Source organism: Coturnix japonica, chromosome 5, assembly GCF_001577835.2.
Source record: "Coturnix japonica isolate 7356 chromosome 5, Coturnix japonica 2.1, whole genome shotgun sequence".
NCBI classification, from domain to species: Eukaryota; Metazoa; Chordata; class Aves; order Galliformes; family Phasianidae; genus Coturnix; species Coturnix japonica.
Genome location: NC_029520.1, coordinates 31,371,763 through 31,443,851, shown reverse-complemented (window position 1 = coordinate 31,443,851; position 72,089 = coordinate 31,371,763). Strand labels below are relative to the sequence as shown.

Genomic DNA, 72,089 nt, shown 5'->3' with positions numbered 1-72,089 from the left:
TGCAATTCAAAAAAAAATACACAGGAGTGTATCTTGTGAAAAAGATGCCCCTGGATTTTTTTCTCCTTGATTATACTCAAGAGATAGAAAGAGAGCTTCATGTGTCATCACCTCTTAAATCTGTTACTGACTAAAGTAATCCAAATGTTAAATGGAAGATATATAGCATTAGAATTGCATTACCAGTAAAAATCATATACAATCTGAGTCATGAGAACAGCTTTTCACAGAATCACAGAATCACCAAGGCTGGAAAAGTCCTACAAGATACTCAGTCCAACATCCACAATTCACCAATAGTTCTCACTAAACACAATGTCCAAATGTTCCTTGAACACCTTCAGGGTCATTGACTCCACCACCTCCCTTGGCAGCCCATTCCACTGCCTGACCACTCTTTCAGAGAAGTAGTATTTCCTAACATCCAGCCTGAACCTCCCTTGGTGCAGCTTGAAGCCATTCCCTCTAGCCCTTTCTATATTGTGAGAACAGCTTTTCACATAACTTGAGCAGATATAAACTGAAGGATGGAGACTTGTGTAAATGTAAGCTCAAGAACAGAATGTGGCAGCGGCCATGGAGCTTGTTATCAAGTGAAGATAAGAAAGTAGAGTAGGTGTCCTGTTGTTGAAGATAAGATGGCAAAAAAACAGATGGCCTCAGCTCAGAATAACTGGTTTGGGCTATCCACTCTGAAAAGGTTGGAAATTTAGAGCAAGAATGCATCCCATGACCACCAGAGATCTTAATAATTTTTTTCTTGGAATTTCTGCCCATGTCCTTGGAATATAATGAATACATAGTCACTGCTTCTCTCATTATGCATGTTTGGGGGGAGCATTCTCCTATGCACCCAGGGAATACCTGCTTGATGTAACTCATTGTCACCTTGAGTTACTCTGTCATTTTTCTTGGCCTCAGTCAAATACTGGTGGTTATTTCAACTGTGAAGGCATTACCTGCATTGCCTGCAATTTGAAATTTGTGCTGTGAGTCATAAAGTTCACTGTGGGTTGGTTTTTCTGGTGGCAGTTCAGTGGTATTTTTGTTTGTTTTTGTTTTCCACATTTGGGAATTGTAATGCAGATATATTGAATAGGAAAAAAAATTCTCTGGAAAAACTTCTGACTCAGTAGCTTTCTGACATCAATCAAAAAACAAACAACTGTTATCACTCCCTGAGCATGAAGAAACACTAATGCTGCCAAAAGTTCCTGATGCTGCTCCCAGGATTTCAGAGTGTATTCTCTTAATTTGAGGGTAGCAGTTCCCCTCCCCCCTCCCCCCATCCCCCCTCCCACCATATCCCTCCCGCCCTCCACACATAAATAAAATCATAACAAATATTCCCCTGACCCACAGTAAAGAATCTTTTGGCAGTAGGAAACAAACACTGAATCCCACATGGAAGCTTGCTCTCTACAGCTGAAGCAGAAAAAACAATATCTGAATTGAATGAGGAAAGGAGATATCCTTTGTGAAGAGCTCCTGTTCCTACCTTCCCTTTGGTACTGCAGGAGACTAAAAATAGCAGAAGAGAGGGATAAATGACCAGCATGTATACATTACACCTACCTCACTGCCTAGGTGACACTAGTGTACAACTGTCTGTTTTCACATCTTTAGTGAATATGATGACTCAGCTTACCTGCAGCAAGCAATGCTTAACACCCTGAGCAGAGCTGGTAGAGCTAAGTAAGTCGGGAAGAACAATTAAGTTTTCAAAGCATTTATTAATCATAGCTAACTACTGTATCACCACTCAGAAGCTTGGAATATTTTCTGGATTAATCCAAGAAGACCACATTTTGAGGGGGAGAACACTCTGTGAATACATGTATAGCTGTTAATGACCTGGAAAAATGTTTTGTTTAATAGCAAGAATCAGTAATGCATACTGATGTCCTTGTATGCACATTTTCAAGTATTACTTTCTAGAAACAGCTTATAAATATCAATCTATATTACAAGGAACATGAATTTGAACTAAGTGGAACAGAAGAAACTGAAAGTCAGCATCATTGCTGTTCTGCATTGTGTAACTGCTGTGTTTTCTTCAAAAACTTGACTAGAAAGAAACACAGGTTTCGTTCATACCCTAGCTCCAATACAGAGATAACAATGAAGCAGTTCTGTTTATTTTATACTTTCTGATTATTACTGTTTTGAATCTATTTAGTGCCAGGGTGAGGTGGAGCAAATAATGATTTTAGCCATCCTACTTACATTTTATTTTCATTTTATTTTATGTTGTTAACAAAAAGTAGCTATGCACTTAAAACATGCCATTTGTCGTATGGCATATTTAATACCCGACACAAATGCTAGTCAAAATTCATATTTCAGCTTATATTCTTGTAGTTACAATAAATGTAAATAGTGTTACTCAGTCAAGGTTATGTTGTGTCCTTAGGTAACAGAGCAAAAATACTTGGTGGAGGAGGAATGATGTCACTTAAACCTGCTATTTAGATCTAAAAGCTGAAAAAGGCAGTGTAACCCCCTCATGCATAAATATATCACCTTAAGTTTATATTTCACTACTTTTAAAAAGTAGCAAAGAATATGCCACAATATGTCTTGTTCTAGCAGCTGAAAAATTATGCTATGACTAAAATGACATCATTCTGCCTCCCACAGAATGTTTTGGCTCTGAAAGCTCAAGGAGCAGATGAAATTAACATAAAATGTCACTCTCATAAAGAAAAGAAGAAAAAAATATTACCATCTTCTACATATCTTTCACAGGTTTGAGTAGGAGGTCAGCATAAAGATGTCACAAGAACTTGGAAGGATGAAATGTAGCCTCTTGCTGAGGTTCAGCACAATGGACATAGTTGATGTTTTCAAAATAGCATTTACTCTAAATCAAGGTACCTGTAGGACTTGTATTTCTCCTTTTCTCTCAGATTTGCTCCATAGAAATGTTTCACTTGACTTTCTAACACTATTGGCCAATTTTAAATGGCTTTAAGTTCAGCTCAGAACAGTCACTATCATTCTAAAACTATATAGTTCACCCAGATCACATACTGTAGTGTTTTTTGTTTGTTTGTTTGTTTTTTAAATTGTTTGTTCTGTTACATCTCAATCACATACAAAAATTAAGTGTCTATTGTAGTAAGTTACTCTATGGCCAAGCAGTAAGTCATCTCTGACCTAAGGAGTTTAAATCCTAGATACCAAAATGGACATGGTATGTTGGAAAGAAAAATAGACAACAATCAGGAGGGTGGGAGGACAAAGTAGGAAACTGAACTAGGCTTACCAAAGACTGAAGCCTCGTCTTGCAATAATTAACCAGTGCGAAATGGAAATTTTTCTGTGGCTATTACAAAAGACTTGTGATTTGAGAGTCAATATTCCTTTTCAGTTTTAGCAGAATTTGCCATGAATAAAGCTGATGCTTTCAAATCTTGATGCTGCTTAACCCCTTATCAAGAGGAGGCTTAGATGTTAATAGAGAACTGAGTAAGCAGGAATATATAAAATGGAAATCAGAAAATCTGTTCTGATCATGCTAATCTAAAGTGCAAGCTACACATTTGAGAGAGCAAGAAGGTAGGTCACAGTCTTGGATGTAGGCAGGTGTTCAGTCAACAGCTAAGATTGTGAGATTCTGACATAAAGAATGAGGTGCAGAGAGTGAAAAATTATTGATCAAGGGCAGAGTAACATGGGAAATATACCAAAAGAGTGAGACTAGAATAGGAGGGGGCATCAAAGTTATTGAAGAAAATATAAGAAGTTAAAAGAAAGTAACTAGTGAAGGAAAAAGATAAGATTTTAAATGCATTTTAAAATAACCAAATCATAGTAAAATGAAGCAGAGTTATACCCAGAAAAAACTGAACAGCGCAGATGGCATCAACTAGGGAATTATTGACAATATGTTTCTCATTATATTTTACTGGTCTAGATAGGACTGAAGAAACAATATTAGCCACCAAGTCCAAAATAGTGTTGACTTGATTGGGTTTTTACAGATGCTTTGCATCTGGTTTATGGAAAAATAGTCACTACTTAGACAAGGAAATGAGACTTGTCTTTTATAATTTCCTTTATTTATAATTTTGATAATTATTGTAGGATGACTGCAGCTATAGAAAATTTAATGCAAAGAAAATGTTTCTTTAATAATCAGCTTTAACCTAAAAGTCAAAATTATTAGAAAATGTCATATTTCACTTCCTTGGTACAAACTTCCTCCCTAACTAATTTTATTAATTAGTGATAAAGGCAACTATTTCCAATGTAGGTTTTTTGTTTTTTTTTTTTTTTTAAATTTATTTATTTATTTATTTTTATCTTCTTCTTCTCCCTCCTTTCTACTCCTCTCCTACATCTTTTACATGATAGCTACATTTGTTTAGGGAACTGAATTACTGAAACTGGGGCAACCAAATCCATAGAATATACACTATCTTGACCACATATGCATTTGAAGATAAGCTTTGTTGTTTAAGTCCTTCCTCAACAGAGATGGAAAAATATTTATGAAGAGTAGAATTATTAATCAAAGTTCAAGGGATTGGTCAGGAAAGTCATGCAAGTAAGCAAGTTCAGAGGCAAATACACAGTGTTTTGACTGTCCAATACGCTTTCTTGGCATATTATTACAGAGAGGATAAATAAAAGATAGATATAACATTTCACTGATAACAGCATGATTTCTTCAGGTATGCATAATGTAGAGAGAGTCTCAGATACTTGCTGAGGGTTACATACATGGTAAGAATGCTGAAATCTTGAAAGAACATGAGAGTAGAAGACAAGGATTGAGTCTTAAGAATTTGATGGAAATCACAGTTATGCTGAGGAACTATAAGACGAAGCCAATAAGGAAAAGCAAGAATAGAGAGAAACCAGTCTTCAGAAAATGAAGTTGATCCAGGAACTTAACTGATTTCTATAACTGTCCAGAGTGTTTGCTGATGAAAGATTCAACATGAGCCATTGATGCACAGTTGCAGCCCAGGAGTCCAACCATATCCTGGGGCTCCATCAAGAGAAGTGTGACTAGCAGGTTAAGGGAGGTGACCTGCTCTCTTGAGGTACTCTGCTCTCATGAGACCCCACCTAGAGTAATACTTCTGGGCTCCCCAACACAGGTTGGACAACAAGCTGTTGGAATGTGTCCAGAGGTGAGTCCTGAGTAAGCAGGAATATATAAAATGGAAATCAGAAAATCTATCTTTTGTGATGGAATGTGCAGTTTGAAAGTAATATAGTGAAATCTTCCAGGATACTAATTATGACATTCAGCCTCTATTGAATACTTAAAATGTTGTTAGTACTAAAGACAATATTTGAATAGCAAAATTAAAACTCATCACTGCCTGAAGATAGGTAAAGAATATAAAGTACTTCCCGCCCCCCCCCCCAAAAAAAAAGAAAAAAGCTCCAAGCTCCCTGTTTTTTTCACAGTGTCATTTTACTAAGAGCCATGAAGAAACAATATAGATTGTGATCACATCCAAGGGCACACTCATGCCACATCTAATTTTTCAATAATAGACATTATTCCCTAATTTACATTATATAACAAATATTTCACAGAAGGCAACATGGGAATGAAATAGAAGCATGTAGACTATAATAGTCTTTTAGAAACAAACAGTTTTAAAATTATTTGGGTCTCAACAAATGGGGAGCATGGAATATTTCTCCACTGTCTTGTACAACTTTGAAAGCTTATTAGTCTTTATAATGTTGCTTTCTCTGATACATAGATGTAAAGAATTTTCTAAAAACAGGAAGAAACTAGGGAGAATACTTAGTTGCGGATGAATACAATTAACCTTAGAAAAACAACCTTGTAATTTTTCATTTCCTGTCTGATATTAGGCCAGTTTAGTGTGATTCCGTTTCACCAGTATGTATACACTCAAAGACATACACAGGTTGCCAGATCTTTCATTTAAAAATTTCCTTACTTTTAATTAGCTAATTGTGAAGGATTTTTTTTAACCTGTGAGAAATCAAAATATGATAATTTGGTTTAAGTTACTTGAAATAACATTAGCTATTTTAATTTTCTAGAGGAATTTTTAATTAGATATCAAATTGAAATTGTTTAAAGTTTTGCTAGCTATTATCCTTGATCAGATATATGACATATACAACATAGTGTATGAGATATACAATATTGTAAGATTCTGGAAGCTTAATTTTCCAATTTTAGAATGAAACAGAGTAAGAAATGTTTCTGTATGCCATTGAAGTCAAATTATGCACTGCATAGTTTAAGAAAAGTAATCCAGATAATTTTCTAGAAGCACTGAGAAGTTTATGAAGTAGTTTGTTTCCAAGCTCACATAAAACACTATACCAACAGACCAAAAATCCCTTTTACCATCACTTTCTGTCACTTACAATTTCTAAAACTATTACAGATGGGATGGACTGATTAGAACTGAGAGGGAGGATCCTTTTCCCAGCCAGAAATTTCCCCTGAGACTTCTCCTCTATGTGAAATTCCTTATGATTAATGGTAAGAAAAGAGGACTGCTTGTCTCATATTTGCTGCATGCTTAATTTAGGAAAGATTATTTGTATTTGGTGATTTGCCTGTATTAGAGGGGTTAAAGTTAAATATTAAGTAGATGATTTTTAAAAAGAGCTAGCAAAATAAAAAACAAGCTATGAAGCCTAGTTGCTCAGTTTTTCCTTGTTGTTCAACATTCACTTTTTAGTAACTTCAGTGTAATTCGTATGAATGGTGCTAAAAGACTAAAATATTTATTTCCTCCCCACCACACTTTTCTATTCTGATGTTTTTATTTCTGTAAATGAAAGCTACAGCTGGAATATTGTTTTACTACAAATCTCACACCAGCACTGTCAGTCGTGATGTGACACCAGAGATTCTTATCTGTAGGGTGGGTTGGAATTATTAAACATTCTCACATTGTGCAAAGTGTTGAAGATGAACAGCAGTGCAGTGAGGTGTATCCAACACTTCTGTGCTTTCCACCTGATCCTTGAAATATGACTCCTTTAAAAGGCTAATATCTGCTTTATATAGAAGTGACAGTATTCAAGCACTAACATGTACTAGAATTATATATTTCTGAATTTCCTCTACATTATTTTTTGAAGGGATTTTTTTTTTTCTTTTTAATTAAGGTGGGGGGGAGGAGAGGGGGGAAGGGGAGGGGGCAGGGGAAGGAAAAGGACCATTCAAATAAAAAGGTACTATTTCTACCAGAAATATCTGCAGTAGTTTTATAGAGGAGAATTTTCAGTTAACCTAACTGATAACTTTTCTTGGAGCCAACATATTTTATTGCCTTTAAAGATAGAAGCCAAAGAGGGAAGTGAAAATACATTACATCTTATTTTATCTGACCAATATTCATCTATTCAGTCTTGACTTTCATTATAACTACAAAAAACACTAAAAGTAGCATTGCTTCAGCATCAACTCAAATAATAAATCCGTACTGCTTTTATGGAAACATCAATGTAAGGTGTAGAAATGGAGTGGCAATAAACTAATGCTTGTGCTTTAATTACGTATACTTAAAATGCATTAACTGAAGTTAGCTCAGTTCTACTGAGTAACTCTATACCAAATCTCATGAATCAGATCTTAACAGCATAAAAGATCTGCAATAAAGTAGTTATCATGGACATACATGGAACTCTGACAGAACACCTAGACACTACAAGTGTTTGACACAGCTGAGATTATTTATTTCATCATGTAATGTATTCAAATTCAATAAAAGGCTATGGGAACAAGACAGAGTTCAGTCTGGGACTACTACGACTTTCTTTCATATAGAATATTAAGGGATAATGGTTGCCAATAAAAAATAAAAAAGCAGTAAAACAAACTTTCTCCATTGTTCTCTACAACATTTGTTTGTTTATTTATTTTTTCCTATTCTGTGTTTATAAGTTTTGCAAGATATTGTAAAAAAAACTTGCATCACAGTAACGTATCCTTCCTCTAACACACATCTCCTGGCATAGCTACATCACCCATTGTAGCAGAACAATAATGTACTACTTTCAAACCTGTATCAGCTAGAAATACAGAAAAAAAAAAGTAAGTCTAACACAACAAGTTGGATATAGATGAGATTCTCCCCCTCTACTCTCACTGGGGTTTAACCCAATAGCAACTCAGCACCACACAGCCATTCACTCACTGCCTTCTTAGTGGGATTAGGGAGAGAATAGGAAAAAAAGTAGAACTTGGGTAATGAGATAAAAGCTATTTACTAAAACAGAAAAGCATAATGAAAACAATATACATCCATACACATCTGCAATGCACTTACCGCCTGTTGACTGACACCCAGCTAACAATACAACCATCTCTGGACCAGCTGGCAAAGCAACAGCTATCCCCAAGTAGCACCCACAGCATTATGTCCTTCAGCATAGTGTCAGTATGGAATAACACTTGGTCTAATTCAGGCCACCTGTCCTGGCTCTGCTCCACACCCTGCTGCTAGGCTATAAAGTCCATCATGTGATTGTAGTCAATTTGTTATTAATACTGTCTCAACTGATGCTAGAATAGTTCTGCTGTTATGAGATTCTACCCGGAATACAGTATTCAGTATTAAGATGTCTAGTACAAATAGGACTTTCTGAGGGGGCAAATCTGGAGAACAACAAAATTGGCCCTTTCTGCTGAGGTAGTTAGGGTTGTTTAATCTTCAGAAGAGATTGCTCTCAGGAGATCTTGTTGCAGCCTTAATGGGGCTCAAAGGAACAATGGCAAAAGACTTTTGATCAAAGTCTGTAGGATAAGAGGCAATTATTTTAAATTGAAAGAGGGTAGACTTAGTTGGGATATGAGGATGACATTTTTTTATAATAAATGTAGTAAAATGCTGGAACAGGTTGCCTAGAGAAGCTATAGCTGCCTAATTCTTGGATGTGTTTAAAGCCATTCTGGATGAGACTTTAAGCAACTATCTAATTAAATAAATTCCTGTCCATGGTGGGGGTATTTTGAGAGGAACATTCCAACTGCATACATGATCCTGGGAATGTTTTATGAGAATGTTTGCCTTTTACTTAAGATGCACTGCTATATGCTTAAGTATGACATTTCCAGGGTTATTTCATTAAAAAAAAAAAAAAAAAAAAGAAGTCATGAACTGAAAGGCAAAAAAATTTCAAGTTTAGAACCAAGAGTACAAAAAAATGCAAGTGAAAAGTTTAAAGTTATACTGTGGTGTCATTTTGAGGAGAATGTAGACCAGACATGAGAACTGAGAATACAAACCACATCACACTTTAAAGTTTACAGTCTATATTTCTTAAATCACTCTTGTAAATATTCAGTCACTTGGTACTTTGAGGTATGTGCTATTTTTAAGAAAATTAGTGTTGTCTTGGCACTGGGCAGTTCTTAATTTTAGAGTGTGTTGTGTTTTAACCAGGCAGGCATCTAAACACAAAGCAACCTTCTTCTTGTTCCTCTTCTTCCAGCAGGATGGGGGACTATTTAGGAAGACAGAAAAGGAGTAGAGAAATAAAAGCTATCATAGTTAAATACATATTAATGAAACAAGTGATACACAAAACAAATACTCACCACTTACTGACTGGTGCCCAGCTAGTCCCCAGGCCCCTGGTTGCATCTGCTCAGTGAATACCCCTCAGATTCATAGCTTTTTCAGACAAGATCCTATGATATGGAATATCCCTTTGTCCAGTTTAGGTCAGCCCTTCTAGTGTTCTATCCTAGCTCCTTGTGCTTTCCCCAGGCTCCTGGTTGTCAGGACAGTATGAGAAGCTGAGAAACTGAAATGTCGTTGGCTCCATAGAGTGCTGTTCAGTACCAACTAAAACACTGATGTGTTACCAACATTGTTTTTCTCCTAAAGCCAAAACATAGCAACATGCCAGACACCCTGAAGGAAAAATCAAGTCTGTTCCAGCTAAAACCAGAACAGAGTGCAAATCAGCTTAAAGCAATGGGGAGAGCAGCAGAAAGAGTACCCCTGAAAATAGTTTCATGGCAATAGAATTTGTAGTCAATATCTTTGATGATGTAAATTTGAGCTTAGTAAATGGAGTTGTTTGTTCCTTGTATAAGCTCATTCCCCTTTTACTGGCTTCATCATTCTCTGAGTTTTACCATTCTGTATCACAAATTTCCTTCTGATTAATATTCCTGGGTAGGTGGAAGGTTCAATTTGTACTTTGCACTAGTATCAATACTGCTGTTTGAATATGCTTTTGTCAGGTTAATAGTTTTGTTTTCATAAACAGTTGGTGCCATAATACTACAATTGGTCCTGGTGAACTCATTTATCCACATAAATTGGACAGACTTGGAATAAAGTAAAGAAAAGCTGTAAAAGTGGATTGTCTCAATTAGGTCTATTCTAACCTAATGAAAAGTAATGTCTGAAAAATCATTTTTAAAATTATAATGTAGTCAAGTTCTGTCTTCTAATTTAACTTCAGAAACATACCTTTAAAAGGGATATATATTGTATACACTCATTAACATACATAGAAGAGCTATCAAAGACAACAAAAGGAATATATATGGTAAGTTAGTCTTTTGATATTGTCACAAATCCATGCCTGTTGTTCTGTTACAAACATGTGAGAATGTTTCAAGAAAATGGCTGAAACTTATAAATTAAAGGTTCTTCAATATTGCATCTGGCTGTAACATCTAATTAACATTTTAAAGGCTACAGTTTAATTTAAATGAATGGCAGGCCTTTGACTGCATAAGACAGCTCATGAACATGATTACAACAAAGTAATTTCCTTTTGTCAGATAGAGACTTTCAGTAATAGTGTTCTCTTAGCTTAATAAAGTTAAGCACCACTTACAATCGGCACTTCATTTTGCTTCTTTCTATTATATGGAATGGTGGTTGTTCAGTTCTTATAGCAGCCATCTGCGTAGGTGTTCATTTGTACTCTCCTGCTGTGTGGGTACTCTGTCTAATTCTCAAGCTTCTAGCTTTATAATAGTTTCACAAAATGCTGTTTGAATTTTTATAAGCTAGTTTTCATTATCATTAGTTGAATGTTCCAAAGCTTTATACTGCCCAATATGGTTCTATTTTGACTCATGTTTGTATGCATTGATAATGTCACTGTGCTGTAATATTAGTGTTACAATATCCACTGGAAAAACTTGTTGTATAAGTAAGCAGAATTTTTAACATTATAATTTATTCTATAATCTTCCCTATCCCCCTAAATTAAATAAAATTATAGATATATTTCAAAATCATGATATAGTTTTCATTTTGAAGTTCAGTTCCTTTTCAAAGCAGCTGTGAAATTTGTGCAGGTTAAAGATATCCTAATGAGTAATGTATAAGCTAATAAATTGGAACATTCTGATATGATTTGTTGCTATCTAAGACCCCTTGTAGCTGTTCCTGTAATTCTGCCTCAGACAAAAGGAAAGAATGTGATGGAATGGTATTCTGACATTTTTTCCATATTACTTTTCCCTCCTCTCTCAAGTGAATTCAGCCATTATTACCCCTTAGCTTCAACTCTGTTAGAGAATTCCACAATAGAAGGTTCCCCTTGTGTTCATCAAAAATGTCCTGCATTCCCTTGGAGAGGCATATTTGGAAGAGCAATTAAGCATTGTTGTCTGCAGTAGAAAGTAAGACATCTACTGGTATTCTATACTTACATCAGGCGCTCCTTCTTAGGTCTGCAGAATATTTTAGAAGTACTCATTAAATTTACAACACTAGCTGAAGTATGTACTTTACATATTATAGTTATGGTATGGATGATCAAACAGATTTCTGCAAAGAAAAAATGAAAATTCCTTTTTTTTTTTTTTTTTTTAAAGCAAGTGACAAAGATGGATTGGAGTTCTCAGAGCTTTTGATGTTTTGATATAGCCTTTTAAAATATCAATCTGAAACAGATACAAACTCAAGAAAATTCAAAATTAAATCAGTGTTTTCCTTGGTGAGTATTGATTAGATGTAGCTATCTCTCTAATTTATCTTTTCCACCCTATGTTATTTCAGTGACTAAAATAAGTCACAGCTAAATTTGAGTACAATACGCACTGTTAAATTTTCAGGAAATGAATGTTTGGTTTTGAAAATTTTACTTCTAATAAAATGACAAAGAATTATGTAATGAGCTCTATAGTACTTGTCAGAAATATTTTGGAACAGTAATCTAAATTCTTAGAAGTAATGTCATTTGTTTCATATTCAGGCAAATTTTTCCCATTTTTCTGTGCAAGAAACATTCGCCTTCAGTAGATTCACAACATCATCCCTACATCTGAGGATAGATTTGTTAAGAACCTATAAAAAGCTCCTTTGCTATAAGGGAAGGATAGAGAAGACTGTGGAATCTGCTGGAGTTTTGGTGTCTCAATGAATTCTCATGAATGCTGTAACTTAGCTGAGAATCTATTTCACCTGAAAGAGTGGTCAGGCAGTGGAATGGGCTGCTCAGGGATGTGGTGGAGTTACTGACCTTGGAGGTGTTCAAGCAACATTTGGACACTGTTGAGCGACATGGTTTAGTGACAACTATTGGTGTTCAGTGTATGACTTGACGGGGTGATTTTGTGGGTCATTTCCAACCTTGGTGATTCTATGATTCTATGTGTGCTGAGTACATATTAGGGAAGAAAAAAAAAATAAAAATAAGTTTGCATCTGATAGTAAGTGCTACACAGTTTATCCTGAGGTAGAAGTTCTGTCAAGATGAGATCTTCATTGGTCAGATTTTGTAAAGAACAAAAGAATAGCTGTGTTTCTGTAAATCAGCCTGAAATTGAGCAGATTTTTTGCTCTAGTTCTGGATTCAGTTCATGCTCACTAATCTAAAAAGCCCTGCATGAGCTTGAGCCTAATTAATTCAACGATCTGCAAACTTCATGAGTCTTATCATGGCAACAGCAACAGAAGATGTTTCCTAAATTTATGTGCTCTAGAGTGCACTTAATAGGAGAACAGTCACAGAGAAGAATACTCAGTTACGAAATTTGTTTCCCCAATTAATTGAATTGAGTATGATACTTTCCTTTGCAGACACCTGCAGTCAGAAAAAGAATATTTTCTTATTGAGCATTATATTTTTCCTGAAATGTGTACAAAATGATCATACAAACATGAAGGTCTCAAGGAGGAAGAACTATGTGATGCCGGCTTTAGCACAAGACAATTTATGTAAATAGCTTCATGAAGAATGATGGGCATTTTGAAAATAAATGTAGAAATATGTACTGCAGCAATCTGACTGCCTTGAGATAAAGTGAAAAGCTCAGGAGTCTTTCTGAGTCATTTTACAGCACAACTGAAATTTTGTTTCAGTCCTTCTAATTAATTCTTAAGCTCTCGTTCATAATAATAATAATAAAAAAAAAACAAGTTACACTTAAATTTTTTTTAGTGTTTGCTGAAAAGGACTAGGACAGCATCCAAATTTTTAAAGTACCAGTGAAACAAGTATACTTCTTTTATCTTAGAGACTACTCACAAAAAGTGCAGATGGCACCACCAATAAATGACTGTCATGGACCAAGATCTTTTCTATGCAAATGACTAATGCATCACTAAAATTCTGTCAGAGCAATAGAAAGAGGCTGCCAAAAAAAAATCATATCATAATCAGTGAGTGTTCCTGATTGTTCACTGTTTGTGGCACATATGGATCTTCTGAAATACAGAACACCTACCTAAAAGAAATACTCATATCATTATGCATCATGAACTTTTGCATGTGTTTAGAATGTTTTAAGGAAACTATTTAGTCTACAATAAACAGACGTATTTTCCCAGTGTCATTACAGTGATTGCTGTGTTAAAAAAAAGAAACAAAAAACCCCAAACCAACAAAGCAAAACCAAAACAACAACAACAAAAAAAAATAAACAACACATTCAAATTCATGCTTTAACTTACAAAGCAATAATCAGGACACAGTTTAAAATTGAGCTGTCTCAAGCATTTGTCATACGCTTTTTGAAATGTCTGTGTACTGTGAAAACTAGATATGTAATAAATATTTGAGGAACTGGAAAGGAGAAGGAGATCATTATTGTAGAGCTTGTTGTATTGATAAGGGAACATGGCTAACTTCTAACAATCCCATAGTGTCTAGTGTGAAAGATCACTAGACCCCAATGTCTACACAGAAATAGACACCAAATCAGTTTGCATAAAAAATAAATGTTCATCAAAAACTGCTTGGAGAGCAAACACACTCAGTGGGAAATAAAATCACAGAATATCTGAAAGTCATTTAAAATAAAAGAAAGACCACCCCCCCACCCCCCCCGGCAAATTTGGAAAAAAAAGTCTCAAATGAAATATTGTATAAAATGGCTCTATTATTTTTTGAACAATTAATGCTTTTGCCAACTATGAGTCCCTACAGCACCATGAGAAGAACTTTACACTTCCTTTGAAACCAGCACAGTTTCAGAATAGATGGGCCTGAGTAGAGGATGAGCCCACAGGCTTGCTCTCAACATTTACAGTCTTATGAAAATTATATCAACTTAGGAAAAGAGGTAGCTACTAGTTTGTTTTCCCAGAAATAACTAGGACATGGGATTTAAGTGAGTAGTAATTACTGCTGGCAGAATTAGTGTGTCAGAGTAGATCAGATAACTTTACTGTACATTAGGGCTCCTCTGTAATGAAGAGACCATTCCCCATTAAGTGTTGATAGCTCGAGTCATCTGAAGTTATTGCAGTCAGGCAGGCCTCTGAGATGGAAGAGATTTTAAAGATCCTTAAAATAATTTTGTCTGAAGAAACCTATTTTTTTAGATTAAAGCATTTTCTTCAAAAAGGTATCTCATCTTTCTTTAAAGATTTGAGGCTATGAAGAATTCCCTTGCTCCAACTGTGTTACACTTTCAGTGTGGAATTCATGTCCTGTCTGAATATATCTAGTTCTTCTGTTCTTATACACTGAATCATTATTTTGTTTTGTTAGAATAAGAAATCAACTATTTTTTTTCATTTTACATACTCGTCTAAGCAAATACCTTTTAAATCTGCTTTTAGATAAATAAACCAGACTCAACAGTTTACATACTGATAGAGAATACATTTGTTTCTCAACCTCTCAACCTGTTCTTCTGCTATCTGAACTCTTTCCTTCAATATATATATATATATTTAATAAAAACAAGACTACTTTAAGTAGTGATCCATGCATGTCTTCATTACTACCATGTAATGAAATTGTCTTCCTATTCGTCTCACCTAACAGTATTCAATGTAAGATTAGGTACCTGTTCCAATCTGAGCTGTTCTCTCAGTAATTAAATGAGAGGGAAAAGCAATTCTACAGTGTCAATCATTCTGTTTTAAGAAAGATGACTCACCCTCCTGAATATTTGTGTCTCTCTCTAAACTATACTAGAATCCTAGACTGCTGGTTAAATTAGATTTTTACCTTTCAGGCAAGTACGCTAGGTGAAAAAACTCCCAAATATAAGGTGAGTTGTTTTAATTATTTCACACTAGACTTAATTTGATTAAATGAATTAAATACTATAGGAAAAAACAGATGGGAAAAGCCTCCTTTGAAAATCTTTCAGAGATTTTGGCTGTATCTTCTCTACAGCTTCAGAACTTAAGCAGTTGTGCACACTGCCACCAACTTGTGTTTAGGAAGCTGGGGCACTTTACGTGATAAAAAACACATGAAGGCAGACAGTTTTGTGAGCCTGCATCTTCAAAGAGCTATGCAAAATAATTATCACAAAATTGATTTAACTTTTCATTTCTTTATAGCTCAGAAAAACAGAGATAATGTTTCTCTTATGCCTTTTGCACGTGTTTGCTTAGTTAAGACTTCTTAGCTTATATCTATTTTGAACAATGGCAACCTCTCTGCTCTGTTTCTATGGTACCTGAAGGTTACCGTCTGTATACATCAGAACACAAATAATTGCTGTCTGTATTATTTGACTATTTAGACTTTGACATCTCTTTTTTTACAATATCTAGTGCAAGAGAACTCTAATCTCTTTTGGTACATACATATTTGCTGTAATGCAAATAGTGATAGTATTAAGGAGGTTTCCTTAAAGGTGAACAAAGGTCTGAGTATCTGCATACCAGCAGTGATGGCATGAGACAGAACTACTCACTCAAAGTTTTTGTGGTGTTCCTTTCTACATAGAAATATGTGGGTGTATTTCTTCCCATGATTATTCTTGCTATGGTCCATGGATATCAGGATCTTAAAGCATATTAACAATACAGCTAACTAATTAATTTATGTTCTAGACTTGAGTTGCAGTCAACCACCTACATTAGCCTCTTCTTTTGCCAAATTTAAGCATTAGATCTGTATCTGTTAATTTATACCTATGAATCAAAATGCTTTATTGTTAAATGGATTTGGATCTTTGTGAAAAAGAAAAGAGAAAAGCGTATTTTCCTCTATGAGTCTGAGCAACCAGGTCTAATTATCGAAGTTCTCAAGCAAGCAAGGGTATGATCAAAGTAGATCTGCATGTTTGCATGGTTTTGAGAAACACACACACACACACACACACACACACACACACACAAAGAAAAGAAAAGAAAAAGAAAAAGAAAAAAAAAGTAAAACAAAACATTCCTAGTATAACCAATGCTGAATGTTTTAATTTCTTAAAAATTATTCTGGAAAAATTCCCAGATCATACATCTGCCGTGCTAATTTACAGAGGCTGTACTCTAAAGGAAGAAGCACTGAAAAGGATCATTCTTCTTCTCTCCTTTCTCTGTTCAACATGATTATCCTCTACAGCACCCTTCCAACATTGTCCCCCTCCCCCACCAGAACAAAAGAACTACAAAAAAACCCCACAACAAACAGTAACACAAAAGTGTTTCCTGTCTACCTGGCAAGTTTTAGCACGAACACCTGCATTCTAGTTAGAATTTGCTGTATGCTGATAGGTGCCATTGTCAGTCCATCTGCCCAACATTTTTTAATTCAGTGCCTAAAATCTCCTAATATTTGTAGATGGAAACTGCGAAAGAGAAGGAATAAGAAACAGCATATTTGTTTCCCACCACACCTTTGGTTATTCCTCTAAAACTGTCTGTTATAGTTTAGCTTATTCTTGTCTTCTGTTAAAATGCAGCTATGGCACTGTAAATGAAAACTCATCCTCAGTTATCTTGAAATCATACAGCGTTATTTCTGATCTCATTTACAGAGGTTCTCTGTCAAATATGAGTTATTCTTGATTGACTCTGGCTTCTGTGGCCAGAATAGAACACATAGTTTAGATATTTAGAGATCCTCCTAGTTCACAGAAGTTCCTAGAAAGGTGTTTTTTTCTTTTTATCATAATCCAATCTGGCTGGTTGACTGTTCAGTATAAAAAGACCTATTCATGATAAGTTTGTGAATTCTTTGTTTATAAATGTAAATGTTTCTTTAAAATTGTTACTAGTTACTCCTATAGTTCCTGATATAGATATAGAAAGTGTCACAATGCCAGAGAAAATGATATAACCCCTACTACAAAATGTACTAATGTTCCATCTTAATACCAAAATAATTGCTGGGCATTGACTGACAACTAAATAAGATTCTTGTGTCATTTTGTTGTCAGTCTAGTTCAACAGACACAGAAGTATCTAAAATGAGGTTGTCTGACAAATATAGAAGTTCAATTTAATATTCTGATTTTAATAATTCAAAATCCAGTTCTTAAGAAGGCTTAAATTGCTCAAAACAATTTTTAAAAATATTATTACTTTTTTTTTCTAATATTATGATAACACAAGTTGCAAAATTAGAGTGAGCAGAAGAGCTTTACTTCTAAAAGAGTTGTTTTATACTCAGAGCGTAAACTTTGACCGACACCATAGCTATGTAGCACTGTCTGTGTAATGCTAGAACAGGTGTTGTTTTTGTTAAATTATATTTTTAATTTTTAATTTAATTAAGCCCCCTAGAAGAGTAGATTCTCTTTTTTATAAAGCAAGTTTGAAAAAATCTGGAGACATGTCCAGCTCTAATGTCTCTAGTTTAAGAGCTGCAGCCTTAAATTGGACAAAATGCCCTCTGTAGAATAATTTGAGGAAATAAAATTATTTTCAAGTGTCTATGCTTCCTATGTAAGCAATATGTACATATCTATAAATACATATATAAACTCCGCACACTGAGTGCTGCCAACAGTCACTATGAATGAAATGCAGTGAGAACAAGTGAAAAAAGCCTGGTTGCTGTCTTATGGTTACCATTTTGTTACACCCATTTTTTATTTTTTTTTTAAATTCACAGATGTACTCTTTCCTTTTCATGATGAATTCCCTTAAGCGACATGCACTGGGAGAATTTAGTTATTTAATTCCAAAGCTGTGTTCCTGAAATTCCAGTTCACATGCCATGTAGCAAAAGAATTCCAATTTCAGTGGTGCTTCAGCTCTGACCATACTTTCACCTGCAGTTTTGTTTCATAATTTGGAGCTTAATCCATGATTAACAGAATGAAAAACATTGGCATTTCTCATATATCTGTTTCAAGAGTTTTAACTCAGTAGATTTGGGTAAATATAATAAACTGGGGTTCACACAAATTTCAACTGGTACTTATGTTTTCACTGAACGTTTACGCGGCTCACTACAGAAACGGAGTGCCTGAGCTTACATTTTCATTATCTTATAGGATCTATACCTTTGAGAAACTTCCTTCTTTGTAAACATAATTAAATGAGACCTGACAATATAACGAGAGTTTCCATTTGCCATTTTATATGCTCTTTCAACATTTGCAATGCTTTGCTTTTTATTTATTACCAATTCCTACCTATATAATAATAATACTGTTTTGAAGTTTTAGGGGTGTACTCTAAAAACAGCTCTAAAAACACTGGAAAAACCCTAGAACCAAAAATTTGCTGGCACTAAAAAATACAAACATTACTATTTTTATGTTGCTTCGTAAATGTTATAATAGAAAACTGGGTTGAAATCATACACATAAAATTAATACAAATGCCAGTATTTTCATTATCAATGGAATGAGTGAACTGATGTTTGTAATGTTCCGCTTTGTATGTAACTTCACATGGTGATGGATACAATATTTATAGTAAAGTCTATCACCGTTTATTAATGGTATAAATTAGAGTTTTGATACTTCAAAAAATGATACGTTGAAACACTCTGAAACATTTTCAAATAAAACAGTAGAAAAATTTAGCAATGTATTAATTGTATTTTATTGTTTATATGATAATGCAGCAAAGAGCAGTGAATGAAGCAATGTAAATATATTGATCTTATCTAGATTAATTGTTGTAAGCATTTAAAAAACCTTAATGAAGCCTCAGGGGAGCAATTTTTTTGCATTCCTGATTAATAAATATCCTTCTTATTTGGAAACTTCTTTTTCTATTAGCTTAAAAATCCTTAGAGATATGCTGTCACATGCATTCTAAAAATATTTTCTTTTTCCAGATATTATTTATTAGATTTCAAACACTGAATCAACAATCTAATTTTCCTTGGAATGTGTACAAGCGGAAGTAGTTCTATGGACAAATAATGTACTGTAATCAGAAGATTTAAAACAGCTGAAAATATTTTCTCATAATCAATTCTGGAAGTTAACTATATAATACTAACACACTAGCAGTTGATTTTCATGGAAAAATGGCTAGGGTTCTATTCTGAGGTGTCTTTTATGTAGAACTTGAAATAATACTAACTCAAAGAGTTATTATTTCTATTGCTTCATTGGAAGTTGATTAATAAAAAATCAATATTTTTTTTCTGTCATTGGCTGCACAAAATATAGCTAACAGATATCTGAGCTGGACAACACCTGTAAAGTTATGGCATGCAAAATAAGCAAGGTTTGTAAGTAGTGCAGATTGTAGGGAACTCCCAAATCAACTTCACTCAGACATTTGATTTGTATTCTCTATGGAATTCACTCAGGCTTGACAAGGAATAACCAACCTTGTAACCCAGAAGGATTTTATTTTTCATTTATGAGCTTCATGAAGCTCCCTTTTACCAAAAGGCCATTCAGTGCATCTGCAAAAGATAGAGGTTTAGCTGTTGATAAAAAGGATGCAAGTTCTTGCAGCTGGCATAGAGGTGGAAAAAATAAAAACAAGAACAACAACAAACAAACAAACAACAAAAAAAAATAAAACAGAAGAATGGTTAGTTGCATTAGATATGTTCTTGAAAAGATATATTACAGCTGCTTTATAAAGATCTTCAATTTTAAAATGCTATGATTTAGTCCTAGTCAGGAGAACAGCTACCTATAATAATCACTGGAAAGTTTAATATTATTTCTTCAAGTTTCAAGATCTAATCTGTCCATTTTTCTCTTCTGTTTGTAAAGTCAATATTATATATTCTACTTTCAGTATCAAAGTCTGGTAGCAGCACACTAATATAAATAAAGATCCTGTCCTGAAAATACATACTTAGAGGCTACATGCAAGGTAGAATATAATTTTTTTTCTTGGGGCTACATGTTCTCTTCAGTGCTGACAACAGGGAAAAAAAATAGTAGAAACTTGCATTGTAAAATAAATAGAGCTGGCTGAGAAAATGAGCAAGGTTAAATACTCTTTTCATTCACCTTTTTTCTCTGTTTTAGTCTATGTATTCTGCTGAAGTAGTCTTGTGTCAGTGGACCTGATAATCAGGCAAATGTTTTTTTCATTTATGAAATAATTGATGACTTTAAAATCTAATACAAGGCATTATAAAAACTTTCACTTCTTCACAGGTATTTCTAAGATGAGGGAAATACTGATAGGTTTAAGTTAATCATTTGAAATCACCTCCAATCATTTGTTGATGCTCTTGTAGTGATTACCACATGGAAAAACTGGCTTGCATTTACTGGTTGATAAAATTTACAGATTCCTTTAAATGTGGATTGTAGCGACAATGTGATGTTGTAGCCAGATAAGACTTTTCTTATTGCTAGACAATAGATACACAATTTATTTCTGTAAGTCATGTAACAACATATATTTACTCAAGTTCTTAATATTTATGTTATTTTTCTTAAAAAAAGTGATGAACTTAATCATTATTACTCTGGATTTTGGCAATTTTCTCAGAAATTTGAAAACAAATGCAAAAATCAGGAGATTAAAACTTATTGCTTCAGCAAAACCATTAGTTCTGTTGGATAAGTAAGAAAACTATTCTGGAAAGCATAATCTGAATGTAAATGAACAGACACCTAAGAAAAATCAGCTAGTAATGCAGCTGCCATAGTGTTGACCTGGCAGCCTTTTATCAGGGGTAATTGCTTAATTCTTCCTTTGAAATCTTTTGAACAGGTCTATTAAACAAAATAAAAATTATCCAGAGTTATCTTTAAAGATTTTGGAATGAATAGATCTCAGCATTTCATAAGTAATCTCTTTACCTTTTAACTTTCTCATCTTGGGTGAAGAAAATCAAACACAATCATTCATCTTTGCAGTCACTGAAAAAAAGTGGCTTTTTACTTCAGGAAAGTTTAGACTCAGGTGACAATTCAGTTTTTTCAACCCTACTGTTTTTTTTTTTGTTTGTTTTTTTTTAAATGTCAGAAGCTACTATATACATATTAAATAACATTTTTATTTAAATGATTTCCATATGAGAAAAGTGGATCTTGGAGAACAGTGACTATGCAAATTTAGTGACTATTTCGTGACTATGCAAATAGAAAAGAATATTATTAGTATGAGAGTTGTTTGTGCCAGATCTGGTCCTACAAAGATGGCACACATGCTTACAAAGTCAGATTATCAATTGTGTTTATATTATTTGAATGCTGGATAAAAATTAGTTTATAGTCAAAGTTCTCAGATATGTATTAAGCTACACTATTCTCCAACATACTGAAAGTTGCCTTCATGTGTTTTAAAACATGATGATATTTAAGAAAGCTGAGATACTTCAACTTTCAAAAGCATTAAAATAAATCTTCTGTTTTTATCGAGAACTTAAGTGTAGACAGTACGTGCCAGAATGCAGTTTTTTCTATTTAGCCCTTTTTGCCTAGTTCTGAAAATGTGCGTTTAGAGTTCAGCCACTTATAAAATCCATACCAATTGCAAATCTTATAGGGAATTGAAGGTGGAAACAAATGAGAAATATTAAGACTGTTGTATTTAAATGCAGTTTGTGACAATGAACTTTGTTTTGCAGGTGGCAGGAGAATAATCTTCAACATTTTATTTCAGGTGATTTCATTTTCATCCATCTAGAAAACACCTACATACTGTTACTTTCCTTCAAAAATTAACAGTTGAATATCACCAATCAGCTCTAAACAAGTTTTAAATTTGAATATATATATATATTTATATATTGTATATATTTTTATATATGTGATTTTAATATATATATATATGATTTTAATATATATATATATAATATATATATATGTATATATAAAAGTATCAAACAAACTAAATAATACTTAGAAACTCAACATTTCAAGGGTGAAATCTTCCTGTGAAGCAGAACCTTAGGAGTTCTGTGTGTTTTTCAACATTTTTTCTTTGTTTGATTACAGTTCTCCATGCCCTCTTCTGATTTCTATTATCATTTACACAGGTGTATTTATGTGTGTTGTCATTCCTTGGCTCTCTGCACAGAAATGGAAGTAGTGCTAATTAAATTCAAGAACCTTACCATCTTTCTTTCAGGCCTATTCCTGTCCCTGAAGAAGCAGATTTTACAACCACATTTGTGAATGTTACAGTACCTACCATCAGGTTACATGATGTAGTAAAGTAATCTCTAAAACTATTAGCAGGAAAAAAAAAAAAAAAAAAAAAAAAAAAGAAGGAAGAGGAAGAGGAAGAGAGGAGGACGTCCAAGTCTGGTTCAGTTCTCTGCCATAGCTGCAAGGCCATAGTGCAAGAATATAGAGAAATCCTTAGTTAATACCTATATTGAAGTTAAGATGATCACAATGATCCCTTTCTATCTTATATTTCCCCATAAAAGAATAAAATTATTCTCACTTTATTATTCTGTGAAGTTTTATGTCACCTGGAAATTTTATCAGAGTAATATTTTGTTACTTAAATATTTGTGATTGCCTTAGTTTCATGTGGAACAGATTTGTTTTCTTCAGATTGTCTAGTACGATGCTATGTTATATATATGTATATAACAAGTGATGCATAAGCAATTGCTCATTATGCTCAATACTTGCAGTCTGATGGCCAGCCAGGCCTTCAAGCAGCAAAAGAGTGTGAGATGAACTCCCACCCCCTTCAGTACTCCTTCCACTTGGTGTCATATCGTATGGAATATTCCTTTGGCCACTTAACTGTGTGTGTTATCGATACTGTTTTTCTCCTAGAACTAAAACAGCATCATATCAGACACTCAGAAAAAGGCAGTTCTGTCCCAGCTTGTTACAGTCCCCATGGAATTACATTGGAAATGCTCTATTTTTGGAATCTATCAATTGGCCAGTTCATTATTACCTAACCAAGTCTGAAGTTTATACAATTAATGCTAATAAGGAAACTTGAAATTTCATCAAAAAATGAAATTACTTTTGTCTGAAAAGACACATTTCTGGTAGACTCATGCTGACTGTAATTATTATATATTAATTCTTTGACAACTGAATTTCCTATCAGCTTTTTCATAAGCTTTCTGTATATTAAAATATTAGTGGTTTAATGTAGTTTGTGTTGCTTCACTTGTCCTTATGTTATAATGTTCCTGTGCTTCCTGAAGACCAATCACAAAAAAAGTAAGCTTTATGAAGATGATACGTGCCTGAATCATGGAAACAATGCATGCTGATAAACAAAAGCCTTGACAGTTTTTCTTTGTAAGAGTTTCTAGCATAGCAGACTAGAAATACTCCATTACTGCTTTATGAAGAATTAGGTATCATACAGCTTCTTTCCGATATATTAGAAATATTGATATAAATACTTTCCATGGTCTTACTATATTGTTCAGTAATACTTCCTCATATCTAGGTATCATTACTATAATTTGATTTGTTACTAATATGATTTTAATTTTCATATTTTATGGAGTCACACCAGGGATAGAATTTTCTGTGATGTATTTAGCTCCGTAGGTAACTTTTTTAATTGTCTGACTTCTAATTTACATTAATTGCATTATTTCTTCCATTTTACATTTGACTTTTATTGAAAATTCACATGTCAACATAGCCTATGAAAGTTTGTTAGGCCCTATTATTATTGGACTGAAGGTGATAGCTTCCTGGATAACATCATCACCAGAGATGAGATATGGTATCATCACTACACAAGATCAAAATGGCAACCGATGAGGTGGTGATAAGTGAATTCCTTGTTTAAATAAATAAATAAATAAATATGCAACCATTAGTTGATAAAGCGATGTACACTGTCATTTAGGAGAGGAAAGGAATAATCCTGAATTTTCTTGCGTGTGGACAAATTATAAAATCTGACAGCTAAACTGTGACTCTGACCAAGCTGAAAGTGTGAATGTCCAGTGAGGCCATAGAGGAAAACAACTTTTCTCTTTCAACACAATAATGCCTACACCATTTTGAAGACTGTGGGGCACATTGCCAGTCTTGGCTGGACTGGTAAATATTAGCAAACATCTAATGTGTGGCCTGTGTTTCTAAACTCTGAGAAAAATATTGCAGCCTTTCAAAACCTGAAGGGAACCTACACCCAGGAGGGGAGTACTCTTCGAAAGGGCTGACAATAGCAGGACTAGGGGAATGGATCAAAGTTGAAGGACGGAAGATTGAGGTTGGATGTTAGGGGGAAGTTCTTTACTAGGAGAGTGGTTAGGCCCTGAAACAGGCTGCCCAGGGAGGTTGTGGATGCCCCATCCTTGGAGGTGTTCAAGGCCAGGTTGGATGGGGCCCTGGGCAACCTGATCTAGTAAATGTGTATGTTTGGTGGCCCTGCTTGGCAGGGGGGTAGGAACTACATGATCCTTGAGGTCCCTTCCAACCCGGGTCATTCTGTGATTCTGTGATTCTGTAACTGCTGTCTATGCAGTTGTTTAAGTACAAGGAGATGGGGAACATAGTTTGTTTGTTTTAATGTGTCTGTTGTCATAGATGTAACAGACTGAAGACAACTGAAAGGTAAAACAGATGAAGATATATTAATCAGTACAATTTTACTGAGATAAACTTTTTCAAGCCTGACTCTCTTGTTATTCTAATTATCTCTATTTATTACAATCTTAATAGGCTTTGTATTATTCTCCTTAGAGAACAGTTTTTTATTACTCCGTGTTACTGAGAGAAATTAACAAAATAAAGGAGATTACCACTTTACATTTTAAACTCCTTCATTTACTCATAGAAAGGAGCACCTCATTTAATACTGAAAAGTCTTAACCATTATCCTTTCATATAGGAAGTGTGGATATATAAGTGATTTACACTGAAAACAGAGACAATATATTGTGTTTAAGTTTTGTAATTTCCTCCTGTTGCCATAGGCTTTAGTAAGGTATAATTCACCAGCTTTCGATTGTGATTTCTTGCATTTGAATCAGATATGGTAGGGTGTTTTGCACTTGCTGGTATTAAAGACTAATAAGTATCTGCATATTTCCCTATTTTATTTTGTTAATTAAGCTCAGCATCTCTAACGTGGATTAGCACATAATTCTATCCTGCTTAATATATTTATTGGATATAAAACATGAAAATCTTTAATGATTATCTGGATCAGGGGATTGAGCACACCTCAGTAAGTTTGCAGATGACACCAAATGGGGAAGAAGTGTTGCTCTGCCTGAGTGTAGGAAGGCTCTACAGAGGTATCTGAGTAGGCAGCTGGATTGATGCACTGGGACCAATTGTACAAGCTTCTACTGGTATGACTGAGTATCAGGACCTGCATTTTGGTCATAGCAACCCCATGCAGTGCTGCAGGTTTGGGGCAGAGTGGCTGGAAAGCTGCACAGAGGAAAAGGATTTAGGGGTGCTAGTTGACATCTGGCTGAACATAAGCCAGCAGTGTGCCCAGGTGGCTGCGAAGACCAGTTGCATCCTGGCTTGTATCAGAAATAGTGTAGTCAGCAGGAATAGGGAGGCGATTGTCTGTCCATACTCAGCACTGGTGAGGCTGCACATTGAGTACTTTGTTTAGTTCTGGGCCTCCCAGCATGTCCAAAGAAAGCAGTGAAGCTGGTGAAGGGTCTGGAGCATAAGACTTATGAGCAGCAGCTGAGGCAATTGGGATTTTTTACTCTAGAAAAAAATAGAGGTTCTGGGAAGACCTTGTCACTCTCTATGACTGCCTAAAAGAACATTGTAGTGAGGTGGTAGTTGGCCTCTTCTCCCAGATAAGTAGCAAAAGGACAAGAGGTAATGGCCTCAAGTTGCACCAGGGGAGGTTCAGGTTGGCTGTTAGGAAAAATTTATTTTCTAAAAAAGTATTGGAACAGGCTGCTCAGGGAACTGGTGGAGTCACCATGCATTCAAGAAGCAGCAGAACCAGGACTGGTTTAGTGGGCATGACGGTGATGGGCTACCAGTTGCACAAGATGATCTTAGAGGTATTTTCCAGCCTTCATGGTTCTATGGTAATTAATTTGAAAGAAAGGAGATGATGTTAGTCTATCAGCAGTAACTGTGGGTATGATTTTTCTCTACCTTAATTTTGTGTAATACACTACAGAAAGTGTACATATAATGTAGGGGGGGGTGGGGGGGGGAGAATAGCATCATTATGTATACACTTTATACTGAGACAACAGTTCTGTTAAACAGTTCAATCAGTGTTCATTTTTTTTTTTTTGCTAGAACTTTCATCTCTAAGAGAACTGAAACCAAACTGGCTTTCCATCTAATCACAGTTCTTGGCACAGACAAGAATAATTTGACTGTGGTGAATTTTTACAAAGAAGGTATTGCTTAAGATATGAAAGCAAATAAAGCAGCCAGTAGCACCCAGGTCATGTTCTGTTTTAAAGAAAAAAGTACTGTGTTTATGTAGGGATTCATATCCTTCAGACTAAAATGTGCATCTTTAATGAAAAATATTATGATACAAACTGTTTAAACATCTTGTTCATTGTCATATCACAGCAAGATTAAGTTCAGAGCTCATGTCCATACAAACTGTTTAAGACAGTGGCATAGGAACAGGCTGACATGAGAGGTTGTGGATGCTCCCACTGTTGGAAGCATTCACAGCCAGGCTGGATGGGGCTTTGAGCAGCCTGGTCTGGTATGAACTGTTTCTGCCTATAGCAGTGGGATTGGAACTAAATGACCTTAAATGTTCCTTTGAGCACAAACTATTCTATGATTCTATGATTGTTTATCAGCATGACATTCTATCTTATGAAAATGATTTATTTACAAGCCGATGATCAGAAAGATTTCTATTTGTATATCTGTAGATTCTTATTTACTGCAAGACAATATAGAGAAACAATTATCTTTGAATTTTTCTTCTGCATCTAAATACAAGCTGAACAAAAAGGGATGGGAACTTGTTTTGGGTATGTGGTGGCAAGGCTCGCCACTGAATGAAATCTGTAGAAATTGTACCCACTTTCTACTTACATGTTTAGGATTTGCTACTTGATTTGCAGAATTATTTGCAGGAAATTGTTTGTATCTTCCATACTAAGAGAGAAAAATATCTAATGCTATGTCAAATGGCAATGGCAATGGTAATACCATTTCAATGGTTAGAATTCTGTCTTCTTGGCAGGAAGAAGTAGCTTTTGCTGTAGATCTCATATGAATTCATGAAATTCTTTCTTGACAAGAGGAAACGAGTCTAATTCTTACTTCAGTAGATCATAGAGACAGATTCATTATAATCTACTTGGTAAGATCATTGGTATTTGCCTAGATGTCCATTGTTTGAGTATTGTTTTATCTGTGAGGGAAAGAAAATAGTCATCAGACCTACTTGCTACATTTTTGTAACCAAGTATAATTTACTAACACTTTTATAATTAGTATAGTATATTATGTACAGATTGCATACAATGTCTGAAGACAAAAACTGAATTAGATTAGAACACGTAAATTATGTCTACATCATCAGAAAGCCTAAGTATTTGCAGATATATCTAATACATATTTTATAATTTCACAAATACATGTTTTGTGCTGACTGTTCATTTGTTTTTGTTTTTGTTTTTTAACATGGAGCACTCTATACTGTAGAAACACTATATTGAACAATATTTTTAGAAGAATTAATTGTCCACAACACTTGGGTATGAATATAAGATAAAGGAAATGTCACATGATTACAACTTCAAGTGCCAGTCTTGAAAGACTGGTATAGGAAAGTAATACTTAATTTTACTACCATAGTATTGCTTTATAATTTTTTGTTCTTCTCCATATTAGATCATTTGTCTTTCTGTTGTAATTTCTCAGAAATCCCTTAAAGAAAATCCTTTATGCAGTGCTATATATACCGTAAGACAATCTTATTTTACCATCTCAAAGATGTTTGCACCATTTAGAGCACATCTATCATCAAAACTCAATTAAATAGTGCCTTTCTATCTTCAGCTAAAACAAACTGTTTACTTATATTTGTTCAGTGTTTAGTTGAGAAGAGGTAGAGGACCCAAATACAACAGTAAAATAGGTGTCTTGGGATATAGCATGGGTCAAAAAATTTGACCCAAGGAAGAAGCTTTAAGCTTTTGGTTGCAAGTGTACACTTTCTTCCCTTGCCAAGTAAATGGCAGTATTATAATGTGATTCATACCTCACGTGGTGTCCTAACAATTCCTCTATTCAAGCTGAAAGGGCTATATTCCCTTTGTTGCAAAGTATTAAATTTGTCCCTTGAGATTAGCATGTAGGCAGTTTTAAAGGATGAAACAGGATTAGATAAGGTTTCTCACTGAGAACAAGTTCTGAAACTATGCTGCAAAAACCTCTTGTGTTACAAGTGCTGAAAAACATCCTTTGTTTTAACACCAAATCACAAGTCAAATTTATTAAAATGTTAGTTTCTTGAATGTTTCTTTACAATGTTTCATGAAAAGCAAATTAAGTACAAATAGGGAGAAAATTGCAGTTGCTATAACAGTGTTTGAAAATTTGTATAAGAAATTTATTACTATTTATAACTTGAAATATATTCCAAAACACAATATAAAGTATTCTTAGCATATGAATGTTAAAAATTAGGACAGATAAACAAACTATATTTCACTTTTACCTAATAAGCTGACAAGAATAGGCAGTTCCTATTCTTTATCCCACAGATTTCCACAAGCTTCATAGACTTTGGCCCAATCCTACTTCACATCCCTCCTCTTGATAATCACTCCTGCAAGGAAGAAGTCCTTGCAGAAGAGTGACTGATATTACATTCAAGAGAGAAGTGCACTGTACTGCAGGTTTAAAAACCTTCTTTGGTTATGAATATTGACTTTTAATCATCCTTCCTGCTATTCCCCTCTACATGCCCCTTTTTTGTTTAAGGTAGACAGCAAAATGTGACTCCTTCCCACACAAGACTACTGGATCATAAAAATGTACATTATTAAGGAAGTTAACTGGCACTGGGTTTATAATTTTCATGACACAGATAGACGTGGTGTGCTGTTATAATTCATGGACCATAATAATAGATATATTACCCTAAAGTAGGGCTCTGAAATTAATGTATCTTCTGTTTCTACAGCTGGAAGAAAGCTCTTAAGAAAAGAAAAAAAGTCACCTAAGAATATTTCCAAGTATATATATAAGGAAATTTTCTCTGCATACCATCAAGATGATATAACATCATTAACAGAGAATGTCCATTGTGCTCAAAAGCATTGAGTGCTAAAACAAACAAATAAGATCTTATTAAATTGACATATTGCATTTTAGAGCTACAGTCTCTGTACATTTCAGTTAACCACTTCAGAGAAATCCAAGTCAGAATATTCAAGAAGATATTAGAGTATTTTTCAGATAGTGCATTTCACAGAACGTTTAAGCAAAAAGCCTAGATGCCTTCAGCAATTGGGGCAGTAACTGTGGGATAAATGGCAACCCTAATGAACAGTCAGGCCCAAACTCACTTGGTCTGCATCATTTGTAATGTGATGATCAACATTGGTAAGGTTTGGACTGCAAGGTGAACCAGTCCTTTAGTCTGACTAATTCTCTCTTTGTCCTCAGGAAATTTAGTTTTAGCTACAGGAGTATTTTTTGATCTCTAAGTTCTCAAAAATGAGGCAGGAAATGGTGTGTTACTAGGAAAAAGTGGCCCAAATATACTCTTCCCATTTCAAATGCATATAGAATAAAACAAAGTTAGTTGATATTCACACTATAAATGTCTGTGCTACTGCCATACAGTGCAGTATGTGAACAAAATAATAAAAGATGATCTGTCAACAAGCTGCTCCCTTAAGTTGGTAATTATTTTGAATGACATCGTATCACATCTAAAATAAATTTAAACAGTATCAGCAAAGTACAGATACAACAATATCACACAGCTAAGATTAACAGCATTCTAGTCAATACTTTTTGTAATATTTAGTTATTGTTTGGAAGAAAATGATTACCACCCAACAGTTTTCACATTAAATATAGACAAATAGTTTAAATTAAACATATGATATTTCATCATTTTACACAGGAAGTCATATATTTAGGCATTTAATTTCTTGAATTACAGGACACAATGGAAGTAAAGATATTCCTATATTTTCAAGTTCTCTTTTGATTGGTAAGGGACAGTGGAGGCCCATCTGTTTTGCAGCAAAGAAAGCCCCAAACCATCTGTGTAGAACCACATGCCAGCTAAAACACAGAGATATGCACAGTTTTTTGTTATGAAAAATTTTGCAGTATTTTTTTCCTGTATTAGTGTGAATAAATTAGCGACAACTAAATTAAAGAAATCTTCTGAGAACATATTAACTTTCTAGTGCATACTGGAAAATGTATCCATTTAGAAGTCATGAAACATTCATTGGCAAAATGTGTTCTTCCAACTTTCTTCTTTTTTTGATTATTAAGACAGAGAAATCATTATGTTTTTAATATAAATATTTTGCAATGAAAGTTTATGTACCTGAATTTTATCATTTATCTGTACTATCTTTCAGGAAAAAAAAAGAAAAGAAAAGAAATCCTCACATAATTACAATTGTGCTTACATTTAGGCCTAATAACAGCATTTAAAAACTTGGGTCCATATGTTTCTCTTCTTTATTAAAACAGATAAAAAAACCAACAAGAAGAAAAGAGGCAGAAATGGTAAAATCACCCATAAGCAACTGCAGCTCTGGCTTACCTACAGGGTTGCATCACATTTAGATGGGTGACAAATGAAAATCTGAATGTAGTCTCTCAAATATATTCACAGAGACCAGAGGCTGTTGTGCAGAGTTCTGTCCCTCACTCAGCCTTACACAGGCAGAGTTCTGTGTCATGTAGAGGTAACACCATGAACTTTGTTGACAGTTCATAAATGTTCAATATTTTCTTCAGATTAGAAGAATCTTAGCGAAGTGGGCTGCAGTAGTCCTAAGGATGTGATGTAAAGAGAAAACTTTTTTTAATTTAACAAGGCCATCATTTTTTGTTTGTTTGTTTGTTTGGATTCTCAGTGACAAGCCAAATGATACCAGAAGCTTCTAGCAAAGCTTCTAGATTTCATTAAAACATTAAAACTTTCTCACCTGAATAGTGAGCATTGCAGTGAATTCAATAGGAGCATGCTATGAAAATAGAATGATGGTTAATAGTTTTCATCTTTCTAGAAATCTTGTGTGATAACTTTTTAAAATCTGTTTTTACCCTGGGCTGCTGAATGCCCACTTTAGACAAAGAAACAGCCCAAAATACTCAGAAGTCTGAACTTGATTTGGAGGACTAACAGTAGGACTAAAATCTTGTAATTTTATTATACTTCAAGTTAAAGATTCATTCAGATTAGACACAGTGGTCTTTATGGATCCCTTCAAGCTTAACTATTCTATTCTATTTATTCTACTAATAAAAGTAACAAACTGACTTTACTTACCAGACATTCAAATCTAGACTCAGCAATTACCAAAAAGAAAAAATATCCCTAAACCTTCAGTTCAGTAGCATAGGTTACAGACTCAGATGAGAACAAAACACTGTGGTTGTGATTTAATTACTTTGTTTGTAGCAGTTGTTTTACACTAAGCTGAGAAAACTCATCCCAGGACTTGGTAGTATAGAGTACTGAACAGCTCAATCCATTGGTATACATGCATATATGTCCTAATGCTGCACATGCTGTCAGATGCTAAATGGGCTTTCATGCTAGAAAGCAGCATAGAACTTTTTGACATTATCTTAAGCTTCAAGTGGTCATTTTGTGTAAGTAAAAAGTAAAGGAAATATAAACAGAAATAGTGTTATCTTTGAACATACAGTTAGGGAAATGATGCCTCCTACATCCAATAGGATGAATTTGCTTAGATGGGAGAATAGGCAGACACAAAGTGTGCAAGTTTCGTGACTTTTGTTACTGTACTCCAAGCAAATTCTCAATAGAGTAAAAGACTACCAAACAAACATCAATTTTTGAAGTTCTTCATCAAGATAAATGCCACCAACTCTAATATGATAAACTGAATGGATTTACAAAAAACAAAAAATCGGCACAGCATTGTCTTCTTGTCTAACGCTTTTCATTATGCTATACAAGATAACTTTGTGATCCTATAATTATTTTTACATTCATTATTTTAGAATGTGTAGATTTTCCCCCTCTTGCTAAATAATGAATGACCTGTTTTGAACAAGAGTTTTGAAAGAAGAAACTATTCACACATGAAAGAGTTTGGAAAAGCTGTGATTTTCTGCTTGACTTAAAATCAGTTTATGATTCAGTTACAAGAAGGTTAATCAATCTGAATTTAAATGGAAAAGAATATACTTAGAAATACAAAAAGAGATCATTATTGTTTCAGAATAATATATTTACATGCATACAAAGTGATGAGACATTTTCAGTTTATTCCTGGCATGAAACCTCTAATAATTTTTTCCTATCATCTTTGGTCACACATAACTGAGAAATATTGCTTTCAAATGAGACCCTATTTTGCAATATGGCAGCTCATGACACAGTCTTACACAAAACCATGAATTAAATAAGGAAGGAATGTAGCACTTGACATTATTGCTTTAAAAGCAAATTTATATAAATGATTTCAAAGCAATAGTAATGAATACGCTTGGTATATGAAACAATAATCCAAAAATAGACAAATTTTTCTATTTTAGTATGCAAACTTATTTCAAAATTTTGGTTTCGTGTATATTAGTTCTCCTGCTTGAAGAAAACATAATTATTTTTCAAGGAAGAATATGCTGTCATGCTTAAAAAAATTCTTTCCAAAGTTGTTCTTTGTAAAACACAAAAGCCAAATTATATATTTACCTGTATTAGTCAAGACTGTACCCACATACCCACAGTGTATTTTCTTGTAAAAGTCTTCCAGTCATTCTAGGCTTTAGGGAAATAGTGTCCAAATGTACCATATTTAGCTTCTATCTCAAATTCTCCCGAGCTGTCAATTTAGGTGTTAAAGAGACCATTTGTAAAGCTTGGCTGGGAATTGCCATTATTGACTGGAATGTGTGTTTATCATTACATTCAATGATGAAAGTGGAACATGTAGCATATGAATAAATGTCAGCAGATGTTTCTTTTAAATGGCCTGATTTCAACCTCCTGTTGTTTGTCTTGAATACAAATATTAAAAAAGAGAAAAAGGCAGAATTTTTTATGACATAAGTACAAGAGTAGTTTTATTTAAAAAAAAAAAAAAAGAGAGAGATGAAAAATCACAGAAGAACGAGGAAAGCATAATTAATAAGGATTATTTTGAAGCTCCCATGCTACTATCTGGTACATTATTAAAAATTTCAATGTGGGCTGTATCACTCCCTAGACACTCCATAGGGAACCGGCCAGACATGGAGTCTACTCCCAGGGAAGAATTGCTTGAAGTTCTGTTTCTTTAAAGATCTTTAAATTTTGTAGCATTGTTAGAAAACTCCTCAGGAAGACTCAAAGCAGCACAGAAAAGTGGGTCACATGGAAGAGAGGTCACTACATAAATTCATTTTTACACTTAAAAGGAATATTCCTTTTAAAACAATCATAATGCTTGGATACATGAAAGATTCTCATTAGTTATTCACCACTGAAAAATTAAAACTGGACTGCATCTTCTTTAGTGAGTAGAAATGCAAATAAAGGATTTACACAGATCTCCCTTTTTTCTCCTACTCCCCTTCCCCCCCCCCCCCCCCCCTCCAATCCTTCTTTTCTTTTTTTAAAGAATGACAAAGTAAGATTAGTATGAAATACAATATACAGCTGTCTGCTACAAGACTCATATTCTGCTGCACTACTTCACATTGTGGTGTCCCACTGACTACCCTGAGAGTAAAATGATGCTCAGTGTGAGCAGTGAAGCCAGATTCTGGCAGGAATTAGTATGCAGCTCTGTAAACTCAGCAGCATTCCAAATAAATCAATAAAGTGAACAGAGAAAAAATTAAATCAGCCTTGTGTTTATTGGCATGTGTTGCATTTTGCATCATCTAAATCACAATATGCTATTGAGGTGTTGAATATCTGAGGCTCTCCGCCTTTACGACGAGATACAGGTGCTCATTCCCATTATAAATCCAGTTTTTAATGCCTTTACCATGATTACAGTATGTATTTGGATGCTATCAGAAATCTAATTTATTAGAGAGAGGTTTTAGAACTTATATTGATGCAGGGCATTTTTTCAATACATTCCTACAAAAGTTATTACTACTTTGAGGTATAATATACTACATATCTGACAAATTTCTACAAGGCCATATCTAATGACTGTAATGGACATGTGTTTTGTAGTTATATAATGCTGAGGAATATCACCAATTCCTATACTGAACAATAATATGAATTTACTAAGTTTCATGAAAATAAAGTGTGAAATAAGACAGCAAACCTAAGGTATCTCCCTTTTCTTTGCTCTGTTCTCTGCTGACTTTTGTGTTGATTAGGTAATTGGATGTCATGGGTTAAGCAAAATGGAAAAGTATATCCCATATCACATAGGCAAGATAATGACTTTTACAGATGTAAATGAACAGGTAGGCAATGCTTAACACATCAGTAATACATATCTTTAGCAATGTATAGCCTAATATTCTTGATGTCTTCATAGATCGAGAATGTGTCCTTTACCAGTTTATCTGATAACATTAGTATTGGCTGGTTGCTTTTTTGATCTGGTTGTACTAATACTGACCAGCTGCTTACTTGGAGGTAAGAGAAAATTATGTTACATTTATTCATTTTCCTTCTGATGATGACTGATATAGTCAAATCTCACTTCAAAGAAATTATTTCTTCACCTAAAGCAAAGGAGTGGGAACTACAAAATTAGAACACACTTCCTTCCACCTGGAGTCCTTTCCCAGTGTTCTTGATGAGCTGAGAGTTGAGAAAGTACCTGTAGGTAAGTATAGAGTAATAGAAAAATATAGTAAAGGAATGCACAAGTAAATTTAAAATATAATAACACATTTTAAATGAAAATATTAATACATTTGATAATATTCAAGACTTATTAAATAAAATTTTTCTCTAACCTCCAGTAATGAGTAAGAAATCTGAGGAATGATTCCAATTTGATTATTTTAGTCTTCATTCTAGAATTTAATAATGATTTCATTAATATTATCTCAAAAATTGTAACCCAAAAATATTGTGTTAGTTGTTTTTTTTTCATTTAAGCATTTCCTCTTTAGATGTTCTAAAAGAATGTTTTCAGACATTTCTGTTCTCAGGCCTGGATTTATCAAAACAATAAGCTCATACTTAACATTGTTTCTGCAGCATAAGTAGAATGTTTATATGTATGTATAAATGTTTTCTAGAATAGGGTTGATTATAAACATGCAAAATGATTTGATGAATTTGAAACAAAAACTAAAAAAACAATATAAATTGACAAAATAAACTGTTTCTTTTGGAATATTCTCAGATAAGAGTATCTGAACATGAATGAGAGTCATGATATAAAAATATATGAATTAGGATATGCTCCCTATGTATAGAGTAGAATATTTAATACCATATGCAGTATTAAATGTAGTTTTCTTTCCTGTTTCATCTTTCAGAAACCTATAGGTAGTGTTCACATACAACAATCAGAAAATAAGAAAGAAATATAAGAGAGAGACTCCATTTTCCTTATCTGCTTAGATCTTGGCACATTCTCTCTTCAGCTGAGCCTCACCCTTCAGATAAGCATGAAACCAAACTTCAGCCTTTCAGCACTATGCACACTTCACACATTCCTTCACTTCATCAGTTAACTCTTGCCTCCTTGAACCAAACCAAAATACATACACAAAAGTCCTTCCATGTTCTCACTTCTAAAGAAACAATAACTCTAGGTCAAGGTTACTTCAGAATGTCTTAAATTTCTCTTCATTTTTCCTTTTCCTTTATCATAAATTATTTCACTCCCTCTTTTGCCAGTGAAGTTTTGGAAATATTTCTGTGCATTCTTCACAATTCCCCTATAATATCTCAGATAAATATAATTCTGAAGAAATCATTTTGTTGTTTTCTTTTTTCTTTTCATAGAATACTGGAAGCGATAAGGAGTGTATTCTGGAATCGTGTAATCTGTGAGAGCAATCGTCTGATCTGAGAATACACCAAATAAAGCATCATCTTTACTGGAGACTTCCTTGCATTGCACTGATTAAGCACACTAGATTTTGCATTTAACAGTCTTAGATACAAAACAGCAAGTTTTGGATGACGGGTCAAATATTAATTAAACAGCAAGTTTTGGCACAGATCTAGGAAATCTTCCTCTGTTTCCCTTGTCTGTGCCCTCTTGATAGGCCACTAGCAGTGGAATATTTAATCCCATTAAATTTGCTGATTATTTCAGTTCTTCTCAAGAACAATCCAACATAGTGTTCAGCATCCTGATTCAAATTTTTCTGGTCCAACAAAAGTCATTTATATACATTATTGTGTAAACTGTGCACAATACCTAAAATTTATCTATGAAAAACTAGAGTTATTACAACCTTTCAGTCTTTCTCCAAATCATAGAATCATACAGTCATAGAATTACACAGGTTGGAAAAGGCCTTCAATATCATCAAGTCCAACCACAACCTAACCATACTACCCTAACTCTAACAACCCTCCACTAAATCATGTCCCTGAGCACAGAATCCAGATGGTTTTTAACACATTCAGGGATGGTGACTCAACCACCTCCCTGGGGAGCATATTCCAGGGCTTAACAACCATTTCAATAAAGAAGTTTTTCCTGATATCCAACCTAAACCTCACATGGAGCAACTTGAGGCCATTTCCCCTTATCTTGTCACCTGTCACCAGTGATAAGTGACCAAGCCTGCTCTCACTGTAAGTGCCTTTCAGGTACTGGAAAAGAGCAACAAGGTCTCCCCTCAGCCTCCTTTCCCCCAGCCCCAATTCCTTCAGTCACTCCTTGCAGGCCTTATTCTCCAAGCCCTTCACAAGCCTTGATGCCTTTCTTTAGACCTGGTCCAGAACCTCAGTGTCCTTTCTGAATTGAGCTGCCTAAAACCAAACACATTACTCAAGGTGGGGCCTCACCAGTGTCGAGTACAGGGGCAGAATTACTTCCCTAGTCCTGCTCCTGTATCCTCTTGTACCTTGTGACCACGCTTCACAAAAAGTGACTTTTACTATTCTCAGTATATACAATAGTATTTATAAAAAAAGAACACACACACACAAAAAACAAACGAATGAAAACCTACCCAATGTCTGATATGCATATGTATATATATATATGTACATATGTATGCATATGTATATATATGTGTGTGTGTGTGTGTGTACACTTTCATAATATTCAAGATACATATTGGTCTTCTTGATCTTGGCTTCTCTTTAAAACCAGTGGTAGTTTTAAAGAGTTACAATAGAGCTAATGCAAAAAGGCAAAAGTGAAAGACAAGGGCATGCACTCTTTTTTTTCCCCACATATATCAGGTTGTTGCTTGTAATTTGCAAATGTCACTTGCAGCTTTAAAGCCTACAATTCTTCTGCAGAGCCTCTCAACCTGTTGTAAATTAGCTGAAAGTTGCAGGACTAAGCAAAAGTCATCTATATGCCTACTGAATTCCTTTTTTTTTTTATGGCTGAGCCGGAATCTAGAACTACCTGAAAATACCTCCTGAAATTCAGGCAGTGTTTGCAAAGAGAAGGGGTTTATGACATTAAGAAAAAGACCTGAGATTCTAGGTCTAAGATGTGCCTCTTTTCTCAGGTGGCAAGGGACAGAATCCAAAGATTGGACACTAGGAAGAATTTCTTCACAGAAGAGGTCATAAGCTTGTTATGTCTGCCCAAGGAGGCACTGGAGTCCCCATCCCTGAAGTTATTTTAGAGAAGTGTGAATGTGGTGCTCAGGGACATGGTTTAGCAGTGGACCTGTAGTGTTAGATGACTGGTTGGACTTGGAGGTCTTTTTCAACCTGGATGATTCTATGATTTGGAAACATGTTCAGCAAGCAATCTAATTCTTACATATGTTAAGTAAATAATGTGGACCAGAGGAAAGGAGGTCTAGAAAAAACATAACCAGGGATATAACAGTTCGGCCACTCTGTAACAGGCAGAAATGAAGTACCTTATCCCTTATTTTTTGTGCATGTGGCCTGATGAAAGTAGTTTGATGCGAATCAGTATGCTCCTGTTTCAAAAAAAATTAACTATATTTCCGATTGTTCTAAGCCACATATTTGTCGGTCTCATTTGGAATGCAAAGATATATCATTCGTGCTCCCACTCAAAAGACAAGGGTCATTACATTACAGTGTTTCTATACAGGAAAGCCATAATCTAACTTTGTAGGAAGATTTATGCTCATTTTCTTGATACAGATGACTTCAAATTGTAACTTTTCTTCAATGTGCTTTTTAAACTCCTCCTCACATGCTTTTGAGTGATTTCATCACTATTCCCTGATACCTGACCTGCAAGCTTATTTTATCCTATTACCCTTATTTTTCTTCTTTGGATATGCATATACTACTCCCCTCAACACTGAGAGTTACCATACTGAATAAAGAATAGACACCTTAATCCTGCTTGGCAAGATTTCCCCTTTAAACTTTAGTCCTGACCAGGCATGTGAAGTGTTTGGTGACCTTTTGAACCAAGCCAATCAGTCCATTGTAGTCTAAAGTAAGACTTCCTTTTCTTGGCAGGCAGCAAGGCAGAGTTTGTTCATGAGATCTTTGAAGTATGTCTGAAGTCCCAAGCAAAATAACTGCTAAAGTGTAATATTAGAAGTAAAATTTGCTACTATTTTCTTTCCATTGCAGTGTAATTTCAAATACATTAAAGAATTCTGAATGTTTAAAGTTATGTTCCAGAAAAAGCTTAATGAGTAAGTTTCCAAGCATGGATATGTATTTCCATTAGATTTGATTCTCTAAATTGAATTCAGAAATAAAATATTGATAACTTTATATGTCCACTTTTAATAGGATCACTACAAGACTCAGTGTCATTCTTGTGTCAATATGTAAAGCATAAACCCTTTTAAAAAGTCAGTTTAACTCCTCAAAGGAACTTAGTAGGAAGAGATTTGGATTGCTTAAGCACTGTTAATGTTAAAGCCCATTTCTTTCAATGCCCTTTGTTAATGCAACAGAAGTCTTAACAGCCTGGGAGATAAAAATAATTATTTGTAAGATCTTTTTCATACTAACTAATATAACTGTTCCTCCACTTTTTGTTTGTTTGTTTGTTTGTTTGCTTTTTGTTTGTTCTGGAGGGTGGTAGGAAGAGGGAATTAAATGTATTAAGTTTCACTGGGAATGTTATCTGTATTGTAAAAACAGTTTCAAGTAGTCACCACCTTTAAAAAAGAAATGATTAGCAAAAGAAATGCAAAATACTAATTTATATGACCAAATTGCCAGAAAAAAAATCTAATAGTTTTCATAATTTCTTAATGCATCTTAAGTTCTGGTACTCAGAATATTTTTAATGAAAGACAAAAGCATGAGTATAGAATCAGTTATTTGAAATATTTTTTTAAAAATCATCATAGCTTACTGTCTTGCTTAAAAACATGCAGTACAACAAAATAGAAATATGATGAACAAAACTAAAATTGTAAAGCTAAAAAAAAAAAAAATAGTTTTGTACCAAATTCAATATAAATGCAATTGTTGTGCAAAAATCTTGCAATGTCTGTTTTAAGGATATATGATCTTATGGGCAGTTTGCAATGTAAGCACAAGAAAAAACAGTTGTGTTTTTTGTTGTGCTCTGATTCACAGCTCTTATTCAGTTCTCCTTTTCTTCTCTCCCAGGTTCCTCTTTGATGATGAGTTTACAGTCTAAAACTCTACAACTTCCTGTTGAATGTCATTCTATAGATCTTGCTATTTGATCATTTGATTTATTTCCTTTACTTAAAAAGGATTTCTATCAGCAGCTCTAGTTATACTGTACAAGGGAGGAACTATACATAAGAAAAGAGAGACTAAAAACATGCTAAGACAGTACAGAGCCTGTGTTAGTTCTCACAGTATCAGTGATTGTAATTCTGCTACACTGAGATCTCTGAACTGGGTTTATCAGGTAAGTCTACTTAGCACAGCACAAAATGAAACATTATGCTTCCAGATCTGACTCATTGTAGATACTGTGGTATCTCTGCAGAGCTGGCTCACTTTATTTGTAATTTACTAATCTATAATAAAGGATGTCCCACTTCAGGGACAGGATTATCCTCGTATGAAGTCAGTTTTCATTTCTTTTTATCTAATTAAAATGAATAGAAATTTAAAAAAAAATAAATAAAAATGGAAGCATCAAGCATTTGTACACACATTTATCATTACATCATACTCCAATGATAAGACACTTGGTCACTTAAAAGGAATGACCGGGTTAACAGGAACTTTGAAAATTTTAGACTGGTTTATTAAGTTAATTCTGTCTACTGCATTAATCCCCACAGGCTCTTCCCCATACAGTGGAATTCTTCCCTCTCCTTTTCTTGTTTCTTGCTCGATTATTTGAAATTTATTTATTTATTTACAAAAATATCTGAAAATTAATTCCTTCTCCATTATTTCTGCTCTATTTCTCTTAGAAAACTATTTTTACTGATCTTCACAACATTTACTTTTCATTCTCCTGTATCACTTCCCAATACTATTGGGATTGGACTGTTTTCCTTTTTTTCTGCCTCTCTTCTCAAAATCAATTGGCTGAGGATGATAATTAGGTAATTTCAAATGTGCAGTCAACATTAATAAATTTGTAAATACTTATTTTCCAATGTGATATTTACAACCTAAAGAAACAATAAAGGGATTCTTTCTGTATAGGTCCGCACTCTGCTGCTCTGGGCTTGCAGTGAATGATATTGCACAACATTATTCACAATGATAACTGTTGATTTTTGTGACTTTAACAACGCACGTGCAACGTGTGACTTTATGTTTCACACCAGATAGTCTGAAGATGGTGTTCTTCCATCATCCTACATTAAACTTTTTAAACTAAACATTATACCTGCTAAGCTACTTGGTTACTCAGGTCTGTTCATCTCTGGAATAATGCATAATGGCATTATGGCAAAGATTATTTCATCCTCTTATTTCTATGAACTACCATGAAAAGCCTACCACATTACACCAGATGTATGGAATATTCGGTCATGTTTTTTGATGGGTAGGAGGATTAAAGAGGGGGAAATGGAAATGAAGTTAAACAAGCCTTTCCATATAGTATACAATTTTCTGGTTTTCTGTAAATTGGTATTTTCCTATAAACTTTTCATGTTTGTGGCTATAAAGATATGTTTTTCATACAATAACACATTTTGTAATAATAATGAGATTCTCAGATCATTTTTCTCCCTATTATTGGATAGCACTTCCAGCACTGTGCAAGCACAGTTGGCTACCCAGGGTCCCTGATGCCAAGTTGTGGAGGATATTCTTGTAGCAGTGACAAATAGCTTGCTGGTGGGCTGTGCAGAATGTTGTTCTGGCAGGAACGAAATCGTCTATGTGTCTGTCACTTGGTTAAGCTATTTCTCTGCCTTTGGAGAACTTTGTTTTAAACTTACATGTTTCTGATGAATTACTAGGTTTGACAGCAAGGTTCTTAGCAGACCCCTCACAAGTGTTACATGTGAGTACCTATATGATGAAAGAGAGAAAAAATCTTCACAGTGCCATACTTGTTTTCCATACAAACCTACATGCTGCCATTACAGCCACCCACATACCGTTTGACAAGTCACTTATGCATCAGGCATCTTAATGAATCAGGACTAAACAACACAGTGTCCCTGCGTAAAGCCACATATTTTCAATGTTATTCTGACTTTATGCCTTTCCGTTGAAAAATTTGGTTAGGCTGTGTGATGTGTAAACAAGAATTCTGGGACAAGCTCTGTTTTAATTCCTTCTCATGTTGACAGCATTTTGTGCTATTGATTACATTTTAAAAACGCGATTAGTAAAATCTGATGACTTTAGAAGAAAACAGCAAATCTTACTGGATAAATTAGCTTGTAGACATATGCAGAAAATTTATATAGTGTCTTTTTATATCCTCATAAGTATATAGGTTAAGACTTATAGATAATTTATGAGTAAAATAAGAAGATGACACTGCTAGGTAAAAAATAAATATTACTCCTATTGTTTTTCTGAGTTAATAATTAATGGAACATATGAAATTTAAATTTATAGATATATATTTATGATTTATTAAAAATATATTATTTATTAGAAACAGAAAAAAAAGCAACAATATTTGTTTAAAAATGCGAGAATAATTTAAAATTCTTTCAAACAGTAACAGGTCTACTATATAGAAACTCTACTGCATGAAATAAAACTAGATAAAGTAAAAGGAAGTAAATGCTATTTTCATGCAAGTCAATATACAATGTCAAAGTTTTAAAAGGGCCTAGCACACTTTTAATCTTATAAAGGAGAAAAAAATGTTTATTTTTCTTTTTTTCTGTGTATATAGATGTATTTGCTGATTTGATTATTCATATTGGCAGACTGAGTTAAATGGACTTTGAAACAATATTACATTATTTTAGTGCATTAAGTCACTGCACTGGTCTTGCATTTACAAAAATCTTTCTAATATACTTTTCCAAACTGTCTAAATGAAAAAGAAAATTTCTATTGCTGTTAACTAGAAAAATAATCACAAAAAACTACATGTAAGAACATCTTAAATTAATGATAGAGAGAGGAAATTTCAGCTAAAAGTGATGTTTGAGTTTGTTTGTTTTCATTATGACTGGTGCTAGTACTTAAGTCTGCCATCTAGACTACATGGGTATTACTAAACCAAACTCATCAAATTTGCAACTATATCTTTGCCAGAAGCATTTTTGAAAAGAGCCGACAACAGAGATTTTCTAGCTTTCATCACTTAGAAGCACAGAGTGAGGCTATTGATCCTAAAATTGCTGGGATTTTCTAAGTAGACTGCTTGTTTGTTCTGTGCTGTTGTCATTGAAGTGGTTAAAGCTTTGTTTGTTTGTTTTGGTTCTGAATGGCTCTTAATGGATTAAGCTTTCCAGCTTTCACCAAAGCTGAAACTGTTTATTAAAGTATCAAGATATAAACTAACCTCTGAGAATTTTAACTAACTATATAAAGCCATACTGTCCTAATGACCTATCCATGTGGATTCTTTTGAGGGCTTTGATGTATTTGCTTTTGCAACTCCTACCACCTCAAATTACTTTAGTTATTTTTGGAAAATAAGTATATATGAAGCTGGACATTGCAATGAAATGTTTTTCCTCACAGATTCTATGTTGGTTCTGTAACTGCCTTATCAAACTGTCATCATGTGTACTCTAATGAAATATTTTTAGTGTTTTATTGTTGCTAAATATTTTGTTATTTATGTTATTTATTCTACAAGTGACCAAAATAAGGCTTTGATGGTAACTGACCCAAGAGACAAGCCCTGTTTCTAAGCAGTCAAAACCAAAAAGCCACATTGGACACAGATAATTTACAGAGAAGTATAAAGTAAGGAAGAATGAAAATTTTCTTACACTTTTCTTTCTTGTTGGAAACAGCTGCCCCTGGAAGATATTATAATCAGTATTCTGTGAAAAGTGGCTACCATTAGGCTTCTTCACTTCTTCACCATTGTCTATTGTACAGTACATGTTATGTGGAGTCTGAAGAGACAAAAATAGAAGTGTATAATGAGGAATCTGGACATCTCTAATTACTTTAAACACTCATATAGCTATTCAGTTCCAGCTAAAGGTAGTTTTATACATGGCAACATCCAGATATGCAGCACTTTTCTTGTAAAACTGCAGTGCAAGGAGGAATTTAAAAAATTGTGCCAAGGTAAGAAGAGATGCATGTATACGGGAAAAGTTGTTTGATATACACTATTCAGTGATATTATCATTATTTTTAATAGTAGTTCACCACACTTGATAGATAGATTTCCAATATCTTCTGTGAATACTCTTGCATTTGCACAACTTTTAGTATGCATACCTTCATATTCATATCTACATCACTGAATGAATGTATTCAACTTCTTTTTTTCTCCTTATCTGTTTAGTTGTTCCTTGACAACTGGAGTTCTAGAGTTCTATAAATGAATAGTTTCTACAGATATTTGGAAACTATATGTTTTTATATATGCATGTTTCACAAAAACTTTGGAATTGTCAAGATTCATTCAAATGTCTTACTATTGTCAACTGTCATTGATAAAAAGAGTTCAAAAAGAAAAACATGGAAAACATGTTTTTGCATAGGCAAAAGTTCTTTTGAATGAGGTTATATTTGAAGACTTACTGATTTCATTGTAGGCAAATGAAGTCACTATGACGCCTCTGTTATTTTAACATTAATTGTAGTACAGTCACAGCTGAAATAATTGTAATATTTCAGATCATAATGTTAAGAGATGTTGATTGAGTAATTGTTGTTGAGTGATGTTGCATAATTATTTATTTTTTTGCTCATATAGTAATTTAGGAAGAAAAAAATAATTTTAGCTGAGGTAACATTAGAAAATCTCTCATCCCAAACTTTTTAAAAACTTTTGAAACATTAAACATAGTTTCTCTTCATTTAGATTTATTTGTGTGTGTGTGTGTGTTACAAGAAATATTAACATATATTAACAGCATCAGAAACTGTTTCTATGTGCAACTACTGTCAAAAGACCATTTATTACAGATAAGTCATTACAAACCCTTCTGGAGGAAAAGTCTGAAACAGATCAAGGTGTAACCTATATGATCTATTGTACAGAAAATACACATTCGGAAATCTCTGATTCATGCAACTTAAGGAAAAAAAACAGGCTCAGCAAGTGAGAACTCTCACACACTCATACATGAACTGTCACGTGGATGCATGTTACGCTGAATGGGTTGCAAATCCGTAAGTTACAGAAGGAACCAATGGAAAGAATAGTGATTAGAACCTGAAGTTTTGTAGACACTATTCTCAAAACAAATGATCTGTCATGAGAAAAAGCACTTGAGCACAGTTATAGGATTGTGCCACTAGAAAAACATTTTAAGATTTCATTTTCTTCCTATCATAGAAAGTTACTGTTTTTAAGAACTTTTAATACTAAGAAAAATGTGCAGCAACATTTCTAAAAATAGTCCTATAATTATATTTACTTCCTCATTCTAATCTATTATCAGATAATGTAAGCATAACCAGTTTTACTAAATTTTTTTTTTTCATTAATCTCCGGGAAGGTATAGAAAATACGGTGTTAATGCTATCAAAGACAGTGAGAATGTTTGATGCACATATGTAAATTTTTTTTTTTTTTTTACTTTTTTTTCGCTACAACATTAGTTACAAATTTTTGTGTGGCTTAAGTTCAAAGTACTCTCTATTTGAGAGTAAATGTTGTAAAATGAAAGAGTGAGGAAGGGAATAGAATAGAAGTATGGTCTGTAGTTCAAGCATAATATTAAGAACATGCATTTATCTTTCTCTTGTTTCACAGAATCACAGAATAACATCATGGTTGATGTTGGAAGGGACCTCTGGAGACCTCAGACTCTACCAGCCTTTTATTTGAGCTATGATTATTGTGGTTGGAATGTCATAATATTGGAAGATAATTCAATAAATAATTAACAGATTTATAAGAAATCTGATTCAGATATGTAGTATGTGTAGATTGACTACTCCTTCATCAGGAATATGAATTGATACTTAAATCTTTCATCACAGGACACTCTTTTGCAGTCAGCTGAGAAAAGAAGGAACTTGGACCTCAGAGTCAACAGTAACTATTCATTCCCTATGGAAGAAATGGTGATAAACTGTTGGATGTTCTTGGAAATACTACCAGTGTCAGCTGGTGTACCGCAAAGACAATATAGGTGAAAAAAAAACATGAATGAAAGCAAAGAAAATTACATTACATTTACCGTTTAAGCTTCACTTAAATTTTCAGTCAAAATTTAAAAAAAAAAAAAAGAAAAAAAAAAAAAAGAGGGGCATTTTACTGATGCCTACATTACAATTTTAATAGCCCAAATTCACAATGCTAATGTAGGCAAGGTACCTACTTTTAAAGTACCAAGATGAAACTGTGCTTGTCAGTGAGAGAATCAACCAGGATGCAGGAATAAACTCAATGTGCAGAGTTTACTGTAGTATTTCTAACTCCTGCTCCCCCTCCTGTACATGGAAGAAATGTCATAGGGAGAGGAGTATCAAAGGGATCTGAAGATCCTGTTCTTTATACACACTTTCAGTCAATCTGCTTGTATATATGTGTAGGATTAATCATCCTTGTTTACAAATTTGTGGACTGACGCATACTATGATCAAAATTCTGAGAACTTTCACTGTGATATTAGATGAAAATGTTCTGCATTTTTGGTTTTTAGCAAAATTCTTACTTCCTGGTAACTGAATTGAAAGCTCAGGCTCAGATGTCTACCAGTTCATGAAGTTACAGCTCAGCTGTCTTCTGAACTTTTTAATTGTATTTGTGCAGGCGATATTATAACAGAACTTACACAGTTCTGATCCTTTGCTTTTCTGATCTACATTACTGGTTGATCTGCAACTCTCTGGCACTAGTAGCACACACAAACTCTGTTTATAATTTCCACTGCAGAACAACTTTTATTATCATAAAAATCTCGCATAGCCAGTATTTTGGCTGAAGATGAAATTAGCAGATTCAACAAATGCAAGTTATGTAGTAATAAGAAAGAATTCTGATAATACAAACTTATACCATGTCATACAAAATCCTTCATTTAAATATTGATTGAAGTCATACCTGAAGTATTTTTTCACTGTTTATTTAAACTTGCAAGACAGAAGTCCAAGGCTTTTGAAAACCGTGGAAAGAATTTGATGTCTGAAGAATGTATTGGGGGGTAAAATCCTGGTTTTCTCTTAATTATTCTAATTAGGAAATGTTGCATTCTCAGGTATTGAATATGAAATGTTCCCTGTTCCCTTAATCTAACATGTTCATATTTTGGGGGGGGAAGATGGGAATGAGCATCTCTTGAAAAACCGACACAGAGTGGTATATGTGATAAAATGGATTTCCATTTGGCAGATAAGCAGAGAATCTCTTCTTCAAAGTTTTGTAATGTATAAGTTATATTCAATCAAATATTTGTGTTCCCACGCTGATTGAGCTGTCAATGTTCCCGCTAGCTATATTTGTCTTACCCATTGCATCTCCCATGTTCCTTAGAAAATGTCCCTTATACACTGCTTAACTTTAACTTTAATTTTCCTGCCTAATATATTGCAATCGGTAAAGTTTTCTTAAGATTCCAAATCAAGTAACAACTGTTTAGTTTTCTGTCCTTGTTTAAGACACGCAAAGATAGGAATATTAGCCTAGCAAATAAGACGCATAACAATCTTGATTATACAGTATCAATTTTCTGAGATGAATTTCCTGTATTTCTTATTAGGGAAATGGAAAATTCCTAAAGAATAACTGTTTTCTTAGATGTTTTTCCTGTGCTCGTCAGACTTAGGACATGGGAGAGAGAAACAGACACAATATGTTGTAGTTTGACCCAGCAGGTAGCTAACAAGCACTGCACAGTTGTTTGCTCTCTACTCCACCTCCTAGTGGGATGGGGGAGAGGACCAGAAAAAAAAAAAAAAAAAAAAAAAAAAAAAGTAGAAAAAAACAAAGTCGTGGGCTGAGTTAAAAACTAAGACATAAAAGGAAGAAGGAAAAAAGGATAACAGATCTGACGTGTATACACACACATACACACGAAACAAATGATGCACAAGCTCACCACCCATTGACTGAAGCCCAGTCAGTCCCCAAGAAGCAGCTACTCCCCTGGCCAACTATTTTCAAGTGTTTTTCACATTATGTCTTATGATATGGAATATCCCTTTCACCAGTTTAGGTCAGCTGTCTTGATTTTGTCCTCTCCCAGTTCATGCCACCCTCAGCCTACCTCATTGGCAATACAGTATGAGAAGCTAAGAAACTGAAATGTTCTTGGCTTTCTACTGCACTGCTCAGCAGCAACTAAAACATTGCTGTGTTATCAACAGCATTTTTCTCCTAAAGTTAAAACACAGTATCATTCCACCGGGAAGGAAAAATCAACTCCATCCAAGCTGAAACCAGGACAAATAAAAAGGAAAGAAAGAAAAAAAAAGCATGTGTGATAGATGGTTTTTAATGTCCCTTCCAACCCAAGCCACTCTATGTAAGAAACTGGAGTGTGAGTGATTGCAACAGAACAAATGCTGCCATAAGTTTACATAAAAGCCCTTTCTTTTCATCATGCAACTTTCACAGCAGCACCGTTTTTATGCATGGTTTAAAAAGTGGATACAACTGAAGCTATTTAAATCTGCATTTTTATGGTTTGGGCCATTGATATATATTGATATCTACATGGAGGCAGGACCTCTAGTTGTTACCTAGGCACTAGAGGGAATAGAGCATTCACACAGCCCAGACCGTGGTGTTAGCAGGCTAATGATCAGATTCCCAACATATACAGAGGGGAGTGACAAACTCCTTCAGAGGATGTTTCAGGATATCTAAGTTAGTCTGCTGATCTGAATCACCCTAAAGAATTCACCACCATTCCCTCCCACTCTCCATTTCTACGCAAGGATTTTAGGAAAAGATAAAATGATAAATATTGTTCCCCAAACAAAAGCAAAGTGTGTACTACAGACATTATAAAAGGAGTTAACCCATAATCTCCAGGGACCAAGAGTTAATTATTATTACCATATTTCCTTAGTAATTAGTATTTTTTATATCTAAAGAATTGTGAAGAAATTAAAAATTATTACTCAACTGGTTTCCACACTCATCCAAAATAAATACTGTGCTACTCCTAAATGAAATCCATAGTCAAAACACAGATGCAATTCCAACATTATTTCATGGCGAGAGACTGGGGCGTCAAACTTTCTGATGCAGAATCAAAAGCCTCTTAGAAGACAAATAAAAGCGAAGTGTCTTCTGGAAACAATTGGCTTCCTGGTCTTTCTCCAAATGCAGAAGTTAAAATTAGGAAAAGGGTAACAATTTAATTTTCTCATGTATTTTTTCTGTTTATTTAAAAGGCTAGGTAATTCTGAAGGCATGTCTTATCCATCCCTTCATTACTCCTGTTCTGATCAAGACATCTGTAACATTTTTTACTAAGATTGCATGGGAGAGCTGGGTTGCATACTTAGCTACCAGTGGTGCTTGTGCATGTGAGAATTTTGATCGTAGTGCCAGCTGATCATAGTCCAAACCTGTACATTTATACCCGTTTATTTATTTGCCTGTTTTCTGAAAAAAAAAAAACCCTCAAAAATACTCTTTTATGAACCTTTATTATGCTCCTAGTGTATGAAAAAGTATCATTGATGCTTGTCCAAATTTTCTTTAGTATACTACCCCCAACAGATCAAACACAACTTTAATTTCTTCACTGTATTTCAATATGTACATTTCTTTACAAATTGCTATTCCTCTGTGACTTTGGACATTGCTGACTCAAGTCTCAGGTTAAAGAGTACATGCAAGCTCATAGTTGCCTTTTAATTTTGTGGCCTTAAGTCTTTGACCCAATGTGGTATTTGGCGTTTGCTAGACTGAGATTGAATGGAACAGATACTTGTACATAATACCAGACCCTGACCTTAAATATGTAAAATGAATTGGCTACTGGTTATCGCACTGTTATAACCAGACAGTTCTTCTGAGTAGAATGGGCAGCAAAAAAGAAATACATTTTGTAAGCACTTGTGTCTAACGCCTTCCTATTCTATTGCAATGTTCATTTTTGTATTTCTTTATTTTTTATTTTATTCAATCAGGTTGTTTACTTGACTTTCAGTCAGGTGCAATAAAATTTGTACATTGAATCTCACAAAGTAGTTACAGGTCACTGTAGGCACCTCAAGTTGTTTGCTCTTCATCATGAAGAAGGATAGGGCTTGTTTCTGCTGAGTTCTTCCCCCTCCCACTTCCATCCTCCCCAAGAATTTTCACAGCAAAGTATAAAGGCTATAATATAAAATGAAAATAGAAATGATATAAGGTTTGCATTTTATTGCTGTATTTGAGTACATTTCAAATGAATGTTTGTTAAACAGGGGGAAAAATCAGGCTAGCATTGTCATGATTATAAGAGAATTGGGTGACGCAGGAACAGGAAGAATCTGAGTAGCTTGCATTTAATTAGCACTTACTGGAACAAAATAAATTAGACAGATTTGTCTTGTTTTATGAGCAAGATCCTGTTTTTCTATTTCATTTTCTTTGTGCTTTTGGTAAGGACAGATCTGGCTCTTTGGATACTAAATAGGCAACTAATTCAATTGGTGCTTTCTCCTAGGGTCTGCTTGCAAACCAGTGCCAGGCTCACAGGCTCTTTGTGTACTGCCCTCCCTGCATGAGTCTGTGCTCCCCTGGCTAGTCAGTTTTTTTGTCTCTGATGGTTAATAAGCTTTGAGCCCAGTAGTCAAATGTGGTGGGAACGGGGACAAGACGAGGGTCCTTAGTGAAGGTGTTTGTTGTTAAATAGAACAATTCAGCTGTCTCTTTAGAAAACTTGACAAAAGGAAATGCTCCCTGCTGAAAATTTTCTTAGCCTGTTGCACAAAAGATGAAGTTTGTTTAAGAAATTGCTGCTAAAGAAAGCGTCAACCCATTAAGGTAATTATATGGAACCTGTGCCGTATAACAGCTTAATTGATGTTAATGTTTGTCTAATTGGTGATTGGGAGAGTGCAAAGGACTAAAGGTCTTCATAGCACTTTCAGTCATGGCTCTGAAAGGGGTTCTTCTGGTTTTCACAGTTATAACAATGCCTGCGCGTCTTTCTCAGATTACGCCTTGTTTTCAGCCCCTTACAGCATTCTGCTCCACTACTTAAAGCGTAAAATAAGGGTGAAGAGCCATTGTCTAATGCAGCCTTTTTCAAAGAGTGTTTCTGACAGGGATTGTTCTAGGAATCAGGCAGGAGAGAGGGGAGTGCGAGAGGTGAAAGCCACTATCACCCACTTGTGTCACATCCCCAATGAGCGGCAAGAGCCGCCTAATTGCTGCGTGGTTGTTGTTGTTGTTTTTTTCTCTCTCTTTCTCTCTCTCTCTCTCTCTTTTTTTTTTTTTTTTTACCTCCAAATGCCCATTCTCTTAAACAAGATCCTTGCACCAGTGCCACATGTTCCTGTGGAATCTATCAAACAAAACAAAACAAAAAATCCACCCCAACAACATTTCCTGACATTTTAAAAAACTGCGCATAAAAAGAACTGTTAGGGAAACGTATAACCCAACGAAAAACCATCCCTCTCCCCTAAAAACAAAAACAACAACAACAACAAAAAAAACCACGCTGGCACTCTAATCCAAAGTGTGTGTTTTTCAGCCTGCATATGTATGATCTCGTATGATGTAAAAAGATAAAGCAGAAAAAAGGTAAGTTTAAGCTACCTTTTAAAAGATAAGGCTCGTACCCCACTTCCTCTACCTTGTTCTTGCACAAAGAAGACGTTAACAAGCCAGTAGCAGTTTCTATCGTAGAGCTCAAAAGCTTTCTGTATTTTGCCTGTCCCGATGAAATGAGAAAGTGAAGCCCCCGGTAAACTCCTTTCTCTGTGCTTTTCTTGTGTTTGCATACGCATACACACAATATCTTTCTTTTTCCCCCCTGAGTTTCAGACCCAGGCTTTCTCGTTTTAATATTTTACATTCCTACATTCTAAGGGAGTACTATTTTCCCTTTCTCTCTCCCTTTCTCAACGGGATCACTCAGAGTATATTCATCCACTGTCTTAATGAGGAAATGACGACTTTTATCAACCTTATTAAACACACACCCAGAAGATATCCATTTTAATAAGAGGCCAATTACTAAGTGTGTCTTCAGTTAGAAGGAACGTAGCTTTTACCTTGTTCTCTGGCTCTCTATGTCTCTAATTAATTGAATCTTGAAATCGTTGGACTTTCAGCTTAAGAGAAGACTGAAGAAGGGAACTTAACAACACTGCCTATTCCTTTATGTCTAGAAAGGGCTATAAAAAAAAAAAAAAACCCTAAAAAAAACCCAACACCTGTAATGCTAAAAGACTCAAGCTTTTGTCTGTTTCTAATATTACTTTTCTGCCTAATTGCCATCACTGCCACGTACATTAGGCCCTTTTTCAGCAGGGTTAAAACAGGGCCAGTGATGAATGGAAAACTGATTGTACTGCTGTCAAACTTGAATGTGAGGCTTATTCTGGAGATAGAAGTATGAGGAAAAGGACAGAGAATTGCACTTCATTAAAGCTCTACCAAGCTGATTGGAGTGGAGGAGGTAATTGAGATTTAAAGTGGCATTCCCATCACACTGTCCCTTTTTCAACTTAACAACTGTCATTCAAGCCACATAGGGCAACAATTGGCCAGATTTCCCAGCTCTTCTGAGTAATAAAACAGACACTCACCTTCTGGCTATTCGTTTTACTTACTTTGTTCTAATTTCCAATTCATGTGTCATTAGTGAACGAAGATTGACAAGAAATAGCTTTGACCTCACAGATTTGACCTTCAACCTCAGAGACCCAACTCTAGACTGAACATAGGTTGGAATATGCTAAGAAACACCTTTCCTTTGCACAAGGATGAATGGCAGTTTTTTTTCATCATTGTACCACCCCCTGCTTGCCACTACATTTAGACTATGAGACATGTCAACTGCCTGTCACAATTACAATAGACACAGCAAACCAGAATTTTACCCAAATCCAAGGGGAACTTCCTGAACAAAGAGTAAATTTTACTGCACAGATTTTGGAGACCTCCAATTTGTGTAGGCATAATGAATGCAGCTTACAGACAAATAGGTAGTTGTTAATTATCCCAGCAATTTCTTTTTTTTTTTTTTTTTTTTTTTTTTTAATGTGCTAACAACAAAGTGCACTAAGCCTTCATATCTTACACTGTTACCTGATGATCTCATCACATTTGAAAAGATGGTAGTCAGGAGGAAGGCATAATTATTGCAAGTGTTCATGCTGATAAGTTACATCAGAATAGTCCCTGTTTTTTTATCATTTAATAATGTATGTCAGAATAAAACCAGCCAGATTCTTCTACATCTTTCACAATAGACTGAAGTTTTCTACCAATATAGTACTCCTTTAGGTGTAACTTAATATTTTTATTTTCTTCAGGCAATTATCCTAAGTCTTGTGTATACTAATTTAGTGTCATATTACTTATCAGAGCATTCTGTGGATGAATAATAACCACAGGGCAAGACCTATGACCTTAATAAGAACCTTCAATGTATTTTAGAGTAATTTGTGCCTCTTGCACAGTGGTCTTTTAGAGCTCTACTGTTCTGAACAGAAACTTGATCCCAGTAAGTCTATTGTATTTAGAACATTGTTTTTGTTCCTTCATATTTAGTGAATAAATATTTGGATGGTCTTGGTATTAAGCACCAATAAACACAATAATTGAATACACTGAGACATTGTCGGATGTTTAAGAAGTTGATTGTGGTTTTTTTTGCTTGTTTGTTTGTTTTGTTTCATTTTTTCAAGGTGAAACATTTTGAAAACACAGGCAGTTTTCGTTACTGCATTAACTTCTCTTTAATGAGAAGTCTCTTTTCTCTTTTTTCCTCCCATACAATATTCATTCTTCTATGAATAAAGGAAACAACACGGGCAGGTTAACTGGATTGACTTCACTCGAATGTGAGACACAGTCATTTTGTTTTCTTCTGTAATATTCTTTCTTCTATTATGAGATATATTTGCATAGCTCATTGTGCTGCTCTGTGTTTTCTGAATTCCCCATTCATGTTGCTGAAGAAAAAAAAGAATAAAATGTACTCTATTTTCTAACAGAAGGAGGTATAAACTTTTGTGAATTCTCACAGTTGTCACCACGTCATTTATAAATACTGTTACAATCCTTTACCTTCCTGAAATTTAAATACAATTCAAAGAGCTGGCTTCTATTGAAAGGATACTATTAGCATATAAATACAACAGAATCATTCTGGAATAGTACACATATCCAGAGTACGACATGGTAAAGAATTCAGTTGTAATTATAAAGCCCATGAACTCTACAGAGTGTACAGCAGTGGTCTCTATTGAAACCATGTTACAGCAGTGTAAGAAACACTCTTTTGTGCTGATGAAAATAAATTACTTTACCGTCACTCTGCTTTGTTTGTCAACTTAATTATTACACAGTTAAGATATTACTTTGCATTAGCCAGAACAGAGTACATTCTTTTTATATAATTTCCTTTTTCGAGGGGTAAATTTTAATGCCCTAGAAGGTCAACAGAGGTCAGGACTTCTTGGCCATATCTCAACAGTGCATTTTGGGTCATCAAAAGAAATAAGCCTCTGACCACTGGTAGCTGCTGTAGGGGTTTCTTTTATCCTGCACCTGTGACAATTACCCTGTGTTAGTGAAGCTAACAGGAGTCAGGTTGTAGGTTAAGGGTCAGGGCACTGTCAAGAGGAAGTTATTCTTCAGTCCACTAAATCTGTTATCATTTTCATCTAATGTGACATCCATCTGTCAATCAGGGAATTTAGGCAATTGTCTTGTTCTAAGTGCTGCACTTTATGCCTCAACCAGCTCACATTTTACTGCTTTTCCTATAATTACATTTTTCTACCCCTGAAAACCCATCTACAAAATAAACAGGGAAAGTCTTACTCAATCATTTAGAAGATCCAGGCTTTTTATGCTAAAAGATGTTTCACTTACAAAAGTGAGTGATTTCCTGCAAAGTTTTCTGTTCGTTTAATTCTCATTGGTGCAGCTTTTTAACATGTAAAAAGGGAATAAAACTCTTCTAACTACATGGATATCAAAATAACATTTTATGTTAAACTCCAAATGCATACCAGCCAAAAGGGGTATGTATCGTGAGCTTTAAATGCTGTATGTGGATGAGCTATTACAGTGAACTTTTGTGGAATTAAAATCTAGCATGTAGTTGAATTGATTATAAATGAGCAAAGACTTTGAGCAACTCCATGGAATGGGCTTCCAAAGTCTGCTAATTCTAATTCAGCACTGCTCTTAAGGATGTGCTTAATTTCAGTCATGTGGACAATCCCAGTCTAGTTATCAAAACACTACGTCAGTGGGAAGGCACTGAATATGGGTGATATTGCTCATGCATTTCAGTTTAGGCATATTTTTAATTGCTTTGATGAAAAGGAATCTAAATACCTTGCCAAGCACAAAAACCATGGTGTGGATGCAGTTGAGCCAATCTAACAGCTTGTTACCGCTGAAATGAAAAGGACGGTCCTGTTCCCCTTATTTCCTCCCCCTGCCTTCCCACCCTAGATTAGTTTTCTGCTGGGTTAGCAATTTTAATTGCCTCAGAAAGTGTTTAGGCAAGCATGCAAGCCAAAAGGGACAGTGACAAGAGTATGCTGCTGGAGAGAATGCTACTGGCAGTCCATTTCGCAGATCCACTCATGTTACCAAACTGTACTTTCTCCTTTCACTTTTGCCAAAGTTCCCTCTTTTAAAAATGAAGTTTGACTGATTTTCATTTCTTGACAAGTAACATTTCAGGTCTTATGCTGCTATGATTTTACTGATACCAGAGGTAATATTTATGATATCTTCTTATACGTTGTAGAGGAGAACTTACCTAAATAGTAGTAACAGAATTAATAGAAACTGGCTTCTGGCATATTTTGTTAGGAGTGCTTGAAAGAAGGCTAGAGCTCTTATTCCTCTCATAGAAATAGGGAAACTGAGACACTACCAGGTGGTTGTGGTGGTATAACTTCCTAAGCAAAACTAGAAAAGCACATTCATATCCTTAAGTCAATTCCAAGACTACATCCTGTAAGCCATACTATTCTTTCTATCAACTCTGCGGACTTGTCTATAAATTGTCCATAAATTCATGACAGATATTTAATTGCTGCAGTTTGAGTTCATTGCAACACCCAGCAATTCTTGCACTCTTCCACTTTAACCAGCACAGATTTCTTGTATTTCACGTGCTTTGTTTATTTTTTGTTTTAGGGATTCTCCTAAGCTACTCAAGATGTTCCTTTCTGTAATCATAGAATGGCTTGGATTTGAAGGGACCGCAAGAATCATCTAGCTCCAAGTCCCTTGCTGCATACAGGGCCAACTTCCATATTTAATACTAGACCAGGCTGGCCAGGGCCCCATCTAACCTGGCCTTGAGCTCCTCCAGTGATGGGACATCCACAACCTCTCTGGGCAGCCTATGCCGGCAGCTCATCGGTTTCTTGGTAAAGAACTTCCCCCTGATATCGAACCAAAATCATCTCTCCTTCAACTTAAAACCATTTCCCCTTATCCTGCCAGTATCTACCCTTGTAAAGAGTTGAGTCCCTTCCTGTCTGTAGGCTCCCTTTAGGTACAGGAAGGATTTAGTGTATTTGACTCCAGCTAATTTCTCCAGAATGGGTGGTTGAATATGCTTGCCTCCCAGCCAGAAACCTGCATTTAACTCTGCTTTCTAGCATTCATCAAAAGCCTCATAGTTTTGTCAGTTAATTTTAGAAGTACTTTTTTTGTGTTCTTTACTTTTATCTTGCCAGTTGCAGTTATTGAAAGATGTCACATACAAACTTCACAGCAGTTGTTTTTATAAGACTTTACATCATCAGGCCTTTTAATTAATAACCACAGATTAAAGCACTGTGGATGTGTTTATGAGGTTAAAAAATAGCACAGTTGTGTACTGTTCTATCCAGAGAGGAAGGTCAGTGTTAGTGTACATCAACAAGTGGCATTGGTCAGCACACAGCTCAGAAGTTGTAAGGTTCAAAGTCCAAGAACGAAGATAGAGTAAAATTATTCATGCAAGAGAGAAGTTCTGCAAAGCTGGGTGCAGTGGGGTGTAGTTCATTTAAATACCTTACCCTTATGTGGTGGGAAGACTTCTGGGTCATATACATAGGTTGCTCTGAAAGTAATGCCTCCTATTTGTTTCCACAGAAACTATAGCAGATGCAAGAAGCATGATAAGAATTCGATAGAGCAAATTCTGAGCTAAAAAGCCCCATTTTTCAACGTAGTTACCATCCTTAGCTAAGCATTTTCACTGGCCTTAATGATTTCTGCAGGTTCCAGGAAATCCAGAAGGTCCCTTTCCTGTCCCAAAAGACACTTTACTTGCTAGTGGCTGCATCCTGAACTTTTTGTTTGATAGGAATTCATGTCACCACTCCACAGACTGCTGTTTTGACTCTGGCTTGTAATGGTGACACCATGGCTCATCTCTGGTAAGATGTGATCCAGGGAAGTGTCACCTTCAGCTCATATTGATTCAATGGATCCTAACAAACTTGCATAAGCTATTCTTTCTTTTCCTGTGTGAGCATTTGTTGGACCCACCTGGTTGAAACTTTGCAGTATTCCAAAGGTGCCACCATAGTTTCCTATTCATCTCTGTACACACTTCTCTGATTGTAATCCCCAGTTTGCATGGATTAACTGACTGAGATGGTCTTCATTTCAAGGCGTAACAGCTGTTCATGGCTGTCCAAAACATGGATTGTCTTTCATGTTGCTGTCACCACTGCTGAGCTGGACCACCGACAACTTTCCTAACATCTAGTGTTTATTCTCCATCAGTGATAGGCAAGTGTCAATGAATGACAATAGGTGCAGTTATTCTTCACGGAGAAATTCAATTATGTACTTCTTTGTCAGCTGTCATTTTGTCAGACTGCCCCTCGAACGGAATACTGGTGGGAAGATTCAGCCCCTCTTACCATATCCCAAACATTTGCCTTTGAGGGCCAACATAATAAAATAGGAGGGGTTACTTTTGGAGCTTTCATACATAAACAGGGAGTGAAAAAACAGTTCCCATTTTCATGGTATATAAGTGCGTTAAAATGTCAAGATAAATAAAGAGCTGTCTAATTACATCCCCAGATGAATTTTTGCTGGCAGAAAGAATATTCTAACACTCTTTTTTTGCCTTTTGAAGTACAATTAATTTTCAACCCAAAAAACGTCAGTCCTGTCTCATATAGCTCCCACTCAAGTCAGTTTAGGCTAAAATGTGGCTTAAGGCTGGTCCACTATTGTCCATTAATCTTCTAGGTTCAGAATGCTGTGTGTATTCATACATACCTACTGGCTTGAGTTAGCCAAACAATATAAACTATCCCCAGTATATGACATGCCAATACAGAATTAATAGATGAAAACTAAAGATACCATTTTGAGCACGAAACTGCACGTTCCAAAATTCTGAGTTTTTAAATAAAATTATTTTTAAAGATTATTTTAAAAATAATTGTTAGCCACAGATTCCATATTCAAGGATATAAGGAAAGCAACACAGAAATGTGCTCTTTAATACTTTTTTTTTTTTTTTTTAATCTGGTATTCATATTAATTGGAACATTTCAGAAGAAATAAGTCAAATTTTCATAACAGAATTCTGGTATTAATTTGAGCTATTCCTATCAACACTGTGTTCTGTTCATAGAAAATTTTTTTACAGTTTTGGTTCTCAGCCTAGTACCTCTTAAATGTTACATGCACTAACTAAATGCAAATAAAGCTACAGGTTCTGTATATTTATTGTCCTCTAATTCCATTTCTCTTTGGTACTTATTAAATAAAAAACCACTAATTTATGTCCCTTCCTATAGATCCTTTCAAAATGAGTAAATTCTATAGAGAAACTATTAAGTCAGATCTGTCTTGAGCAAATCTAATTAGGCAAATATAATTCGGTTTCCTCTAATGAAGCTGTAACAGTATATATTAGAAGGCAGCATATGACTGATTTTGGTTTTGCTGTTATTGGTTACTGTAATTTAACTTGAGTTCAAGTATGTTTGAACTTTCAAACAGCAAGTAAAATGACAGCATTTAGAAAGGAAGCTGTGGTGGTTTCAGTGCCCAAGTTCTGCATGTTCATTTAAAGAACAAACAGAATATTTTCAAAATTGAAGCAGGAAAACAATTCCTGTTAAAGGAAAGTATGGAACTCACAGTGACCTAGAAACAATTAATTTTCCCACCTCTTATATACAGAAACATTCTTGTGAACCACTGGAGAAATGCAGACTAAATTTCAGAGGTCAATCACTGAATAATTTAAAGACAATCCATAGGCAATCTCTGCTGTTACATCAGAGGTTATAAAGAAAGGCAAAAGACAATGTTTTTGAAAAATATGTAGAAAAATGATGATATTTTCTGCTACTTATTTGAGCAATCTGTGAAGGCTGTTACTGTAAAATCATGTGTTGTAGGATCTAAAAATTCTGGTAGAAGAAAGTAACCACAACACTAAAAAACAAAACAAACAAAAACACTAATCCACTAACACAGATGTAGTGTCTGTAATTTCAAATTTATCATATATTTTGCACTTTGTTTTTTGATTGATCTAACTTCAGTAAAAGATTCTGATGTTCAGTAGATTATTTCAAATGTGTGAATACTTATGAAAGTAAAAGCAGGAGTTCTTTCAAACTATACTAACTTTCTGATTCTGATTATTTTTGGCTGCTCAATCATAATAGATATTATCTATCTATTATATTTGCATATATATACAAAGACCTAACAAAAAAGAAAATCTGTGCTATCTCTTAGTGACTGTGAAGTCATGAAGATCATTTAATTACTGATATTTAATCATGATATTTTAAACTGAGCAAATCAAAAAGTGTGCAACAAACATTAAGTCAAGTCAGGAGCACTATCATATGCTTACCTTAGGCATTTTGAGTTTGTGTATATACTAAATAATTCCTGTAGCCTGATAGAAAGGTTTCTTGTCTATCCTCAGGGCGAGAAGAAAAAAAAATCTAGAAATATTTTTCAGTATGCTCCAAGACCATATTTTAATTGGCAGAGAAGGAATAATTAAAATAGCATTGATTTGGCTTTGTTGTTACCACCTCACTGCCATCTGACAGCAGCTATATAGGCAGACATTAGAGTCTATTGGTATCTATTGTGTTTGTGTAACTAAGTGGGGAATATCTGGCTACACTGAGCCATCAGAAACTTTGGGCCCACTGCAGTTCCAAGTAATTATTAATCTAACACATTAGCTTTTAGAACTGTGGCTGCTATGGATTTGCACTGGTCCTGAGTTCTGTTGTAAAAACTGGTTGAAATAAATGAAAATATGTCAGTTCTTCACAGGAGTCTGTAGTAATCCTATCCTTGAGTAAGAATTGTATTCACTTTCTTTGATTTCCTACATGTATTTGAAATTTGGAAATACTTTAAGGAAGAGACTGTGTCTTTTTTATTATTGGAGCATTAGCTAGAGTCATTAGGCACTAGTAACAACAACAAAAGATAATTGTTTCTGGCATAAAAATATTTACTCTCATACATTTGGTTGGAGATATTAAGAGAGAAAGTGTTAGTGTACACTTCATTAACTATCTTCATAACAAAAAGCAAGAAGTTACTTTCTAAGAAGTAGGGCTAAATAGTCAGAAAAGAGCAGAAAGTGTACTCAGGTATTAAAATAGCTGAATCTTCAATGTTTTATGATTGCAGGTTCCCATCAGCCCAGCAGAAAAACATCAGAATAGATGGAAACAGGATATGCTGTAATCTGCAAGTAGCTGTCTTTTTATTAGGCCTTTAATAACCCATCAGTCACCACAGTGTGCTACTGTAATGAAACAGAAATTCTTTGTTGTTGTTGTTGTATTTGTTTTTTTAGAAGGAAAACATTTTGTGATTATACACAGCCCTTCACTATGCAGTAAATGTGGTTGCCAAAAGCATTGCATTCCTTACTTTTATTTCAAGTTTTCTTAGAATTAATTTAGTGCCAAAGTCACCAGACTGTCAATACAGGAATATGAAGCCTGAAAACCAAAGTCCTCTGTTTATTCACAGAATGGTTGCATTATGTGTCTGATTTTGCTATCTTGTCATCGTCTCATGCTAGAAGCAAGATCCATTAATGTAAGGGTAAGACACATTTTTCCCCAATAAAAATCTCTGTTGACACTAGAAGCAATCACAACTGCCATTACCTATTGTAATGGTATTTTTAATTTTGCAATTGCCCAGCCATTAAAGCAGGAACGAAAAAAATAAATGTTCTAACTTTACATATCTGTGTTAATGATTGTCCAGGAGTAAAAATCCTGAGAGAAAGGATTTTAAAATTACATTAAATTTTCATAATTAAGAAATTAATTCCCACTGCAAAAGGGAGCAATGTAGAGTCCAAGTCTTGAAGTGACTCAAGGCATGTCAGAAATCACAAGGGAAAACTTACACAGGAATAAATCTTATACATTCTGTGAGGCTTATTGTGTCAATTCCTATTTTTACATCTGATGAGAAGAAGAATACCTTCCATCTCTGTGGCTCAGTATTCTTCCTGCCAGCATGACTCTTGAATTTACATAAAGCATATGCTACAGTGGCTGAAGATCCTCCTGTTAATTTGTAGTGGTCGTGAAAGTGGCATAAAGCTTCTCTCATATAATTTCACTTTCCATTGACAGCATTCCATGTCTACTTTTTCTGCTAGCCAGTTCAGCAGGGGTGTTGGAACTGCATGATCTTTCAGTTCCTTTCCAACCTAAGCCATTCTATGATTCTGTGATCTTGTCTGGCATATGTCTTCAAATGATAAATTTCAACTCTTTGAATTTAAATATTCAGGATTCAAACATTTAAATATACATTTAGAAATTTAATCATTTATCTTAAAATCTGCTAGCTCTTCATTTGTATGAAAAAATACTCTTTTTTTATATCACAAAGGTGCTATGAAGTTAAATGCAGTAAAAATCATGAGGTGGTCAGTAATCACTGCAATTGAGGTCAAAAGCCCTGGACTAGTGACCAGTAAATAACAAGTAAATTGGTTTCAGTTGGTGGTATCTTGCACCAAACTTGTGTGTATTTAAAATATTTTGACCCCTCTCATTTCTGAGCAACAGGATCAAAGGTACAACTGTTTTCATGTCATATTAAGGAGGCTGTGCTAATACAGCCTTTCTTGAGCCTTTGTATTTATCTTCTAAACAACAGCTCTTCCTATGACTCAGGAGTGAGGGCATCTGTGTATAGATGATAGATATATATTAAACATTTACTTCTGGACAGCGTGCTACTTCTCATTATTAAATCAGTGCTTGAAAATTGACTTGCAAGTGCACTGGCAGAAATAATTTCCACCTATACAAAAATGTCACTTAACAGGAGAAATTCCTACTAAGTTAAAATCTCCTCTGCTGTCCCATTTATTTTTGCTGTAGAGTAAAACTTGATGTCACCTTTGCCCACAGAAAATGTTTTTTCTGATTGTAACACTGAAGAGAGTGTATAAAAATGCACGCAGTTGTCAGGAGCTTTTGCTTCCAAGAAATCCAGAGACAGAAGGGCAAAGTTTGTAAAGTTTTATAATCTGTTTTCTCCTCTCCCTGATGTCTTCTTTGTTACTTACCGTTTTCAGTGAAAACCTAACATCCCTTCATTTTCAGATACACTTCAATTAAGTCTAGGCTGTCTGAGCAGTGGAAGACTGGTAGAAAGAGAACTTGAACCTATGTCCTCTGTGGGTTGTCTAACCTGCAGCCTACCATCTACTGTTCTTTCTTACTCTTCCTAGTCCCTTTGTGAAGGCTCTGATTTGTTCCTAAGTCAGAACAAGAAAAATAATTGAAATATTTTAAAATTTGATGAGACAGAAAAATCATTTATGGCCAGCTTTAACACTGATTCATTCACAGCAATAGAAACAGAAGGGTTTGGTTTTTATTCAGTACCCTTCACAATATTGTCACCATGTTATCCTCACACAGTCTTTGAAAACAAACAGTACTTTACGTTGCCATTTGTAATATATTATTTTGATGTATTGAATCAAGTTTATTGTTCATTAAGGAAGAGAAATGCTAATTTTGAAGTCTATCTTCTCTGGAGCAGTAGTATCTAGGAAACACCTGCAGAGCACTTCAAAAATTATTTCAAAACACGTGCAAGTTTTGTTCTGAATTTAGTTAGGCTTCTACCTTGGGCATTATTTACTGAATAAAGCTCCACATTCATTACAGCTCATTTGAACTCACAATTATTTAAGAGAGAACCCATAAATTTCTTGCACAAAAAGTTCTCTATATTTTAAGCTTTCATAAACGTATCTTTAGTTATAAAGCAGAAAATGAAGTACAGTTCTAATCTGAAATAGACTATTGTTAGTTTAAAAAGTAAATCCATTTATCCTTTGATATTATTCCTGTTTATCTTGACTGATTTTTATTTATTTATTTAAATTTCTGTACATCCACTTAATAATCCTGCTGGAATTCCACAGCTACTGCCACAGCACACTTGCAGAATTCCAAAAGATTTATTTTCTTCCATTTAATGTAGCAAAAAGAAATCTTCCCTGAATACAAAACATATCTGTTTTGATTATGCAAACTGTTGTGTGTAATTTTGCATCTTCTTTTTATATCATCATGTCCATTGAATCCATTTTAAAGGGAAATCATTTTCTAGAGTAAAATGTTATCCTAAGAGCAGCTCCACTTTTGCTGGCATGATTATGATTAGGAAATGTAGATCACTGCATGTGAATACATTAGAAAAGAATTTTTCTCTCTACAAGAGAACAAAATATACCACAAATAAATAATCAAGCAGCGAAGTTTAAAAATAAGTCATATATTGCAAAGTTAAAAAAAAAACAACAAAAAAACCAAAAAAACAAAACAACAAAAAACGTAGCAGCTTGATCTGATAAATAACATATCTAATTTACAGCAGAGAGAATCCAGCAACATCATTTTTTAATTGGGTAGTAGAAGTGCTAAGGTGACAGGACTGAGAACAGGTAAATCATCTAGGAATAGAAATGCTCTAAGACAGAAAGCCAGCTGGTGTAATGCTTCCTTTGTGTCAGTGATCCATGTTGCATTCTGTAGTAGGGACTGTTCAGACAGTCTGTTGCACAGCTGTTCTTCCTTAGAAACAAACAGTCAGGTCCGTTAGTGATATCACTCTGCAGGTATTATAATGACAGTAGGGGTTTTTTGGTTTTGATTTGGTTTTCAGTTTTGTTTGAAAGTGGTATTTATCTCATTGAGGTGAGCAGAATCATGGGGATATGAATAAAAGTTGGTTTATGTTGCCATCCACACTGGATTAAGTACATTTAACATAGTGGTAGAGGGAAACTGTTGGAGACAGTCTATTTTATGTTACATATTTTTATGTTGCTATTATTTTGGTGAATAGTAGGTATAAGAGGATTATTCTGTTGATAGCTGTTATTTAATATTAGGTACAATTTATAAAACACTTGCATCTTCATGACTTTATCTAAAGAGTTTGAGTTTTCAAGGTCAAAATTTTGTTTCTACTCCACTCACTGCTGCAGTGGTTCATGGAGACAGAGAACTCCCAGAAAACACAGATTACTGAAATGGCATTTTAGACTATGCAGTACACCTAGAAAAAGAAAACACAGCTGGAATAAATCTCTGACTCCTTCCATGTGAAGGAATGGTCTGGATCGTGGTCTGCCAGCTACTATGGCAAGTTTAGACAAGTAGTCCAAATCTTTTTCAAGAAAATTGGCAATGTTCTATATTCTGAACACAGTAATTTTCCGCCAAAGCATAGAATCAAACCATAAAGGATCGTAAATATTTTTAAAGTCATAAATGAACTATGTCACACCACTAATTAGCTAATTATTTTAAAAACAAACACAAAATTAATTATGCCTGCTACCGAGAGATATTTTCCCCCCACATAGTCCTTATGGAAGGAATGTGGCGAAACAAATTGTAACAGTGTTGAATAATAACATTCCAGGACTGGGGTGCCCCTAAAATAGTCCTACCTGCATGTAAAATAAAGTTTTAATTTTTGGGGACTGCACTGAGGATGAAACAGGAATGTATGGAGCTGAAATGCAAAGTGAGAAGGGTGATAATAGGTTTAAAAAGCACTGGAAGTAGAAATGATTGAGATGTTCTTAAGGCTGAAAGGAATTACAGAGCTGATAACATTATGGACTGCTATTATTTCCCACAGTGACAACAAGGAAATTGCTGTTTATTGTAAGATATTTTTATTTTTATTTTTTTATGGCCTTTCTATCACTAGAGCAGGCTGAGTAACTTCACTGTGTTCCTTCTCCCTCACTTCCTTTGGACAAAGAAAGCTACTAAAGAGCACTATAAGACCTTGATGCCAGATCCAGGTTTATATCTAAGGCACTGCTGACTGGGGGATGCTGCTCTCCTGTAGTCAGAAAGGACAAACATGCAGATGCCACAGTCTAATCCAGCAGTACTAGAAGCATTATGACAAAAAAGAAGCTGAACCATGATCAGTGGTGCTTACTGTTTGTTACACAACACATATGCATATCTTGTTGACTATCCTTTTTGAGTGTTAGAATTTATACCACAATACAGACTGTTGTCTGGATCCAAAGTCTGGGACTTAGTAATACGCAGGCAGGCAATAATTTTGGAAGAAAAATATCGGATCCAGTATATTCCAGTAAAGGAATAATAGAATCTTAGAATTGCTTGCATTGGAAGGGTACTTAAAGATCATCTAGTTCCAAACCTCTGCTGTGGGATGTGACTACAAATCTTAGTTACTACTATGAGGTGATATGTGTTCCTATTGTCAGTTTCCCTGAGCTACAATATGAGTACTTCCAAAGCACCTCAGGATTTAGACCTAAGAACCAAAGTGAATGTTGTGACTGAAAAACTCAAAATATAACTTTCAGTTATTATTATAGCAAATTTCTCCACAAACATTTTAATTAAAACCAGATTGCTGTTGAGAAAAAGTTGGAGGCTTTGAAGAATCATTTCCATGATCAAAATAAACAGATGTTAGGTACGCCAACATAGAAAGAAGCTCCTTATTCTACTGCACTTATTATGATAAATTTTTTGGCAGAAACAGGACAACAAGGATATGATATCTCACATGGTGACAGTGCTAAATTGTCATTAGCCAGATAGGAGAAATCATTACTGTTACTTTTTGAAGTGAGAAATTAGGGATTTATTCCAAAAGCAACTGAAGCCCAAAAAAAGACTAATATGATTGGTATATAAGAAAGGAACATAGACACAAAGTGCCAGAGTGACACTGATTTGCAGACTCAGTAATAAGAAGGTATAACATTACAGAAGTTTTGGAGGTAGGGGAGAAGGCTCTTTTTATTTTTTGTTCTAAGAAGTATTCTTTTTTAAAAGAGTTGCAAGATGAATAGAGTTATTTTCCATGATAACTACGAAAGTACGTACCATTGTTTTTAGACACTGAACTGATCACCAAGCTGGTCAAAGGAGAGAATAAAATGTGTATCAGTGATGGGATGCTGGTATATAAAGAGGATGTTTATCTCAGGGAATTCCTGTTAATTAAAATTATTTTAGTTTAGACATTATGTCTCAACAGATTTTCTAAAAATTGAGAGGTAAGGTTATAACATAATGCTTGTATCTGTCCCATTATCTTACATAGCATTATACTGTGAAAGTATCTTAAAGAAGCAACACTGCTTTCCCTGTAGCTTTGCTAATTTAGTTTGATATATATTTTATTTGACATTGGTTTTTGCTATTGTTCCTATATCTTTTAAATAAGATAATAGAGATCCCACACATAACCAGCAAAAACTACTGCTTTCTTCTCTAGATTTTCCTTTTCATACGTGCTTTTTATAGCAATTATCATATCATCAAGAGTGACTTGGTGACTACGTGAACTGCTTTCTATTGCCCTTTTGATCTTGATGGAAATAATACAATATATTAGGAACTAAAGCTTCTGCGTTGTCTCCACAATTGTCTGGAGATGGATAAAGACTACTGCTCTTCTCTCAATACTTCAGGAATATTCTTGCAATGTTTATCAAAACTTAAATGTTTATGAAGATAATTTTTATAGATGCTGTTCTTTTTCATTTATTATGTGTTTGATTTATCATCAGTAAAGCCAAATAGACAGTAAAATCTATTAAAAAAATAATCATCTAATAGATGATTTAATTAGTGCATGTATGTAGAAAATGTAATCTGTGGTAATAACCTATAATTATGTTTTCCCTGTAACTTAAAATAACTTGTCTTTTTCAGTAGGGAACAACCCTCTTTTTCATTTTCCACTGCCTTGCATAGCATTCTACTGCATAGCATAACAAGAAAGAATTCATTAGAATTTGAACTAGAAGAAAACCAGAAGAATTAACAATTGTTTATAGTTACTCAGGTACAGAAACACTGAAGAAAAAAAGGTATAAATACGGAGATATAAAGAAGTATTTAACTTACAGCTATCATATAAGACAACAAACAAGGTAGATCATTAATGAAAATCTCACCAACTTTGAGATCTATCACGAGTGTCCCACAGGAAAGTGATGTAGTCTTGTGTGCTTAATTCCTAACATGAAACTGGTGCTCCTGTTTATATATCCACTTGTTATCTCTCTGTATTTGGACATATATGAAGGACTTCGGAGAATTTGCAGTTTGGTAGTGTTGAGATGGATAGATCTGTGGGTAGAATACACAGAGAGAAAACAACCTGGACAGAACATGCAGTATGACACTCAGATACATGCAATTTATACAGATCGTGAAGAATTATTAAAATTCTGCAAGAAGTCTGTGAGAAAAAGTCAAAATATAAAAAGTCCTGCCCAGGAATAGCTATAAAAGTTTGCATAAACACTCCAGAAGTATATGCCCCAAATCATGCATTCACAGATGTGTGATGTGTAGAATACGTTATTGAATTCCCATGTTTTGGGAAATGTAAGTAATTCCATATCAGAACACAAAGCTAGGTTTCACTTTGGTATTTTCTATTGAACAGGTTATGTCTATATTCCCATTTTAATCTGAGATAACCATAAACATTCAATTTGAAGTTGGTCTAATAGTACAAGACACTTATTTTCTTTCATATAACATCCCAGTTCTCTTTCCTGAAGTGCAGCGAGTGTCCTGTGTATGAGCACATACTAACCAACAGTGGATCTTCTAAGGGTTTTTAAGAGTGAATTAAAAGTTTTTGAGGCACTTTGCCAATTAAGAAAGACTAAAATAATGGCAAGAAGAAAAACTTTTAATAGTAGAGTTCAACTGATACATAAAATGTGTTACAGCAAAAGTAGTTTCATATCAAAGTTAGTCAATTTTTTGTTTCCCAGTTGCAAACAAATACTTTGGGTTTGGTTCGATTTCTGAAAATTCATGCTTTTCTTTGAAAAGCTTGTCTAGAGTGAAAAGGTATTTTCTCCCTGAACTAAACTATCTGACTGGGTTTAAGAAACATTATGCTCCGATGGTCATCTTCATTCTTGATGTTTAATATGAAGAGAAGTTGTACATGTAGTTCTAGTGGTACAGTACACAATTGTGGATGGAGATGTAAAGATAACAATAAAAAAATGTCATAAACATTACTTAAGTTTTAATACAACCACACTGGAACTGTTATCAAGACATTAAAAATAAAAGCAGGCCTTCTCTTCTAAATGTCGAACTAAATAATATTGCATAGCAATGATGAACCAGGAATTGTTTGCTTTTTCAACTAGTGCAGATCTAAATGAGGTAGAGATGATATCAACCTTCTTAAAAACTCACTGAAATTGAGCAGTCACAGGTTCAACAAGAAACATCTGTGTGATTCCACTTACCTCTATTAACCAGCTACCAGGATTCTATGATACAGACACGTCAAGACCAGATAATACAAGATTCCAAAATCCACACTATAAAACTGTATTTGGTACACTTTTGCACCCACAGGTTACATGGCTTTCTTTATCACACAACCTTTCTCTGATGCTCAGGACATTGACCATGACAACATACCACCAGTGCCAGACACTTACTCTTTCGTGATGCTGTCTCATGAGACTGTCACTCAAGCCAAGGGCTCCTTTCTTTCCACCACTTCCCTTTTTGCTGCATGGAAATAAGACTAAGAATTGTATAAAATCCTTTACCAAATAATTTGCAACATTTCCAATTAAGAGACCTAAGGGAAAAAAAGTTAGCATATACCCTTCCAATAAGATATTCAAGAAAACTCAGCCTAAAATGTGTTTCATTGGCGTTTATTGTTTGGGATGGTACTTTTACAATATGAAATAGCATAATAATTCATCTGCTGCTCTTTCTTTTATTCTAATATTCTGTGTACAGAACAGATCTTATCTGTATGTTTTCAAAAGGAAGTGTTACATTCCAGCAGTTGTCCTTTAAGAAAGACAGGAATCTGACTCTGGAAGACGTAAGAGTTTTAAAGTATTGGAATAATAGGCATGGCATCCTGAGATGTCTAGCACCTCAGTTCAATGAGCTAGAAATTTTATTTCTAGCCTGAATTACTCAATAGAATTAATCCATAGCTTGCTCTTTGTCAGCATGGCTTAAGCTCCTCCTAATATCTAATAGAAGAATATATACATAGTAATTATCCTCCCTTTTTCAATCTTCTTGAACAGAAAAAAACAACAAGGTCTTTCATCACTAATTGGGTAAGACAGGCTTATCTATAATCTGTTCATCTTACTAAGCTTTCCCTTCTCCTTTTCAGTTATAATTCTGTATTTCTGAATGTTAGTGTCCAGAATTATAAATGTATTTCACATGAGCTTTCATATATACAGGAAGATTGTTCCACACTATTATTATTATACAAACATAGAAGTTACTGGAAATGAGCACAAACTCATATCCTATGCTGTCTGAAAGTAACTTGAATATTAAGCTAACAATCCTTCTTGTCCTTGCTTAGTTCAGGAAATAGACGTAAGAAAGTGAAGCAGACCAAAGAAATCTTAATTTTCAGTGGAACTGCAATTCTCTTGAGATATTTAGAGGCATGCTTTTTCTCTTAGTCTATGAATATCTGTAAGTATAGCTATGTTCTATTTCATTTTTTTTTCCCCTAAATCATCAGTTTAGTTCTCTGTAAGAATTCAATATTGTGCAGCTCACGTAATTGCATATAACAATAAATCATGCACCTTTATCATACCACTCATTCGTACTCATTGAATATATAACTGTCAAGAAACAACTATGCCATCATATTTCAGTAAAATGATCTGATTTTATTGTGGCTTTCACTCATTCCCAGATGTCCTCCCTTCCTTGAAAGGAGACAAGTCTGGGCGATGCCAGATTAAGATGAAATATCACTACTGCAACATATTAATTTTTCTTTGAAGATCTTAAAATAGCTTTTTTATGCTTTTGCTGGAACATTTTCCATCTTGCTTGAAGGGGAAAAAAAATATGGATATGAAAATCATCATCATAACTTGAAACTGAGTGGTGTATCCTCAAAACGTGCCTTGCAAATTTAACTGCAGTGGCACATACACTTTGCAGAAATAAACAAATGTATACTGTTATACTGGAGAAAACATGTCCTTTTTGAAGGCTGCACCCTTTACACATAAGTAAAAAGCTGAATGTAAATCAGTAATATTTCCCAGGAATATTTATGAGGGATATGCAAATGAGGTAAAAATGCAACATCTCTGAAGAGAATTAGAGCATCATGGGCCTGTCTTCTGAATCAGATATTTTTTACTTCTAGAATTTTTTTCTTGTCCTTGTGAAAAACTTCAAAGTGACATTGAATTATAAAATAAGAATAAATGATTAAAAACTGTTTGTATTAGCCCAGCACTTTCATTATCAGTGAAGACAGTGTTAGTAAAATACTACTAGGGGAATAACTAAATACAAGAATGAAAGCAGGAAGATTGTATGTAAATATACATAGGCAGAAAAAAAAAACCCATACAGTTCAGTCATTATAGGCTCTTTGTTTTGATACTGAAGGACTGAATTATCTTATTGGGATTTTATTTATGATTTTTCTGCTATTTTACCATGGGAAAACAGTTCCCTTTTAATAGCTAGTCTACATTTGTTTCATGAATTCTGTGTTCTGCCCATGTTTCTCCCTCCAGGACCATTCACTTCATTGGCAAGACAACCAGCCTTAGACTTAATCCAGAAATATTTTCATACTATGCTAGTTATTTTCATATTAGCAAATATTAGAAAATATTAGTTCTCAGAAAGGGTGGTGAGGCACTGGAATGGACTGCCCAGGGAGGTGGTGGAGTCACACCTTGGGGATGTTCAAGGAACAATTGGATGTTGTGTTGAGGGACATGGTTTAGAGGGAGCTGTTGGTAATAGGTGGGTGAATGGTTGGACTGGATGATCTTTTAGGTCTTTTCCAACCTTGTTGATTCTATGATTCTATGACTCTATGATAAGTCAGGGGCCTTTTAAATAAATAAACATGAAGAAAGAAACAAAAAGCTAGAGGCAGCTTACTCGTCTCCCTTTGTAACAATGAGCATACTGTACCTTCTTACTGCAATGTGTTTCTTGTGACATTTATGGCTTAAATGCACACTTCTCAACATCTTCCAGAAGACATGGGACTTCTCTTGTCTAATCTTGTGAAGCTCTGCTCTGTCAGCCTTGATGGGGCTAGCTCTTTACCTGCCCTATGTAGTTGAAACAGATGGGCTGAGA

At 34.6% G+C, this 72,089-nt stretch overlaps 1 long non-coding RNA gene across 2 annotated transcripts; it reads right to left on the bottom strand.

The window, feature by feature from the left end:
• Positions 1 to 34,298: 34,298 nt before the first annotated feature.
• Positions 34,299 to 71,742, bottom strand: LOC107315004. Of its 2 annotated transcripts, none has more exons than XR_001555722.2 (4): positions 69,413 to 71,742; positions 67,889 to 68,063; positions 44,069 to 44,197; positions 34,299 to 35,427 (listed from the first exon to the last, which is right to left on the bottom strand). It is a non-coding gene; the product is annotated as an uncharacterized LOC107315004 (long non-coding RNA). The 2 variants fall into 2 exon arrangements; XR_001555723.2 differs by lacking the exon at positions 34,299 to 35,427 and adding an exon at positions 42,072 to 42,170.
• Positions 71,743 to 72,089: the final 347 nt, after the last annotated feature.